General features: G+C 38.4%; 1 protein-coding gene and 1 long non-coding RNA gene across 5 annotated transcripts in view; one reads left to right on the forward strand and one right to left on the reverse strand.

The window, feature by feature from the left end:
* The first annotated feature begins 13,656 nt into the window (after window positions 1–13,656).
* Window positions 13,657–37,428, forward strand: LOC110288128 (vomeronasal type-2 receptor 116-like). Of its 3 annotated transcripts, none has more exons than XR_015045888.1 (7): window positions 13,657–13,944; window positions 14,873–15,164; window positions 15,456–16,268; window positions 17,662–17,889; window positions 20,171–20,294; window positions 29,684–30,854; window positions 33,986–37,428. XR_015045888.1 is itself a non-coding variant. In XM_085832899.1 (6 exons), the coding sequence occupies exons 1-6, from the start codon at window positions 13,748–13,750 to the stop codon at window positions 30,601–30,603; spliced, it is 2,574 nt and encodes an 857-aa protein (XP_085689025.1). In that variant the 5' UTR covers window positions 13,657–13,747; the 3' UTR covers window positions 30,604–31,696. The 3 variants fall into 3 exon arrangements, 1 of the variants encoding a protein (XP_085689025.1); XR_015045889.1 differs by having other exon boundaries at window positions 17,662–17,841; XM_085832899.1 differs by lacking the exon at window positions 33,986–37,428 and having other exon boundaries at window positions 29,684–31,696.
* A 20,012-nt stretch (window positions 37,429–57,440) lies between these two features.
* Window positions 57,441–72,089, reverse strand: part of LOC147000488 (uncharacterized) — a 15,867-nt gene continuing 1,218 nt past the window's right edge. Inside the window, exons 3-4 of one of the 2 annotated variants that reach the window (XR_015045927.1) lie at window positions 59,989–60,045; window positions 57,441–57,559 (exon numbers count right to left, since the gene is read on the reverse strand). This is a non-coding gene — a long non-coding RNA (uncharacterized LOC147000488). Of the gene's footprint in view, window positions 57,560–59,988; window positions 60,046–68,385; window positions 68,657–72,089 lie in introns of those variants that run through there. The other variant, XR_015045926.1, reaches the window with a different exon arrangement.

The following is a 72,089-nucleotide window of genomic DNA, read 5'->3' on the forward strand; positions in this document are numbered from 1 at the left end:
CAGAGAAGGAGGAAGAAGGAAAGCAGAGAAGAAGCACATGACCTGGATAAACTGAAAGTTCTAAGGGGTCGGTCTCATATATGTGAAAGATGGTAGTGTAGTGGTACATCTGCCCAATCTAAGCACACGGCAGGAATTCATATTTATTGAGTTGTGTTTTCATTATCAAGGCATATTTGGGTTGGAGATTTACCGCAACACATATGGTATTGGACATGGAGAAAACCAGCTGGTTCCTACACAGAACCATCACCCCCAATTTCTGGTGTTTTTGATGCAGGATATTATATACAGGCTAACAAAAGTAAAATGTGTTCCTCAATCCAGCCATAAAACCTGACATCTACAATGGTACCCTGACTGCAAAATATGCTTGTTCAATGGTGGCACAAAGATCATGAGAATAATAAACCTATAGTCCATTCATGGAACCCATGCTTGAAACTGCTTTGAATGACAAAGAACCAGACAGTAGATATCAAGAGAGAAAAGATAAACCACATATTACTAGTCTTTAAAAAATAAAGCTTCTGGTCCACTGCCTCACCTGGGTTCCTTGCCCGCTGAGTCTCTGGACACCCGCAAAGACCCACACAGGATCCCCCACGGGATCCTAAGATCTCTGGAGTGTGGAACACAGCGCCTGCTCCAATCCAATCATGTGGGACCTGACACTTCATTAATTAAGGAAGCAGATAACCTGGCCTGATCAGGGGCACAAGTCCCTTCTGGTCCACTCCAGCACCAGGGTTCCTTGTGCGCAGAGTTTCTGGACACCCCCAATGTCCTCACAGGACACTCCACAGAATCTTAAGACCTCTGGTGAGTGGAACACAACTTCTGCCAGGAGGCAGGTTTGAACACTAGATATCTGGGCACCTTTCCTGCAAGAGGACAGCTTGCCTGCAGAGAGTACTACGGAGAGAGCTAGTCTCCCAGGTCTGCTGATATAGGCTAACATAATCACCTGAGGAACAAGCTCTAACCAGAGACAACTATAACAACTAGCTCCAGAGATTACCAGATGGACAAAGGCAAACTTAAGAATCCTAATAACAGAAATCAAGACCACTCACCATCATCAGAACGCTGCACTCCCACCCCACCTAGACCGGGGCACCCCAAAACAACCGAAAAGCTAGACCCGGATTTAAAGGCATATCTCATAATGATGGTAGAGGACATCAGGAAGAACTTTAATAACTCACTTAAAGAAATACAGGAGAACACTGCTAAAGAGTTACAAGTCCTTAAAGAAAAACAGGAAAACACAACCAAACAGGTAGAAGTCCGTAACGAAAAACAGGAAAACACATACAAACAGGTGATGGAAATGAACAAAACCATACTAGACCTAAAAGGGGAAGTAGACACAATAAAGAAAACCCGAAGAGAGGCAATGCTTGAGATAGAAACCCTAGGAAAGAAATCTGGAACCATAGATGCCAGCATCAGCAACAGAATACAAGAGATGGAAGAGAGAATCTCAGGTGCAGAAGATTCCATAGAGAACAACAGCACAACAATCAAAGAAAATACAAAATGCAAAAGGATCCTAACTCAAAACATCAAGGAAATCCAGGACACAATGAGAAGACCAAACCTACAGATAATAGGAGTTGATGAGAATGAAGATTTTCAACTTAAAGAGCCAGCAATATCTTCAACAAAATTGTAGAAGAAAACTTCCCAAACATAAAGAAAGACATGCCCATGATCATACAAGAAGCCTACAGAACTCCAAATAGACTGGACCAGAAAAGAAATTCCTCCTGACACATAATAATGAGAACAACAAAAGCACTAAATAAAGATAGAATATTAAAAGCAGTAAAGGAGAAAGGTCAAGTAACATATAAAGTCAGGTCTATCAGAATTACAACAGATTTTTCACCAGAGACTATGAAAGCCAGAAGAGCCTGGACAGATGTTATACAGACACTAAGAGAACACAAATGCCAGCCCAGGCTACTATACCCGGCCAAACTCTCAATTACCATAGATGGAGAAACCAAAGTATTCCACGACAAAATCAAATTCACACATTATCTTTCCACGAATCCAGCCCTTCAAAGGATAATAACAGAAAAAAACCAATATAAGGACGGAAATCACACCCCAGAAAAAGCAACAAAGTAATCCCTCAACAAACCAAAAAGAAGACAGCCACAAGAACAGAATGCCAACTCTAAAAACAAAAATAAAAGGAAGCAACAATTACTTTTCCTTAATATCTCTTAATATCAATGGACTCAATTCCCCAATAAAAAGACAGAGACTAACAGACTGGCTACACAAACAGAACCCAACATTCTGTTGCTTACAGGAAACCCATCTCAGGGAAAAAGACAGACACTACCTCAGAGTGAAAGGTTGGAAAACAATTTTCCAAGCAAATAATCTGAAGAAACAAGCTGGAGTAGCCATTCTAATATCGAATAAAATTTACTTCCAACCCAAAGTTATCAAAAAAGACAAGGAGGGACACTTCATACTCATCAAAGGTAAAATCCTCCAAGAGGAACTCTCAATTCTGAATATCTATGCTCCAAATGCAAGGGCAGCCACATTCATTAGAGAAACTTTAGTAAAGCTCAAAGCACACATTGCACCTCACACAATAATAGTGGGAGACTTCAACACACCACTTTCATCAATGGACAGATCATGGAAACAGAAACTAAACAGGGACACGGTGAAACTAACAGAAGTTATGAAACAAATGGACTTAGATATCTACAGAACATTTTATCCTAAAACAAGAGGTTATACCTTCTTCTCAGCACGTCATGGAACCTTCTCCAAAATTGACCATATAATTGGTCACAAAACAAGCCTCAACTGATACAAAAATATTGAAATTGTCCCATGCATCCTATCAGACCACCATGGACTAAGGCTGATCTTCAATAACAACATAAATAATGGAAAGCCAACATTCACGTGGAAACTGAACAACACACTTCTCAACAATACCTTGGTCAAGGAAGGAATAAAGAAAGAAATTAAAGACTTTTTAGTTTAATGAAAATGAAGCCACAACATACCCAAACCTATGGGACACAATGAAAGCATTTCCAAGAGTGAAACTCATAGCTCTGAGTGCTTCCAAAAAGAAACTGGAAAGAGCACACACTAGCAGCTTGACAACACATTTAAAAGCTCTAGAAAAAAAATGAAGAAAATTCACCCAAGAGGAGTAGACGGCTGGAAATAATCAAACTCAGGAGTAAAATCAATCAAGTGGAAACAAGAAGAACTATTCAAAGAATTAACCAAAGAGGAGTTGGTTCTTCGAGAAAATCAACAAGATAGATAAACCCTTAGCAAGACTCACTAGAGGGCACAGGGACAACATCCTAATTAACAAAATCAGAAATGAAAAGGGAATCATAACAACAGATCCTGAAGAAATCCAAAACACCATAAGATCCTTCTACAAAAGGCTATACTCAACAAAACTGGAAAACCTGGATGAAATGGACAAATTTCTAGACAGATAACAGGTACCAACGTTAAATCAGGATCAATTTTATGATCTAAACATTCCCATATCCCCTAAAGAAATAGAAGCAGTCATTAATAGTCTCCCAGGCAAAAAAAGCCCAGGACCAGATGGGTTTAGTGCAGAGTTCTACCAGACCTTCAAAGAAGATCTAATTCCAGTTCTTCACAAACTATTCCACAAAATAGAAGTAGAAGGAACTCTACCCAACTCATTCTATGAAGCCACAATTACTCTGATACCTAAACCACAGAAAGATCTAACAAAGATTTAAAAACTTCAGACCAATTTCCCTTATGAATATAGATGCAAAAATACTCAATAAAATTCTTTCTAACTGAATCCTAGAACACAGTAAAGCAATCATCCATCCTGAACAAGTAGGTTTTATTCCAGGGATGCAGGGATGGTTTAATATATGGAAATCCATTAATGTAATCCACTATATAAACAATCTTAAAGACAAAAACCACATGATCATCTCCTTAGATGTGGAAAAAGCATTTGACAAGATCCAACACCCATTCATGATAAAAGTCTTGGAAAGATCAGGAATTCAAGGCCCATACCTAAACATTATAAAAGCAATCTACATCAAGCCAGTAGCCAACATCAAAGTAAATGATGAGAAGCTTGAAGCAATCCTACTAAAATCAGGGACTAGACAAGGCTGCGCACTTTCTCCCTACCTCATCAACATAGTACTTGAAGTCCTAGCCAGAGCAATTCGACAACAAAAGTAGACCAAGGGGATACAAATTGGAAAAGATGAAGTCAAAATATCACTTTTTGCAGATGATATGATAGTATATATAAGTGACCCTAAAAATTCCACCAGAGAACTCCTAAACCTGATAAACAGCTTTGGTGAAGTAGCTGGATATAAAATTAACTCAAACAAGTCAATGGCCTTTCTCTACACAAAGAATAAACAGACTGAGAAAGAAATTAGGGAAAAAACACCCTTCTCAATAGTCACAAATAATATAAAATACTTTGGCTTGACTCTAACTAAGGAAGTGAAAGATCTGTATGATAAAAACTTCAAGTCTCTGAAGAAAGAAATTAAAGAAGATCTCAGAAAATCGAAAGATGTCCCATGCTCATGGATTGGCAGGATCAATATAGTAAAAATGGCTATCTTGCCAAAAGCAATCTACAGATTCAATGCAATCCCCATCAAAATTCTAACTCAGTTCTTCAACGAATTAGAAGGAGCAATCTGCAATTTCATCTGGAATAACAAAAAAACCTAGTATAGCAAAAACTCTTCTCAAGGATAAAAGAACCTCTCGTGGAATCACCATGCCTGACCTAAAGCTTTACTACAGAGCAATCGTGATAAAAACTGCATGGTACTGGTATACTGACAGACAAGTAGACCAATGGAATAGAATTGAAGACCCAGAAATGAACCCACACACCTACGGTCACTTGATCTTTGACAAGGGAGCTAAAACCATCCAGTGGAAGAAAGACAGCATTTTCAACAAATGGTGCTGGCACAACTGGTTGTTAACATGTAGAAGAATGGGAATCGATCCATTCCTATCTCCTTGTACTAAGGTGAAATCTAAGTGGATCAAGGAACTTCACATAAAACCAGAGACACTGAAACTTATAGAGGAGAAAGTGGGGAAAAGCCTCGAATATATGGGCAGAGGGGAAAAATTCCTGAATAGAACAGCAATGGCTTGTGCTGTAAGATCGAGGATTGACAAATGGGACCTCATGAAACTGCAAAGCTTCTGCAAGGCAAAAGACACCGTCAATAACACAAAAAGGCCACCAACAGATTGGGAAAGTATCTTTACATATCTTAAATCAGATAGGGGACTAATATCCAATATGTATAAAGAACTCAAGAGGGTGGACTCCAGAAAATCAAATAACCCCATTAAAAATGGGGCTCAAAGCTGAACAATGAATTCTCACCTGAGGAATACTGAATGGCTGAGAAGCACCTGAAAAAATGTTCAACATCCTTAATCATCAGGGAAATGCAAATCTAAACAACCCTTAGGTTCCATCTCACACCAGTCAGAATGGCTGAGATCAAAAATTCAGGTGACAGCAGATGCTGGCGAGGATGTGGACAAACAGGAACACTCCTCAATTTTTGGTGGGATTGCAAGCTTGTACAACCACTCTGGAAACCAGTCTGGCGGTTCCTCAGAAAATTGGACATAATACTACCGGAGGATCCAGCAATACCTCTCCTGGGCATATATCCAGAAGATGTCTCAACCGGTAAGTAGGACACATGCTCCACTATGTTCATAGCAGCCTTATTTATAATAGCCAGAAGCTGGAAAGAACCCAGATGCCCCTCAACAGAGGAATGGATAAAAAAAAAAATGTGGTACATTTACACAATGGAGTACTACTCAGCTATTAAAAAGAATGAATTTATGAAATTCCTAGGTAAATGGTTGGATCTGGAGGGCATCATCCTGAGTGAGGTAACCAAATCATAAAAGAACTCACATGATATGTAAACTTTATATGCCTCAGTACAGGGGAACACCAGGTCCAAAAAATGGAAATCGGTGGGTAGGAAAGTGGTGGGGAGGGTGTGGAGGACTTTTGGGATAGCATTGGAAATGTAATTGAGGAAAATAAGTAGTAATAAAAAAATATTTTAAAAAAACAAAACAAAAAAACAAAAAAAATTAGTCGTCAAAATGACTCATAGTGACATTCTACTAAATTCATATGTCAGTGCCTTATTCAGCAATCATCAGGGAATGACTCTCCTGCTCAGATGTTAACAAATATTGTGTCATAGCCAGACATCACAGGTAGATCTAAACACTTTGATTTCATGAAATTCTCCCTTCAGATTTCAGGTGAGTGCCAGAGTAAGGAACAGGCAGGGCCAGTTCTCTATGTATCATGTCCTAGTGGCTGGCTAATGTGTTCCACTGCCATTAGGGAAAACTCTACTGGGATGCCAAGAAGAGGTACAGGACCCACTCCTCTGAATAATGCAACTTGTTAGAAGCAGGAACACGTCTCCTGGGAGCTGCTTGTCCCATGCTGTCCAGGCCAGTACCACCCTTGCTCTGCTCAACCCTGAGACATCAAAATGACCAAGAGGCAGTAGCTCAGACCAGGGATGTTCACATATCTTTTGGTAGTGTCATGGGGAAAAGGATATTTACACAGTTCCCTACTCAAGCAGAGGCTTGGAGTCGGGCATGACTCTTGTGAGCAGCAAGGTTCAGGCCATTACTTGTCCTCAGGGAGCAGCATAGTCTACTTACAGCAGGCTATTCCTCCCTACACTCACATCTCCAGTTCCACAATTCTTCATTGTGAAGACAACATTCTGCATCTTCCTCTTCCAGTATCAATAGCATACTTTCTCATTTCAGGGTCTACAGCACAAACTTGCTACATGATGGTAGGTGGACCTCTGGGTATATTCTGACTGTATGGATCACCTGAACAATGTCATCTTCTTCTTTTTAAAGGTAGGGTAACTAAATGTTTATTCAATCAACAATTAAAAATGAATAAATTCACAGCTGAAGTTAAAAGGATCATGTAATTCATCATAGTGTCATGCAGTCTAGTGGTGAAGAGACACCTCAAAAGCATAGAGAGATTAGCAAGTAGAGCAATGATGAGAATTAAACACAGCAGGATAAATCAAATCAGTTGGGGATCTTCACTGTGTAGATATCACATTTCTTCCTGTGCCTAGAATGCAGCTCTCTGAGTAAGAGCAACTAACACAGTATGCGATTTTCTCAAAGGCCACTTACTCTTGCATTTTTACTACCTTTCTTCTGTGACTGTGTAATGTAACATTTTGCAAGACGCAAACATAGCAAATACCTTCACCTGTTCAGTTCTGCCTCTTCACGGTGCAGAAAGCATTTGACATTTCATTCTCTCCCATTTTTCTTCCACTTATTTTGTCGTTTTTTCCCTTCCCATCACACTAGTACCTATTTATTTCCTTCTACCTACTTGATCTGTCCCAGGGTCCCTGGGATCATCTCAAAAGTGTCTTGGTACTTCTGCCTTATATTTTATAATGACAGACTGAAAGGGATTAGATCTGGATGGGAGAGGTATAAAGAACAGAAAGTTTGATCAAAGTAAAGTATATGTGAAAAAACTTCTAATTTTTATATAAGCAAGGAAATTAATGAAATAAACTTTTAGAAACCCAAAACTCTGTCCCCTGTCTCAAACCAATCTTGAAGACATTTCTCGTAAAAACTACTTATTTAATTTTTGTACTGAACATGATATCTTCTAATTTGGAACGACACATTTTTCTCTCTTTATATATGTTGATTGAAGTTGTAGTTGAAGTTTTTTTGAGACAGGGTCTTTCTGTGCAGCCCCGCTTACCCTGAAATTAGCTATGTATATATGGATGGCAAAGAACTCATTGATCTTTGTGCCCTCATCTCCAAATTTCAGCAATAAAAATCATATACCACTATGCCAGGTATATCTGTGATTTTATAACTAACATATGCATGCATATATGAAAAATTGCATATTCTTGCTGTAAACACAGAACAGAGACAGTAATATGTATCAATTCTTAATCTTAGAGCCTGAGATATTAGAATTTTGATTAGGAAATCTGTCCCCAACCAGTTCAAAATGAGTTCTCGTCTACTAGACTCAGTTTATTTGATTTATGTTGAGGTGCTTAATCCACTTGGACTTCAGCTTTGCACAGTGTGAAAATATGAGGCTATCTTCATTTTTCTACATACAGATGACAGTTAGAGCATCACCATTTATTCAAGGCACTTTCATTTTTGCATTGTATTTTTTGCCTTCTTTTTCAAAGATCATGTTTTCCCACTTTCCTTCTCTTTTTTACTCATTCCTTTATCATACATTTAATTTCAGGAGACATTCTCTGAGAACTGACAGGCCAGTCCAGACAAAGAAGCAAAAGAATTCATTACAGCTGTCCACTTCCTCTTCACCTCCTTCAAAAACAATCCTCAGATCCTGTTAACAGAACTGTGACAGATCACCAGCCTCTGCCACATGTCTTAACTTCTCCAGTTCATAATAAAGTTCTTTCTCTCCCATATTTCTTTGTCACATGCTGTTCTTTATCCCAGCCAACTAGGAAAAAAAGCAGATATTCACAGGGAATACTCAGAGCATTAATGCCAAAGGAGTAGGTAGGCTACAAACTTTCTATCTTGCCTTCCTTTTCTCTCAGTCCAATTTCCCATTTATTATGCTTAATTTTGCAGTAGAACTTATAGTGTGTCCTTGGCTCACTCTATACTCCAGTTCTCCAAAGACTAATACCCTCTAATATCCTCCCTTATATTAACCCTTCAAAACCCCTTCTTAGCTTATCTTCATTTCTAAAGGTCAGCTACCAATACCTAAAATGACACTTTTCTTAGAAGTCTCTTGGGACATTGTTGGTGTTGGTGGAGTTTTGAAGAACAATCAATGAAAGAAAGAGAGCAACTAGAGGGAGAATTTAGTATTCTCAGCAGCAGGAGAGATCAGGTCCTGGAGGAGTGAGCCCTGGCTGCCTCATTGAAGATCTTTTTATTTTTACACACAAGACTCTTTATCAAGGTAATTTCTGTATAACAATACTTCTTTCCCAACACAGGGTATAAGTTTTAAGACCCATCACCTAAGCAAATTTTAGCCACAGGAAATTTCCTGCATTGCCAGGCCCTTCTCTTAGATTAAGATATGCAAAGGCTACTTCAAAGCATATGTGTCAGCACTCTGGATTCCTGCCATGTATAGAGGACCTGCTAAAATTCTGCAGCAAGACTTGCTTTTTAAGATGATACAAAATTTCCTAAAAGGCAATGCAAACTCAGGAACTAAAATAACTTTGACAGATACAAAATAAAGAAATAAACAATGATTGGTCATTAATACATCTAAATATCAATGGTTTCAATTTCCTAATAATAATAAATAAAAACAGAATAACAGACTGTATGTGAAAATAGAACTCATCCTTTTATAGCATCCAATGAACATACCTCAATGTCAAATATGGTCAGTACCTTAGGGTACAGTGTTGGAATATGATATTCTAAATAAATTTTCCTAAGAAGAAAGTTTATTTACGTCAATGTGAAAAAAAATTACATTTCAGAAAAGACCCAAAATGAAAGGATAGGGTAGGATACTGTGTACTTATCAAATGATAAAAACCAGAGAACACTTTTCAGTACTTCTGTTAAGTGTCCTTAAATTAAAACATCAAGGTTAGCAAAAAATACTAAAACAGTAACATGTATACCCTCAGCATAGTGGTAGTGGTAGTCTTCGATTCTTATTTTTCACTAATGATCAGGTCGTGCAGAAAAAATTTAAACAGAGTAATACTGGAATTACCAAATTTTGTAAACCAACAAACCTAACATTATATTTCCCCCTGAATATATAGTAATAATTGTTCTCTATTTTTTATAAAAAATAATATTAAATTGACCAAATATTCATTTAGACATGGAACAATTTCACAGAACCCTCAGGAATAAAAAGAAAGAAGTGCACCCAAGAAGAAGAGACAGAAAGTCATAGTTGTACTGTGACATTAAAACAAAAAAATTAAAACAAAAAAATTAAAACAAAGAGATTAATAAAAGTCATAACACTACAGAAGGAAAAAAAAAACACTGCATCATCCAATCAACATGAACATCAAACCAGAAAAAATACAAACTCATGGAAACAGAATAGCTGTCTCTTGTGAGACTATGCGGGGCCTAGCAAACACAGAAGTGGATGCTCACAGTCAGCTATTGGATGGATCTCAGGGCCCCCAATGGAGGAGCTAGAGAAAGTAACCAAGGACCTAAAGGGATCTGCAACCCAGTAGGTGGAACAACAATATGAACTAACAAGTAGCCCCCCCCCCGCCCCCCGCCGTGGAGCTCGTGTCTCTAGCTGCATATGTATCAGAAGATCGCCTACTCAGCCATCAGTGGAAAGAGAGGCCCATTGGTCATGCAAACTTTATATGCCTCAGTACAGGGGAACTCCGGGGCCAAGAAGTAGATGTGGGAGGGTGGGGAAGTGGGTGGGAAAGCGTGTGGGGGACTTTTGGGATATCATTGGAAATGTAAATGAAATAAATACCTAATAAAAAAAGAAAAAAAATAATTCTCTATCAAATAAAATATAGATCAATAAAGACATAAAGAAATGAAAAACATTTTTAGATATCAATGAATATAATTACACAGCATATACAAACTCACTGATCATAATGATAGTTATTGAAAAAGGAATGTTCAGGCTGGTGAGATTGCTCAGTGGGTAAGAGCACCCGACTGCTCTTCCAAAGGTCCAGAGTTCAAATCCCAGCAACCACATGGTGGCTCACAACCATCTGTAACGAGATCTGGCACCCTCTTCTGGAGTGTCTGAAGACAGCTACAGTGTACTTAACATATAATAAATAAATCTTTAAAAAAAAAAAAGAAAAAAAGAAAAAGGAATGTTCAAAAGGGTGGTAGTGGCATATGCCTTTTATCTTACTATGTGGGAGGCAAATGCAGGAGGATATATGTATTTTTCAGGCTAGGCTTGTCTACAGAACTAATTCCAGAAAAGCGAAGGCTACACAGAAATCCCTTTTCATTGAACAAAAAAGAGGGCTGGAGAAAGGTCATAGCACATAAAAATGTGGATTGATTTCACAGTATTTACTGAATATTTTGAAATACACTGTAAGACTCTAGAATAATGAGAAATGATCACACTTAAGAGGAGTGCACAGAAAGTCATAATCAAATGGTGGAATTAAATCATTACAATAAGACAAAGTGATTAATACAAAAGTGTCAATTAATGAAAATATATCAACATAATCAAGAATTATTAGAAATTAATGAAAATGGGAGAGAATATATTCAATTTACAAAATGAAGAGGGGGCTTAATAATAGAAACAGTAAAATCTAGGTAATCACAAAGACTTACTTTAAAACTTTATACTCACCCATATGTAAAATCTGAAATATGTGGGTATTTTCATCAATACCTACCACTTTCTAAGGTTAAAGAAATTCAGAAGAAGAATTTACACAACAGAACTCTAACCAAAAGTGAAATAGAAGAACTCACTAAAAGTCTCCCAACTCTTCCTGCCAAAATGTGAGACCTCAATAAATTTAGGACATAATTCTTTGAGACAATCCAAGATATAACACCATTAACCTGATATTATGCTAAACAAGAGAAACAGAAGAGATATTGCTCAAATCAGATTATGAGTCTACACTCACCATAATAACTAAGCCACCTAATAAACTAACCTAGAAGAAGATTTATAGAATAATTTTTCTTATAAACCTTGGTACAAAAACACAATAAAATTATTACAAAGCAAATCTAAGAACCAATCAAAAATATCAACTACCACTCAACTACCATTCTCTGGTAGGCTTTACCACAATAGGCAAATAACATTCCATATATGAAAGTCAATAAATGTATATGTATGTATTTGTGTGTATATACACACATTTATACATGAAGTAAGTAGGATAGGTATTTTTGAGAATTGAAAACACCCAAAGGATATGGGGATGGGGTAGCATGTGAAGCCAGTTTGGAAACTCCTTTGTTCTCCTATGGAATTGAGAAGGATCTAGGAATTGGAGGAGGTAAAGCTGATCATAATATATTGTGTACAAAAATAACTTTTTGAGAAAAAAATATTTGAAATTAAAAATATAATTACATCGTTAAAAAATTCGTTATCACATATCTCTGTATATGCATATTTTAGTCTCAGAGGACAGAGGTTCTTGATCATGCATATGGAAATTGTTGATATTTCAACATTTAAAGAAAATTTGTCCTATTTGTCTCCTCTTAAATGCCAAATAGGACATACCACAACTTATAACAGAGAGTTGCCTATATTGGTGCTGCTTTAAATGCATTCCATATCCACATAGAATCATCTTACCTCAATTATCAATAAACTCTTCCACTGGCAGTACAGGTCCTAAAATATTAACAAGAATAGATGAAAGGAAAATTATATTAGACTAATTTACTCATAAAACACAGGTTCACTTGTCTCTTAACTATTTGCTTCTGAAATACTAATTGTGGGAATTCTTCACAGCAACTACTGGAATGTAAATTTAGCAAAATAATGTAGAAAAGCAAACATAAACTAGAAGAAACAGGTCGAAATACGGTATTGACCTGTGAGAACTGAGGGTCACATTTGAAGATCATGTTTTAGAAATCAAATAAATATTCAGCTTAATTACCTATTATTATTATTAAATGGGATTATGAGAGCTAGGTCTTATGAAGTTTTGAAATGAGCACACAAAACAAGCATTCTCAGGAAATTGATGAATATTTAAAAATCAAGAGGAATGAGAGCAGGTCAATGACTAAAATGTAAATAAATAAAAGACTTAAAATTAACCAAGTTCATATCAACCTTCAGGCTATATATTTAAAAAAATAGAATTCTAACTATACAGGGTAATATTATAAATGTATTTAAAAATTAAGATGAATAATGAGCTTAACAAAAATAGAAATACGTAAGGAAAATGTGGCTCTGTGATGATCTGGATAGTTTTGGATAGAGCAGATTCAGGACGTTTCTAGATTGGGCATAATTTTAAATTCTCAAGACAATGTAAGTACAGATTTTGTTTAGATATTCTGTATCTGTCAGTGCTGTATCAATGTCTGTTTTGCATTCTCAGTGGATAGCAAATGCTCTAAACATGAGGCTGAAATTCCCTCTCTGGACATTTGTGACACAATGGCCAGTGTGTAATCACAACCTCAGATTTTGTGAGGCCTTCCTGAGCCATTAATGCATGTCTCATGGTGGATCAACTAACAAAATCCATTGTTATCACTTAAGGTGTTCACATAAACAGATTTTGAGGCAGTCTTGGGACCAAATTTTCACAAAGTGGAATCTTTCCAGGGACCTTAATTTCCATAAACATGTGTGATGTCAACCATCAAGCTACATCATCCTCATCTGTATTATCAACCAAGTTTATCACACAGTGGACATCAGGTGAAGATCCTCAGGAGAGCATCAATGATTCTTCCAGGGGTGAGGAAACACCTGTAGAAAAGGAAACATGAATGCATGTGTAGCATCTCCCTGGGACACAGTGTTAATAGTACATGGGGATATATTGTTACCTGTTTGATTTCCTGATCTGTTTGGCACTTCACAATCAATACTGCCCAGACTCAGAACAGGAAAAATATGTTCACCTTGATTTTACTCTTCTTGCTACTGAACAATTCACTTTTTGTGGCTGATTTTATTTATCCGAGGTGCTTTTGGAAAATGAAGCGGAGTGAAAGCAAGGATAGAAACCACGGAACAGGATGTACATTCAGGATTCAAGCAGTACAACAACTTGTAGAGAAAGAGTATTTTAGTCATATATTGAATATACAGTAAGTGCTTTTGTGTTTTCCATTACAGTCATCATGAATGTTTCCCAAGACTACTGAGGATGAGGAGCAAAGCACAGCTCTGAGGCTTTTGCACGGTGTTTTCTGCCTGCAAAAGAAGAAAGAACTTGAAATATTATGACAGACTTAATGCTATATTATGACTTTAACTTGACCCAGAGTATGTTTTTCCATCAGTATCTCATTAACAGGAATGGAAACTTAGCAATAAAACAAATCTGAACCTTTAACTGTCCATAAATATCTCTCCTAGACAGTTTCCATTTCACAGGAGCCAATGTGTCTTATCAAAAGAATGCCTATAAAATTTCTATGACTTTATCCTAGGTGTTTAGGCAAATCGCCAAAGAGACTGCTGATAGTAACTGAATACACACCCCCACACACCCACACTTACCTACACACAGACACACACACACAAACACACACACACACACACATACACACACACACACACACTCACATATATATTCAGTTACTACATAAATTTGCTCCATGTGGTCGCCATTTATGTACACATGCTGCATGAAAATTGAAGATATTTGCCCACTGTGAAGTTTACCTTTTAATTTATACTAATTCACTGGCTTTAACAACTTATGAAGTCCAGTTCTTTACTCTCTCTTTAAAATAAGGAATCAATGGATGGACTCTAAGGGTTCTGTTTGTGTTCTTTGAAAAGTCATGTTATTGCTAATAGTAGTGACTTCTCATTTATGAGAGGTGACCTTTCATGAACATCTCAAGGTTCTGTGGTCTTCCAGCTTCTTTGTCATCTCAACCACATTACACAGATCATTTCATCTCTATGAGCTGGGTATAATGAAATCCAGTGCAGATTTGTCCTTTTATTGACTACAAATGATATATGTAAGTTGCTGTCAATTATAAACACTATAAACTTTTACAGAACTCAGACTGAAAATCACAAATTTGCTCTGGCTTTGGCTTTTACCATAAATGAAATCAACAGGAACCCTGATCTTTTGCCAAATATGTCTCTATTATTTAAATTCTCAACACACAATTGTGTCTTGGAGTCTGAATTAATGAGTCTTATGCATTCAAGTTTACAAAATTATGATATTTTCCCTAATTATTCGTGTAAAGAATACACCAAATGTGGAATGGCCCTTACAAGCCTGAATTTGAGAACAACTGTGACATTTTATACAATCCTGAATAACATCCTGTCTGAGAAGGTAAATTTGTATGTTTGTATGAGTGTGTGGCTTTTGTAAGGAGGTGCAGGGTGATAATTCAGTCATGAAATCATGTATCTCTTGTGCCAGCATGGCCTTGATAGGACTAGGTAAATCTAAGTAGTTCACGGGTGTTATTCACAGATTTGATGGGGTTTCCACATTACCTTATTTGAAATATAGATGAGGGAGAGAATAATATTTAGCTAAGATTTTTAGAACTATGCAGAACAAAATGTGTTTACATGTTCTAAGAATTCATTGTACCTCCTGCTGCTTCCTGTTTTCTAGTTCCTTCACATTACTTATGGACCCTTTCATCCTGTCCTGTGTGATCATGAAATATTTCCCTATCTACATCAGATGGCCTCTGACCATACATCTCTAGCCCTTGCCCTGGTATCCTTCATAATTCATTTTGGCTGGAACTGGGTAGGGCTGGTCATCTCAGACAGTGATCAAGGTGTCCAATTTCTTTCCTATTTGAGAAGAGAGATGGAAAAAAATACAGTCTGCTTTGCCTTTGTCAACATGATTCCAATGAGCATGAATTTATACATGTCAAGAGCTGAAGTGTATTACAACCAAATCATGACATCATCCACAAATGTTGTCATCATTTATGGTGACACAGACAGTACCTTAGCTGTGAGCTTTAGAATGTGGGAATCCCTAGGAATACAGAGACTATGGATCACCACTTCACAGTGGGATGTCAGTCCTAGTATGAAAGACTTTACATTTGGTAACGAATATGGGACTTTTGCTTTTGGACAACACCATAGTGAGATTTCTGGTTTTAAACATTTTGTCCAGACATTGAACTCTGTCAAATGCTCAGATGAATATCTGGTAAAGCTGGAATGGATGCACTTTAACTGTGAGGTCTCAGCCTCTAAATGTAAGACACTGAAGAACTGCTCAAACAATCACTCATTGGAATGGTTAATGGTACAAACTTTTGATATGGCTTTTATTGAAGGGAGTTATGACATATACAATGCTGTGTATGCTTTTGCCCATGCACTCCATCAGATGACTTTTCAAAAGTTTGATAATCTGCCCAAGGACAATGGGAAAGATCACAATTATAGCTGCAAGAAGGTAATGTTTCTACTCTTAGATGATGTTTAGTGTTATTAATGATATAATTTTAAGAGACTATAAATGCCCAAACCAAGTGTGCTAGAAAATGTTTTCCAAAATAGAAAGAACTTTTATTGAACAAGTAAATCTTTATATTAGTATAAAACTCTAATGTTAAGGAAATAGACTAGAAGGCATAATCTGTCCTTGTATACCTGCGATTTTGTTACAAATTACCTAAATATCATCATACATGTTATAATAATGAAAACATACTGAGCCCATCCACATGAGTCCACTCAATGATGAGTCATTGTTCACGAATTCTCAAGTATATTGTACTCATTGTAGGGTATTTTTTTTAACTACTCATCCAAGTTCATACTGTTCCCACTCTAGCCTAGTGGTATTACTTGTTGCTCTGAGAGTATTTACACAGAAAATCCTATTAGAATTCAGTTCACTACATTTGTGTGTGGTGATGTGAGTGAATGCATATTTCTCACTCCTTATTTGTAAGTTTCTGTGTTTAATTGTATCTGTGTCTACTGCTAGACATAGATGATAGCTATAGAGATAGACATAGACATATACAGAGAGAGAGAGAGAGAGAGAGAGAGAGAGAGAGAGAGAGAGAGAGAGAGAGAGAGAGAGAGAGAGAGAGAGAGAGAAAGAGAGAGGACAGGTTATTTATAGACATATTTTGCCAATCTCCGTATCATTCTATCTATGGAAGTTAACATAAATTTGTCTGGTTCCGTTTCTTTCTGTATGGTACATTTTGTGAGAATGTATATTCCTGTGTACAATTATCAATGCATGTTTCTGCCTGTGTCTGGGTTTTGTGTACATTGTTTAATTTTTGTCTGTTTGTCTATGCATGAGATCACAAATTTTTCTCTATCAATGTCACTCTGTGTGGATGTCAATATATGTCTATGTGAACCTATGAATATTCCTCTGTGCATGGGTTTGTATGTGTTTGTAACTGACAATGTGTTTTGTGTGTATCTGTGTCTGTTTGAAGTGTTTGATGCATATTCTGTGTCTGTGTGTGTCTGTGTATATGTGTTTTTAATACATGGGTTTGGACATGTACATGAATGTTTCTGTAGATAAGTGTGTGCTTGTGATATGTGTGCATCTCTATATGGATGCAAGTCTCTCTGTTTCATGTGTATGTATATTTCATATTACAAATATTGTTGATGTCTACATGTATGTTTGTTTTTGATTGATAATTTCTTAGAGAACTAAAATAATAACAACATTATAATTTGTTCAGCCCTTGAATTTCACTGAAATTTTCACCAGCATATTGCCAATAAAGTTGCCTTTAAGATGAAGTAAGAATATATTTTCCTACTTTAAGGAAGAGACTATACTCTATATTATACTGACTGTCTTTCAGCTGTATTCCTCTCTGAGAAAGATGCAGTTCACTAATCCTGTTGGGGAAATAGTGAATATGAACCAAAGAGACAAACTGCAGGAAGAATATGATATTTTCTACATTTGGAATTTCCCACAGAGCCTTGGACTTAGAGTTAAAATAGGGATGGTTAGTCCCTATTTTCCAAATGGTCAACAGGTACATTTATCTGAAGTTATGATAAAGTGGGCAAAAGGAAGTACACAGGTGGGTTCAGCCTAATTATGCTAATTTAAATTGAACTTTCAAGTGTGTGCATCCAAATGTCCTTGAAAGTGATTGCGATGTGCAAGACTAATTTGTAGCATCCTATACTATGTTTATTTTTTCATGTTTTATGTCACTTTTTAGTTATTCTTTGAGGATTTCCAACACGAATACCCTGTATTTGTATCATATCAGATACTGTTTCAGGCCTTTAATATTAGAGTAACTGTATCAGAAAACAGTTTATGTTATTCCAGTATAGTGAGAAATATGCTACTAGTCTACACCTGTTCTTAGCCAAAAGGCCTAGAAGCGATATATGCTACTAGTCTAATTATTAATGACAGAGTAAGTTCCCTTCTTATGATAAACCCTTTCAAAGGATGTTTAAAGACCTTGGATCTTTGTAACGACAGAGTAAATGCATAATAACTAAGTCACAAATTTTTATTATATTATTTTCAAGCCTGCTTAACAAGTAGTATATATGTATATGAAATTATCCAAATAAATATATCAATAAATAGTCTCACAAAAGGCATGCTCCAAATTGAAGATTGAAAAAAAAAGGCTTAATAAGTACAAAATTCAAACTATGACAATGATTAAACAACAAGAAAAAATAAAATTCATAGGTGAACAAGGATGAATTATCTAAAAATCAAATTTAAAACCAATGGGAACAAGACAGAAAAGAAACCACTCTCAGTAGCCACTGTATATCCATTATATTGCTGCTGTACATATCCAAAATAATGGAAGAAAAGTAGACATGTCTAGTAGAAACATATAAATAGCAAGTTTGAAATAAATATTCAGCGTTTGAAATTAAATAGTCCTTGACAAATTTTACTTAAAATTTATTGTGGAAATAGGAGCATATATGAAAGCACAGGGGAGAACCCTCGGTGATGGAAAGACTCTCTTTTGTTAAGAGCAGGTTCCACCAGCTTCAATCATTTTTAAATGTAGCTTGCTCATTCATTCATTCATTCATTCATTCATTTGCTTTGTATAATGATAACAATTTACACGCCCTCATCTACTCCTATTCCTTCTCCTATCCATCCCCTTCCTCCCATCCACTACTCTTTCTTTCTTCAGAAAAGGGGACTGCCCCCCCCCATAGCAACATGCTTAGTTATATCATGTTGCACACCAATTAGGAAAAGATTCATGTTTTCTTATTGGGGTCAGGAGAAGCAACCCTTAGGGGTAAATTATCCAAAGAAAGACAGAAAATTAAGACACAAACTCTGGTATTGCACTTAGGAATCCCTCTAAAAGACAAACCTGCACAATTGTTAAAAATGTTTAGAATGTACAACATTTTCTGTATCCATTCTTCTGTTGAGGGACATCTGGATGCTTTCCAGCTACTGCTATTATAAATAGGGCTGCTATGAACATAGTGGAGCATTTGTCCTTATTACCAGTGGGAACATCTTGTGCATATATGCCCAGTAGACGATCTACAGGTAGTAGGATGTCCAGTTTTCTGAGGAACTGCCAGACTGATTTCCAGAGTGGTTGTACCAGCTTGCAATACCACCAGCAATGGAGAAGTGTTCCTCTTTCTCCACATCCTTGCCAGCACCTGCTGTCACCTGAATTTTTGATTCTAGCCATTCTGACTGCTGTGAGTTGGAATCTCAGTGTTGTTTTGATTTGCAGTTCCCTGGTGATTAAGGATGTTGAACATTTGTTCAAGTGCTTCTCAGCCCTTCAGTATTCCTCAGTTGAGAATTCTTTGTTTAGCTCTATGCCCATTTTTTTAATTTATTTTTTATTTATTAGGTATTTTCTTCATTTCCATTTCCAATGCTATCCCAAAAGTCCCCCATACCCTTCCCCCACTCCCCTACCCACCGAGTCCCACTTCTTGGCCCTGGCATTACCCTGTGCTGAGCCATATAAAGTTGCAAGACCAAGGGGACTCTCTTTCCAAGATGGCCAACTAGACCATCTTCTGATACATATGCAGCTAGAGACACGAGCTCTGGGGGGTACTGGTTAGTTCATAATGTTGTTCCACCTATAGGGTTGCAGACCCCTTTAGCTATCAGGTTACCTTCTTGAATTTCAAGGAGTTGGGAAACAATTCAATTTTTCCTCAATTTTTCCATCTACTGATATCTGACAACATAAAATGCACTAAATAAGATCTGCTAACTTTGTTGGTGTGTATAAAATTAGTTTATTAATATCAAATACTTATATAATACAATTATGGAAGGGTAAGTAAAAATGTTGATAGCAGCATATGTCTACTTTTCCTTAGGTGCCAACTTCTGTGTGCAGTGCTGATTGTGGTCCTGGATCTAGAAAATTCGAGATGGATGGAATGGCAGCATGCTGTTTTCATTGCAAACCCTGCCCAGAAAATGAAATTTCTAACGAGACAAGTGAGTATTTCCTGCTGGAATAAGTTCTTCAAAAGGATTGTCATCTTGCTCCCATATTGGATTGCTGAAGTAGTTAAAAATAAAAGTTTAAAAATAAAATAAATCTCTGTCCTAAGTTACTCAATATAGGAGTACAATAATTTAATATGTCCTTATTAAGAAAAAAAGTAGAAATTGGCCTGTATCCATTACACCTTGAAAATTCATAGTAGATGGCATACTCTCGAATATTTGTTTTGAGAAGAAAATTTAAATGTACTCTTCAAAAGATCTTTTCTAGTATTTAATGCTCTAATAGTGTATGTAGATCATTAATCTTAAAAGATTTACTTATTTTGACTTGATATATATTGTTTTACCTAAGGCCACTCTTACCTTGCCTGTATAGAAGCACATGGAAGACAAAATAAGACATATGGGTATGGATAAATAAACCCAGTTCCTCTGAAGATAAATGAACAGAGAAAATAATAACTTGTAAAATTATAAGATATTCAAATGAGTATTTTCTTCGGAAAAGGGATGTTTTGCATAATAAAGAACATTATTTTTTTTCAAAAGATCAGTTATTTGAAATTTAGAAAACAGAGCATCACTCTTGACACATGATATGAAAATATGAGGGGCCCTCTAATCATTACTATTATATATCGTGCCCATTTAAAATTTTCCATAATAGAACACATTGTTCTTTTATTTGTTTTGTATGATTAATTATTAAATGATTTGTTTATATATATTATTATTATTAATGTATATTTATTTCATTTACATTTGCAATGCTATCCCAAAAGTCCCAACACCCTCACACTCACACTCCCCCACCTAACCACTCCCACCTCTTGGCCCTGGCATTTCCCTGTACTGAGGCAAATAAAGTCTGCCCGACCAATGGGCCTCTCTTTCCACTGATGGCCAACTAGGCCATCTTTTGATACATATGCAGCTAGAGTCAAGAGCTCCGGGGTACTGGTTAGTTCATATTGTTGTTCCACCTATAGGGTTGCAGATGCCCCCAGCTCCCTGGGTGCTTCCTCCACCTCCTCCATTGGGGGCCCTGTGATCCATCCAATAGTTGACTGTGAGTATATACTTCTGTGTTTGCTAGGCCCTGGCATAGTCTCACAAGAGACAGCTATATCATGGTCCTTTCTGCAAAATCTTGCTAGTGTATGCAATGGTGTCATCGTTTAGAGGCTGATTATGGGATGGATCCCCGGGTATGGCAGTCTCTAGATTGTCCATCCTTTAGTCTCAGCTCCAAACTCTGTCTCTTAGCTCCTTCCATGGGTGCCTTGCTCCCAACTCCAAGAAGTGGCAAAGTATCCACCCTTTCATCTTCGTTCTTCTTGAGTCTTTCGTGTTTTGCAAATTGTATCTTGTACCTTGGGTATTCTAAGTTTCTGGGCTAATATCTACTTATCAGTGAGTACATATCATGTGAGTTCTTTTATGATTGGATTACCTCAATCAGAATGATGCCCTTGAGGTCCATCATTTTGCCCTGGAATTTAATAAATTCATTCTTTTTAATAGCTGAGTAGTACTTCATTGTGTAAATGTACCACATTTTCTGTATCCATTGCTCTGTTGAGGGGCATCTGGGTCTTTCCATGATCTGGCTATTAAAAATAAGGCTGCTATGAACATAGTGGAGCATGTGTCCTTCTTACTGTTTAGGAACAACTTCTAGATATATGCCCAGGAGAGGTATTGTGGGATCTTCCAGTAGTACTATGTCCAATTTTTTGAGGAACTGCCACACTGATTTCCAGAATTGTTGTACAAGCTTGCAATCCGACCAATAATGGAGGAGTGTTCCTCTTTCTCCTCAACCTCAGCAGCATCTGCTGCCACCTGAATTTTTGATCTTGGCCATTCTCACTGGTGTGAGGTGGAATCCCAGGGTTGTTTTGGTTTGGATTTCACTGATGATTAAGGATGCTGAACATTTTTTCACGTGCGTCTCTGCCATTCGGTATTACTCAGGTGAGAATTCTTTGTTTAGCTCTGAGCCCCATTTTTTAATGGGGTTATTTGATTTTCTGGAGTCCACCTTCTTGAGTTCTTTATATATATTGGATATTAGTCCCCTATTTGATTTAGGATAGATAAAGATCATTTCCCAATCTGTTGGTGCCTTTTTGTCCTATTGATGGTGTCTTTTGCCTTACAGAAGCTTTGCAATTTTATAAGGTCTCATTTGTCCATTCTTGACCTTACAGAACAAGCCCTTGTTGTTTTATCCAGGAATTTTTCTCCTGTGCCCATATCTTCGAGGCTTTCCCCAACTTTCTCCTCTATAAGTTTCACAGTCTCTGGTTTTATGTGGAGTTCCTTAATCCGATTAGGTTTGACCATCATACAAGGAGGTAGGAATGGATCAATTCGAATTCTTCTCTATGAAAACCTCCAGTTGTGCCAGCACCATTTGTTGAAAATGCTGTCTTTTTCCAACTAGATGGCAATAGATTCTTGTCAAAGATCTAGTGACGATAGGTGTGTGGGTTCATTTCTGGATCTTCAATTCTATTCTATTGGTCTACTTGTCTGTCACTATACCAGTACCATGCAGTTTTTTTTTTCACAATTGCTCTGTAGTACAGCTTTAGGTCAGGCATGGAGATTCCACCAGAGGTTTTTTATCATTGAGAAGAGTTTTTGCTTTCCTAGGTCTTTTGTTATTCCAGATGAATTTGCAAATTGCCCTTTCTACTTCGTTGAAGAATTGAGTTGGAATTTTGATGGGGATTGCCTTGAATCTGTACATTGCTTTTGGCAAGACAGCCATTTTTACTATATTGATCCTGCCAATCCATGAGCATGGGAGATCTTTCCATCTTCTGAGATCTTCTTTAATTTCTTTCTTCAGAGACTTGAAGTTTTTATCATACAGATCTTTCACTTCCCACATTAGAGTCACGACAAGGTATTTTATATTATTTGTGACTATTGAGAAGGGTGTTGTTTCCCTATTTTCTCTCTCAGCCTGTTTATCCTTTGTGTACAGAAAGGCCATTGACTTGTTTGAGTTAATTTTATATCCAGATACTTCATAGAACCTGTTTACCAAGTTTAGGAATTCTCTGGCGGAATTTTTAGGGTCACTTATATATACAACCATATCCTCTGCAAAAAGTGATATTTCGTCTTCTTCCTTTCCAATATGTATCAGCTTGATCTCCCTTTGTTATCGAATTGCTCTGGCTAGGACTTCAAGTACAATGTTGAATAGGTAGGGAGAAAGTGGGTAGCCTTGTCTAGTCCCTGATTTTACTGGGATTGCTTCCAGCTTCTCACCATTTCCTTTGATGTTGGCTACTGGTTTTCTGTAGATTGCTTTTATCATGTTTAGGTATGGGACTTGAATTCCTGATCTTTCTAAGACTTTTATCATGAATGGGTTTTGAATTTTGTCAAATGCTTTCCCAGGATCTAACGAGATGATCATGTGGTTTTTAATCTTTGAGTTTGTATATATAATGAATTATGTTGATGGATTTTCATATATTAAAACATCCCAACATCCCTGGAATGAAACCTATTTGGTCAGGATGGATGACTGTTTTGATGTGTTCTTGGATTCGGTTAGTGAGAATTTTATTGAGGATTTTTCATCAATATTCCTAAGGGAAATTGGTCTGAAGTTCTCTATCTTTGTTGGTTTTTTCTGTGATTTAGGTATCAGAAGCTATGTGGCTTCATAGAATGAGTTGGGTAGAGTACATTCTGCTTCTCTTGTGGAATATTCTGTGAAGAACTGGATTTAGATCTTCTTTGAAGGTCTGATAGAACTCTGTACTAAACCCATCTGGTCCTGGGTTTTGTTTTTGTTTTTGTTTTTGTTTTGGTTTTGGTTTTGGTTTTGGTTTTGGTTGGGAGACTATTAATGACTGCTTCTATTTCTTTAGGGGATATAGGACTGTTTAAATCATTAACCTGATTCTGATAGAACTTTGGTACCTTGTATCTGTCTAGAAATTTTCCATTTCATCCAGTTTCTCCAGTTTTGTTGAGTATATACTTTTGTAGAAGGATCTGATGGTGCTTTGGATTTCTTCAGGATCTGTTGTTACATTTCCCTTTTTATTTTTTATTTTGTTAATTAGGATGCTGTCCCTGTGTCCTTTAATGAGTCTGGCTAAGGGTTTATCTATCTTGTTGATTTTCTCTAAGAACCAGGTCCACATTTGGTTAATTCTTTGAATAGTTCTTCTTGTTTCCACTTGGTTGGTTTCACCCCTGAGTTTGATTATTTCCTGCCATCTACACCTCTGTGGTGAATTTGCTTCCTTTTGTTCTAGAGCTTTTAGGTGTATTGTCAAGCGGCTAGTGTGTGCTCTCTCTAGTTTCTGTTTGGAGGCACTCAGAGCTATGAGTTATCCTCTTAGAAATGCTTTCATTGTGTCCCAAAAGTTTGGGTATGCTGTGGCTTCATTTTCTTTAATATCTAAAAAGTTCTTAATTTCTTTCTTTATTCCTTCCTTGACCTAGGTATCATTGAGAAGACTGTTGTTTCCACATGAATGTTGGCTTTCTATTATTTAAGTTGTTATTGAAGATCAGCTTTAGTCTATGGTGATCTGATAGGATGCATGGGACAATTTCAATATTTTTGTATCTGTTGAGGCCTATTTCGTGACCATTTTTATGGTCAATTTTGGAGAAGGTACCATGAGGTGTTGAGAAATTATATCCTTTTGTTTTAGGATAAAATGTTCTGTAGATACCTGTTAGATCCATTTGTTTCATAACTACTGTTAGTTTCACTGTGTCTCTGTTTAGTTTCTGGTTTCATGATCTGTCCATTGATGAAAGTAATGTGTTGAAATCTCCCACTATTATTGTGTGAGGTGCAATGTGTGCTCTGAACTTTACTAAATTTTCTTTAATGAATGTGGCTGCCCTTTTATTTGGAGCTTAGATATTCAGAATTAAGAGTTCCTCTTGGAAGATTTTACCCTTGATGAGTATGTAGTGTCCCTCCTCATTTTTTTTGATAACTTTGAGTTGAAAGTCGATTTTATTAGATATTAGAATGACTACTCCAGCTTGTTTCTTCAGACCATTTGCTTGGAAAAATATGTTCCAGCCTTTCATTCTGAGGTAGTGTCTGTCTTTTTCCATGAGATGGGTTTCCTCTAAGCAGCAGAATGTTGGGTTCTGTTTGTGTAGCCAGTCTGTTAGTCTATATATTTTTATTGGGGAGTTGAATCCATTGATATTAAGAGATATTAAGGAAAAGTAATTGTGTCTCCCTATTATTTTTGTTGTTAACGTTAACATTCTGTTCTTGTGGCTGTCGTCTTTTAGGTTTGTTGAAGGATTACTTTCTTGCTTTTTCTAGGACGTGGTTTCTGTCCTTGTATTGGTTTTCTTGTGTTATTATCCTTTGAAGGGCTGGATTCTTGAAAAGATAATATGTGAATTTTGTTTGTCAGGGAATACTTTGGTTTCTCCACCTATGTTAATTGAATATAAAGTAGCCTGGGTATAGTCGCCTGGGCTGTCATTTGTGTCCTCTTGGTTTCTGTATAACATCTGTCCAGGCTCTTCTGGCTTTCATAGTCTCTGGTGAAAAATCTGGCATAATTCTGATAGGTCTGCCTTTATATGTTACTTGACCTTTTTCCCTTACTGCTTTTATTATTCTATCTTTATTTAGTGCATTTGTTTTTTTGATTTTTATGTGTCGGGAGGAATTTTTTTTTTTACTGGTCCAGTCTATTTGGCTTTCTGTAGGCTTCTTCTATGCTCATGGGCATCTGTTTCTTTAGGTTTGGGAAGATTTCTCCTATAATTTTGTTGAAGATATTTGCTGCCCTTTATGTTGAAACTCTTCATTCTCATCTACTCCTATTATCTGTAGGTTTGTTCTTCTCATTGTGTCCTGGATTTCCTGGATGTTTTGAGCTATGATCTTTTTGCATTTTGCATTGTCTTTGATTATTGTGCTGATGTTCTCTATGGAATCTTTTGCACCTGAGATTCTCTCTTCCATCTCTTGTATTCTGTTGTTGATACTCGCATCTATGGTTTCAGATTTCTTTCCTATATTTTCTATCTTTAGCATTGCCTCATTTTGGGTTTTCTTTATTGTGTCCACTTCCCTTTTTGGGTCTATTATGGTTTTGTTCATTTCCATCACGTGTTTAGATGTGTTTTCCTGTTTTTCTTCAAGGACTTGTAACTCTTTAGCAGTGTTCTCCTGTATTTCTTTGAGTTATTTTAGTCCTTCTAGATGTCCTCTACCATCATCATGAGATATGCCTTTAAATCCGGGTCTAGCTTTTCGGGTGTGTTGGGGTACTCAGGACTGGCTGAGGTGGGAGTGCTGGGTTCTGATGATGGTGAGTGGTCTTGGTTTCTGTTAGTAAAATTCTTAAGTCTGCCTTTCGCCATCTGATAATCTCTGGAGTCAGTTGTTATAGTTGTCTCTTGTTAGAGCTTGTTCCTTTCGTGATTCTGTAAGCCTGTACCAGCAGCTCTGGGAGACTAGCTCTCTCCTGAGTTTCAGTGGTTAGATCACTCTCTGCATGCAAGCCCTCCTATTGAGGCAAAGGTGCACAGATATCTGTTATTCGGATTTGCCTCCTGGCAGAATATGAAGGCCAAAACCAGGGCCTGTCCCAGAAGCTGTTAGCTTCTGAGAGCTTCACACTCTCACCTGTGCAGACTAGTCTTGGCAGGATCTGGGAACATAGATGGCTCCTGCAGATGCTCCATCAAAGACCTCCTGGGCAGAGTGGATACCTCTCCTGTGCCAAGAAAGGTGCCCGGATGTCTGGAGCCCAAAATGGGTCTGTCTCAGAAGCTCTGTGGCTCCTGTTGACCCAGAAGCTGTTAGCTTCTGTAGTCCCCACTCTCACCCGGGAAGACTAGTCTTGTGGGGAACAATGAAGGAAGATAATAATTATCTAAACTAATTCATTTTTTATATTCCATGATATATTCCCTCAACCCTGATCCACCCTTTGGTTGTTCCACATCCCATACCTCCCCCCCACCCCCATCTTATGTAGATGTGCCAACCACCACCCCACATGACCTCTAAACTCCCTGAGAACTCCAGTCTCTTGAGGTTTAGAGAAAAGGACACAAGCCTTGGGGCCAGAAGAAGGTGGAAACAGGCAAACTCTGGAAATAGGAGGTTTGGGTAAACCTTCCAGAATGCATCTGAGAGAATGAAATCTGAGAGAATCTCTGGACTCAAAGGGAAGGAACTTAGATGAAAAGCCTGTCTCTAGGGAGAGAGAACTTATAGAACTCACCTCGAGTATGATGACATGACATCAAGAGAGGGTTGGTGTTGCCATCCCACAGCCACATCTCTGACCCATATTTGTTCCTGTATGAAAGAATTACAGGGATGGAAATGCAGAGGTGACTGAGGAAAATAATGTCCAGTGACAGGCCCAAAGTGGGATCCAGATAAGGGGAGATCCCAAGTGCTGACACTATTACTGAGGTTATGGAGCATTCACAAAAAGGAACCTATCATGACTGCCCTTCAAGAGATCCAACAAGCAGGTGAAAGAGTCAGATGCAGATGTTTGCATGCAAACCAATGGGCAGAAGCAGCTGACCCCTGTTATTGAATTAGGGAAGGCTGAAAGAAACTGAGGAGAAGGGTGATCCTGTATGAGAACCAGCAGTCTCAATTAACCTGGACCCTGAGATCTATCAAACACTAAACCACCACAGAGGCAGCATACACCAGCTGATATGAGACCCCCAACACAAATACAGTATTGGACTCCCAGGTCTGTGTTCTTTCAGAAATGATGCACATTAATAATTTTTGTTCCTTAAAGGAATTAGCCACAGATTTCAAATGGCATTGGCACTAGCATAGTCCATGTTAATTAAATAACTATTTTGTTAGGATGAATTAAATACAAATGGCAGGCATGTAGTATTTCTGGGCCTTTTTTGTGCCAACTTGTATTATTGAAGAAATATCATAAGAGGACATTTATTGCTAGTAAGATTGCTTAGAACTTAAATCCTTCACAACTAAGTATAATGCTGTAAGTTTCCCCAGAACACATCAAATAATAGTAGGTAACCATCTCCTACCAGTTGCTTTGTGATACACATACAGTTCTACATTGAACATACACATAAGTGATTTAACAAGTCTATTTGGAGATACATGACATTGGCACTGTCAACCAAACTCAAATATTCTCCAAAAGCAATACATTATGCTCACAACCAAGCTAAATTCTTAGTCCTTAAACAAATAAAATAATAACAGCTCTCCACAAATGCATTGTACCATATAAAAGACTTCTAACCTTGGAAGTACATTATTTATCCTGTATTGCAATCATTCAGTGACTCACTGGAATGGCAATCAGATTTCCTACACACACAAAGGTGGGAATTACAGAACTTTTAACCTTCTGAAAAAGGCTTGCTGCCTTTTGATAAAAAAGGTGTAGGAATGTGGTATTACTGTAGTCATAAGAGGACAAAAGTTGGAACAATTTTAAAAATTATTTTGGCATTTATAAAAATCAACATTATATTTGAATAAATTTCAGGTCTCACTCTCACCTTTTTGCTTCCTCTATATAAACCTAATCATTCTCAAGTTAATGATACTTCATGTTAATTTTATATGTAAACATACTCATAAATAAACACATCCATGATACATGATCAAAACAGTATAGGAAAACAAACAAACAAACAAAACCTTTGTTGCTTTCATTTACCTAATGATGATCACCATCTGAAAATGGAAAATATTATTTCTTATAACAGTGACTTTCAATGCATTCTAAAAAACATGTTATGGGAAATATCTAGAGCAGGCCCCTGCACCAGGTGATCTCACTCCCTCTGACTCTCAGCCTGCCAACTTGCTAGTTCTGCTAGGCCACATGGCTCCCACCAGGCTAACATTTGGAATGGGCCCCCTAAGTTTCCGTAACTTTCAGGCAACACCCCTCCCATCCCTGGTTAACCATATCAAAGTGTAATTACCGGGTAGAATCAAGACTCTTAATGCTTAGGTAGCCAATCAGACTTATGTATCAGTAATAACACAATTAACAATGTCAAAACAATAATTTCAGAGCCAAAGGATAATAATAAAGCTTTAACACAATTATTCTAAACTTTTGATAACACCACCTTAGTCTCCATTCTGGTTCCCCCTCTGCTCCTCAGACCCCACTCTGTCTCCTCAACTCCTGGATCTGCCTCATTTCTCCTGTCCAGTCACAAGCTTCCCTCTGCCCTAATGTGATTGGACAGGGAAAATCCTGCAACAACAAACAAACTCATATATTGCAGCACTTCTTCTATATGCTGAAATGAAATATCCTGTCAGTAAAATAGCTGAAGCTGCACTAACAATATCTTCATTTCTCCATTAGATGTGGATAATTGTTTCCAGTGTCCAGAGGACCAATATGCTAACACAGAACATAATCACTGCATTCATAAAACTGTTGTATTTCTCAGCTATGAAGAACCACTGGGGATGGCACTTTCCTTACTCTCCTTGTGCTTCTCGGCATTCACAACTGTGATTCTCGGCGTCATTGTGAAGCACCACAATACTCCAATTGTTAAGGCCAATAATAGAATTCTCACCTATATCTTGCTCATCTCACTCATTTTTTGTTTCCTCTGCCCTTTGCTCTTCATTGGCCATCCAAACTCAGTCACCTGTGTTCTACAACAAATCACATTTGGAGTTGTATTCACTGTTGCTATCTCCACTGTCTTAGCCAAAACAATTGTTGTAGTTCTGGCATTCAAAATCACAGCCTCTCAAAGAATGATGAAGTACTTTCTAGTTTCAGGGGCATCTAACTACATCATTCTCATTTGTACTCTCATCCAAGTTATTGTATGTGCAGTTTGGCTGGGAGCTTCTCCTCCTTCTGTTGATATTGATGCACAATCTGAACATGGCCACATCATCATTGTTTGTCACAAGGGTTCAGTCAATGCATTTTACTCTATTCTGGGATACTTGGCTCTCCTGTCCTTTGGGAGCTTCACTCTGGCTTTCCTTTCCAGAAAACTTCCTGGTGCCTTTAATGAAGCCAAATCCATTACATTCAGCATGCTGGTGTTCTGCAGTGTCTGGGTCACTTTCATCCCTGTTTACCATAGCACCAAAGGCAAAGTCATGGTGGCTGTGGAGATCTTCTCCACTTTGGCTTCCAGTGCAGGGATGCTGGGATTCATTTTTGTTTCTAAATGTTACACAATATTGTTTAGACCAGACCAGAATTCTCTTGAAATGACCAGGATTAAATCATCTTCCCATGCTCGAATTTTATAAATTCTGAAAAATGTATAGTTGGTTTATAATCACAAAATGTTGAATTATATTGCCATACCTATCTGCTTTTAGAATAACTCTCACTGTTTCCTCTATGGATATTGCCTAGCAATACCATGTCTGCTGATATTCCCATTGATCCTATAATTTTCCACAATGTTCTGAAGCAATCATCTTTTGACAGAAACAGATAATGGAATCCTGATTCATTCTGAGTTAGAGGAGTACTTCTAGCAGCATAGAGGAAAGAGGTATATTTTTATCCACAGGTTGTTAGAATATTTGCAAAGAGGAATTGTTGTCTCTTTAGATATATTCTTGGCCTCTTTTTGTAGAGGAACTGATACAATACTCAGCCCCAACAACTGCTGTTACCAAACACCTATAACAATAGCTACAATTAACAGGATGCTCTCTTTTGTGTTGCGTATGTACCTGAAGCTATATTTGCACATTATAAGGCACACAAACTCACACACATAAACACATATATGCACACAACTAAATTTTCATAAAATTTTTAAAAATACAGAAGAATGATACAAAAACTATACAGTGTTATATTGTAATGTTCTCCTAAGGTATCACAATTGTAGTAACTAACAAAGAAAAGATCAGCTATGAGTAGAAATGACTGAGTTCATTTTCAGAAACTCTACAGATAACTCTCAATTTTAAGTATATCATCAAAATCATACTTGTGAAATTGTCATGGAAAGCACAGCTTGTTGAAGTAATCTATTCTATGTGTAGAATTTAGATGAGTCTGTGCAAAATATCACCTTTGACACCACAGAGTAACCCTAGGCAAGTAGCTGGTGATAGTCTGTGTTGACATCACCTGACATAGGTTAGTTGGTCCAGAAAAGCAAAGAGGCTACTGGCTATGATATCCAGTGTCTAGAGAAGAAAAAGGGGGAGATTCAAACTTTCACAGACACATGCACACACACATACACATTCACATGCACATTACCACACACACACAGTGATTGAGGCAAATAAAAGTACTAGAAATTTAACACATACATTGACACAGAGAGACAAATAGAGAGACAGAGAGACAGACAAACACATACACACTCACACATTTGATGGCTGAAGCCAAGCTCTTTTTTTTTTTTTTTTTTTTTTTTTGGTTTTTTCGAGACAGGGTTTCTCTGTATAGCTCTGGCTGTCCTGGAACTCACTTTGTAGACCAGGCTGGCCTCGAACTCAGAAATCCGCCTGCCTCTGCCTCCCGAGTGCTGGGATTAAAGGCGTGCGCCACCACGCCCGGCTGAAGCCAAGCTCTTACATCAGGTTCCAAGCATTTCACATAAACACATGTGCACACATATACACAGATGCACATATACACACAAATCGTAGATGTAAGAAAGTTCAAACAGACAGGTTCCAACTATTTCTCACATAATACACATACATATATACACACAATTGGTGAAAGGAACAAACTCCAAAACATACCCAGACATCTTTACATAGTTACGTATGAAAAGATATGAATTGAGTGAAATTTCAACACACACATACAGTTTACAGATGGAAACAAACACACATCTACACACATATTTATGTATATATATATATATATATATACATATGTATATATATATATATATATATATATATATATACATACATACATACATACACACATACATACATACATTGGAAAGTAAAGGGGTCCAACATACTCCTACACAAAATTTACACAACACATACATACACATTGTTGATGGGTGCAAAATGCAATGTCCCAACCACTTTATTCTTTCTCCCATCACTTATGTAGCCCAGAAAAATCATTCAGGGTGTAAAATAATTTGTTTTAGTAATCTTCTCGTTAATTGCTATGAAAAAAACCAAAACAAAACAAAAAAACAAAAACAAAACAAAACAAAACAAAAAAAAGCAGTAAAGTCCAAATAACTTCACAAGAAATATTACATAGAACAGGTAGAGAAAACAATAAACTAGTTATATATTAGCATATTGTAATGCAGCAAGATAATTTTTCAACAAATTTTTCTTACAGGCAAGCAGATAATTGTAGTTAAAAATAGAAGCAATTATTTTATTATTCTTATTTTCTTCTTTTTTAAAATTAAATTATTTTGTTTATTTACATTCCAAATATTGCCTCCCATTCTGGTACTCACTCCAGAATTCTTCTTCCCAACCCCCTCTCACTTATATATAAAAGGGTGCTTCCCCTTCCCAACTACATAGTATCCCCCTTCCCTGGGACATCAATCCTCTACAGGATTAGATGCACCCTCTTCCACAAAAGTCTGTCAAGTCAGTCCTCTACTACATATGTGCTAGAAACCATGGCCATGTATGCTCTTTGGTTGGTGGTTGAGACTCTGATAGCTCTCAGGAGTCCAATTAAGTTGGCAATGTTTTTCTTCCTATGGTGGTAGTCATCTGCATTTGCTCCTCCAATCTTTTCCACTAACTATTCCATAGTGGGTCCCAAACCTCAGTCCAACGGTTGGTTCTCATTATTTAAATCTGTCTCAGTCAGCTGCTGGTGGAAATTCTTGGAAGACAGCTATGCTAGGCTCCTGTCTACAAGAACAACATGGCATCAATAATAGTGTCAGTGTTTGGTGCCTGTGTGTAGAACAGTACCCAAATTAGACTGATCACTAGATGGCCTTTCCTTCCGTCTCTGCTCCATTTTTGTCCAGGTATTTTCTTTAGTCATGAAACAATTCTGGGTCAAAAATTTTGAAGATGGGTGTGTGGACCCATCCCACCACTGGGGACCTTGGGAACTACTGGAGTTGGTCTTTTCATGTTCTATATCCCTATTGTTGGGCATTTCAGCTAAGGTTATCCATATTGAGTTCTGAGAGACTCTCACATTCCAGATATATGAGACTTTCTAGAAGTTCCCTTGTTGCCCCCAACCTACATCACTGCAGCTTCAGATTTCTATTCACTCTCACTATCCTCTGGCCTTCTCTCCTTTTTGCCCATCATACCTGATCCACTTTCCCTTTTCCCCATACCATCGCACCTCACACACAAGTTTGTCCTTCCTCCAGTCTCCCATACTTGTTTTGTTCCCTCTTCTAAATAGGATTGAAGTATCCTAACTTGGGCCTTCCTTCTTGCTAAACTTCATATGGTCTGCAAGTTGTATCATGGTTATTGGTTATATTTTGGCGAATGTGCATTTATAACACAGTACATACCATGTACATCTTTTTAGTTCTGTTACATTGCTCAGAATAATATTTTGTAGTCTTATCCATATTCTGGCAAATTTGATACAGTCCTTTTTATATTTTCAATAGCTTAATAGAATTACATTGTATAACCGAACCAAACTTTCTGTTTCTATTCTTAATACCATGCACCCTACCAGATCACCACAGATTAAGGAGGGTCTTCAATAACAACAAAAGCAACAGAGAATCCACATATACATGGAAGCTCTACTCAATGATGACTTGGTCAAGGAAGAAAAAAAGAAATTAAAGCCTGTTATGATTTAATGAAGATTAAGGCACAACATACCCAAACTTATGGGACACAATGAAAGCAGTGCTAAGAGGAAAACTTATGGCTCTGTGTGCCTTCAGAAAGAAACTGGAGGTAGCATATACTAGGAGCTTGAGTGTGACTCTGAAAGATCTAGAACAAAAGGAAGCAAATAGACCAAAGAGGAGTAGGCACCAAGAAATAATCAAACTCGGGGATGAAATCAACCAAGTAGAAAAAAAAAAGAAGAACTATAAAAAGATTCAAGAAAATCAGGAGTTGGTGCTTTGAGAAAATCAACAAGAGATAAACACTTAACCAGACTATACTGAGGACACAGTGACAGTATCCAAATTAGGAAAATCAGAAATGAAAAGGGAGACAGAACTACAGAAACAGAAAAAAATTCAAAATCTTATTAGCTCCTTCTGCAAATGCACATATTCAACAAAACTGAAAATTTTGTAGGAAATTGACAATTTTCTAGGCATACACCAGTTACCAAAGTTAAATCATGATTATATAAACCATCTAAACATTCTGATAACCTCTAAAGAACTAGAATCAGTCATTTAAATTCTCCCAGATGGTTTTCATGTAGAATTGTATCAGATGTTCAAAGAAGTCCTAATACAAATACTCTTCAATCTACTCCACAAAATATAAACAGACCGAAAAGTACTCATCTCATTCTATGAAGCCAAAATTATGCTTACACCTGAACCACACAAAGACCCAACAAAGAAACAGAACTTCGGACCAGTTTCCCTTATGAATATTGATGCAGTAATACTCAATAAAATTCTCATAATCCCAATCCAAGAACACATCAAAGTGGTCATTCAACATGATCAAGAAGATTTTATCTGAGGGATACAGGGATGGTTCAACACACAGAAATCCACCAATGTAATCCAATATATAAACAAAGTCATAGATCACATGATCACATCATTAGATGTTGAGAAAGCATTTGATAAAATTCAACACCCTTCATGGTAAAATTCTTGAAAAATCAGGAATTTAAGATCTATACATGAACATAATAAAAGCAAAATACATCAACCAGTAGACCATATTAAACTAAATAGAAAGGAAGTTGAAGCAATCCAACTAAACACAGGGACTATATAAGGCTACCCACTCTATCCCTATCTACTCAATAGTAGGAGCCAGAGCAATGAGACCGCAAAAGGAGTTCAAAGGGACACAAATTGGAAATGAAGATGTCAAAATATCACTATTTGCAGATGATATGATAGCATATTTATGTGACCCCCAAAATTCCACCAGAGAGCTCCTAAACCTGATAAACAACTTCAGCAAATTGGTTGGATATAAAATTAAACAAATCAGTAGCCTTCCTCTACTCAAACGATAAACAGGCTGAGAAAGAGATTACAGAAACAACACACTTCACAATAGTCACAAATAATATAAAATACCTTGGTGTAATTCTAAACAAACAAGTGAAAAAACTGTATGACAAGAATTTCAATTCTCTGAAGAATGAAATCAAAGAGGATCTCAGAAGATGGAAAGATCACCCAAGCTCATGGATTGTTAGGAACAATATAGTAAAAATGGCCATTTTGCAGAAAGCAATCTACAGATTCAATGTAATCCCCATCAAAATCCAAATCAGTTCTTCATAGAGATAGAATGAGCAATTTGCAAGTTCATTTGGAATAAAAAAAAAACCAACTATAGCATAAACTATTCTCAACAATAAAAGAACTTCTTGGGAATCTCCATGCCTGACTCTAAGCTACATAACAGAGCAGTCTCCATAAAAATTCTATGGTACTGGTAAAAATACAGCCAGTTATCTACCTCGAGTAGAATTGAAGATGCAGGGGAAAAAACCCACACACTTATGGTCACTAGATCTTTGACAAAAGAGCTAAAACCATCCAGTGATAAAAAGACACCATTTTCAACAAATGGTGATGGTTCACCAGGCATGTATATCAATCCAAACTGATCAATTCTTATCTCTTTGTACAAATCTCAAGTCCAAGTGGATCAAGGAACTCCAAGTAACAGGAGATACACTGAAAATAATAGCAGATTAAGTGGGGAAAATCCTGTAACACATGGGCAGAGGAAAAACTTTCCTAAACAAAATACTAGTGTCTCAAGCTCTAAGATCAGAATTGACAAATTGGAACCTCATGAAACTGTGAAGCTCTGTATGGCAAAGGACACTGTCAATAAGACAACACAGCAACCTACAGATTGCTGAAAGATCTGCAGTGATATTTCATATTGCATAGTTATGAAATTTACAGTTAACATTCTTCATTGTAACAGTGAGGAATAATCATTCTCATGGAAAAGAAGATATATGCTGAAAATGTAGCCATTGAGGTAGAGATGTATTTAGAGGTTATTAAAGGAATCTCATGTGTGTTCTCACCATGGCTCACTTGACTATTACAAACACATACACTGCAAGAATACAGATCAACAATAATACAACCACTGTTCAGTTCCCACATATAGGTTCCCACATATAGATATAGAGAATTGAAAATATGGAGATATCAAAGTGACATGATTTTCAAATATTGCAATCATAGGCTTATGTGAGCCTATATTTCAAAGAATGTACTAAAAAAATAATTCAAATAATGGTGATAAGAACTCAGTTACCGTAGCATGATTTCCACTACTCCTGATCACAGCTCAATTGATACTCAAGAACTTACGTGGAACTGAATGATTGGAATGACTATATGTTACACTGCTGAGTTTCTAAATTTATCATGAAATAAAATTAAAATAAGCCTGATTCCAACCAACAGGACCAAATCTAAGAGGAAAATATCATGCAATGTTATTTTGTCCTCTGAGGTTCTGCATTTACCCTGTGTGATGTGAGGATACTTCACATAGAATTCACAAAAATACAAAGTACTTCTCACTAGAAAACTCAATATCACTAGATACTGCATTAACGTTATATGTTCTGAAAAACAAAATAAAAAAACCAACAAAATTAAAACAACTGCAATTCTTGACCATACAATTTCTGTACAGAGTAGAGTGAGCAAGTTCTAGGCATTGCCATTTTTCTGGAAAGTAGAATACAGCTCTAAGGAATGTTATCAAGTCCTATAATTCAATGAAAATATTTGAGCTATCTGTATTGGTAGGATTCTTTAATCCTAGCATCCTAGGAAGAAGAAGGGAGATCCCATGTAAATCCAGGCTTGATCTAGTGCCACAATAGCATTATATCCATTTTTGCATACAAGTGATAAAAGAAATCATCTTTTAGATTATTCTTCTGTAAAGATCCTGGCAAGTATTAGATAAATGGAATAATCCCCATAATACCAAGTTATTATCTAAATATTACAAACAGGGCTAGAGGTACCCACCTCAGAATACTGGGTCCCTAAATTGTGACACAGCATATTTTACCTCTGGTGAATACAATATACCTATTTGGCAGCACTATTCATCAATTGGATTTCTTCCCTTGCATCCATGGCAGAACTGAATCAAGACTTCTTAAGACTGTCCCAAAAGGCATCCTGTAGCTGCTGGAGTTTTTAATGTCCTATAGATGAAGGTAGTTTCCCTATCCATAAAAGATCCTCTCTAAGTCCTATTTTGGTTCCTAAAAGTGTAGCCTCTATAGATATTTTGTTCCCTATTCTAAGGACAAATGAAGCATCCACACGTAGGTCTTCCTTCTTCTTGATTTTCTTGTGTTTTGCAAATTGTATCTTGGGTATTCTAAGTTTCTGGGCTCATATCCACTTATCAGTGAGTGCATATCAAATGACTTCTTTTGCTTTTGGGTTACCTTACTCAGGAGGTAATCCTCTAGATCCATCCATTTCCTAAAATACATAAATTCATGGTTTTTAATAGCTGAGTAGCTCCATTATGTAAATGTACCACATTTTCTGTATCCATTCTTCTGATGAGAGACATCTGTGTTCTTTCCAGCTTCTGGCTATTATAAATAGGCTGTTATGAACATAGTGGAGCATATGTCCTTATTACCAGTTGGAGCATCTTCTGGGTATATGCCCAGGAGAGGTATTGCTGGATCTCTCGGTAGTACAATTTCCAATTTTCTGAGGAACCGCCAGACTGACTTCCAGAGTGGTTGTACAAGCTTGCAATCCCATCAGCAATGGAGGAGTGTTCCTCTTTCTCCACATCCTCGCCAACATCTACTTTCACCTGAATTTTTGATCTTAGCCATTCTGACTGGTGTGAGGTGAGTTTGGAGCTAAGAAAAAAGGATAGATCATCCAGAGACTACCCCACCCAGGGATCCATCCCATAATCAGCCACCAAACCCAGACACTATTGCATATGCCAGCAAGATTTCACTGAAAGAACCCTGATATAGCTGTCTCCTGTGAGGCTATGTCAGTGCCTGGCAAATACAGAAGTGGATGCTTATAGTCATCTATTGGAAGGCATACAGGGGTCCCAATGGAGGATCTAGAGAAAGTACCCAAGGAGCTGAAGGGGTCTGCAACCCGATAGGTAGAACAACAATAAGACCTAACCAGTACCCCCAGAGCTCCTGTCTCTACCTGCATATGCAGCAGAAGATGGCCTAGTAAGCCATCACTGGGAAGAGAGGTCCCTTGGTCTTGCAAATTTTATATGCCCCAGTACAAGGGAACGCCAGGGCCAAGAAGTGGGAGTGGGTGGGTAGGGGAGTATGTGGGGGGGGAGGGCGTACATGGAACTTTCAAGATAGCATTTGAAATGTAAATAAAGAAAATAATAAGAAAAAGAAAAAATGAAAATATGTAGACTCTAGAAGGCACTGTAGGAATGCCCATCAGGATCCTGTAATATGTCACTTCCCATGCTCTTCCACAAATACAGCTTAATGTTCCAATACCATAAAGCCAGTTTCATTTTCTCTCAAGGGTCCTATATGGGCATTGTCCCTGTCCCCCAATATACTAAATCCTTCTCATTCTGTCCATGCTCTTTTCCACATAACTGCATCTGAGACTACAAAGACAATAAGTTGTTACCATCATATACAAGAACTATGTGTATAAATGGTTTTATGGTAAAAATAAATCAATATTGTGTGAAGGGTACAAAGTACAATGTGAAAAAAGTTTTCAAGTTTCCAATGATAGTTAAGTCTATGCTTATTTAGGATCATGATCTCAAAGTCTTTCCAGGTAGTTGAAATTTCCAAACTGTTAAGGGCCACCCCAGACACTGTCTGCTATGTTCAACATCTATGATACAGCAACTGATACAAATTATCTATGGATATTTGAAAACAGGAGGCTCTGTTTATTTAAGATTGTGCTAACTGTGAACTCTTGATTCAGCAATAACCAATACTGAGAACAAAATGTTCTGTCAGTAATTTCTCATTAATGGAATGACTTTCTTACTTTTGGGGAAGAAATGAAAAAATATATATATAATGCCATGCATTTGTTCCACTGTAACCTACCACTTGTCTAGGATCTAAACATTCTGAGTCTTCCTGATTGCATTTCTGATACTGTAGCTTTGGAGTTGTAGTAAATACTTTTTCATCTTTTTGCAGTGATTCAAATTTACTTTTCATCAACACTGGTAATTTCTATACAGTATTGAACATTTCCATAGTTTATCTCTTTAATGTTTCCCAATATTTGTATGGATAGACTCACACAATTAAGCTAGGATAGTTACTTAATAAAGCCCAATACGGAATTTGGTATCAGGACGAATATTCTGGGAAGTGTGTACAATTAGCATTGTGTAAATGATTTAGCAAAATTAATTGAAATTCATTTTATTGCTTTGAGTTTGCAGAGTAGACTGTTAAGGTAAAACAGGACAGGACAACACAATGGTCTGCCATATTCACCCATGGGTAAATGCACATGTTTTGAGAGCCACTATAATTTGATTGAATCATAGGATATTAGCATAATGTCAGAGCCATACAAAAACACAACACAGTTTGCATGATGCTTATCACCAACAGTTTTGTAGCTGTATTTTCATTTGCCTTGTGCAGACCTCTCTCACACTCCTCTTTGAATGGAAGAGAACAGCCTTAGTCCTGGGGTTCCTGAATCCTCTCCATTCTATTCGAATTGAGTCCTTAAACTTGACCAACTCTTACTATGGCAGTGAGCCTATATGATTAAATATAGCATCCCTATTTTAGCTAACTGCAACTTGTTTTCTTTAATATTGTGGCTCCAACTTTTTCTGATGTTGCAATACTGTAATTGTTGTGTTCAATTCATGAGACCCCCTCTCCCCCCCAAAAAAAAAGACCACCAGGTACCACAAATCGGATGCAAACACATGAAATTCTTTTTTTTTAATTTTTAATATTTTTATTACATATTTTCCTTAATGACATTTCCAATGTTATCCCAAAAGTCCCCCATAGCGCCCCCCACTTCCATACCCACCAATTCCCATTCTTTTGGCCCTGGCATTCCCCTATATTGGGGCATATAAAGTTTGCAAGTCCAATGGGCCTCTCTTTCCATTGATGGCCGACTAGACCATCTTTCGATACATATGCAGCTAGAGACAAGAGCTCGGGGGTTCTGGTAAGTACATCATGTTGTTCCAACAATAGGGTTGCAGATCCCTTTAGCTCCTTGGGTACTTTCTCTAGCTTCTCCATTGGGAGCCCTGTGATACATCCAATAGCTGACTGTGAACATCCACTCCTGTGTTTGCTAGGCCCCGGCATCGTCTCACAAGAGACAGCTATATTTGGGTCCTTTCAGCAAAATCTTGCTAGTGTATGCAATGGTGTCAGCGTTTAGAAGCTGCTTATGGGATGGATCCCTGGATACGGCAGTCTCTAAATGGTCCATCCTTTCATCACAGCTACGAACTTTGTCTCTGTAACTCCTTCCCTGGCTGTTTTGTTCCCAATTCTAAGAAGGGGCACAGTGTCCACACTTTGGTCTTCATTCTTCTTGAGTTTCATGCGTTTAGCAAATTGTATCTCATATCTTGGGTATCCTAAGTTTTGGGCTAATATCCACTTATCAGTGAATACATATTGTGTGAGTTCTTTTGTGATTGTGTTACTTCACTCAAGATGATGCCCTCCAGGTCCATCCATTTGGCTAGGAATTTCATAAATTCATTCTTTTTAATAGCTGAGTAGTACTCCATTGTGTAAATGTACCATAATTTATGTATCCATTCCTCTGTTGAGGGACATCTGGGTTCTTTCCAGCTTCTGGCTATTATAAATAGGGCTGCTATGAACATAGTGGAGCATGTGTCCTTTTTACCGGTTGGGACATCTTCTGGATATATGCCCAGGAGAGGTATTGCTGGATCCTCCGGTAGTACTATGTCCAATTTTCTGAGGAACCGCCAAACTGATTTCCAGAGTGGTTGTACAAGCTTGCAATCCCATCAACAATGGAGGAGTGTTCCTCTTTCTCCACATCCTCGCCAGCATCTGCTGTCACCTGAATTTTTTATCTTAGCCATTCTGACTGGTGTGAGGTGGAATCTCAGGGTTGTTTTGATTTGCATTTCCCTGATGATTAAGGATGTTGAACATTTTTTCAGGTGCTTCTCTGCCATTCGGTATTCCTCAGGTGAGAATTCTTTGTTCAGTTCTGAGCCCCATTTTTTAATGGGGTTATTTGACATTCTGGAGTCCACCTTCTTGAGTTCTTTATATATATCGGATATTAGTCCCTTATCTGATTTAGGATAGGTGAAGATCCTTTCCCAATCTGTTGGTGGTTTTTTTTGTCTTATTGATGGTGTCTTTAGCCTTGCAGAAGCTTTGCAGTTTCATGAGGTCCCACTTGTCAATTCTCGATCTTACAACACAAGCCATTACTGTTCTATTCAGGAATTTTTCCCCTGTGCCCATATCTTCAAGGCTTTTCCCCACTTTCTCCTCTATAATTTTCAGTGTCTCTGGTTTTATGTGAAGTTCCTTGATCCACTTAGACTTGACCTTAGTACAAAAAGATAGGAATGGATCGATTCGCATTCTTCTACATGTTAACAACCAGTTGTGCCAGCACCATTTGTTGAAAATGCTGTCTTTCTTCCACTGGATGTTTTAAGCTCCCTTGTCGAAGATCAAGTGACCGTAGGTGTGTGGGTTCATTTCTGGGTCTTCAATTCTATTCCATTGGTCTATTTGTCTGTCACTATACCAGTACCATGCAGTTTTTATCACAATTGCTCTGTAGTAAAGCTTTAGGTCCGGCATGGTGATTCCACCAGAGGTTCTTTTATCCTTGAGAAGAGTTTTTGCTATCCTACGTTTTTTGTTATTCCAGATGAATTTGCAGATTGCACTTTCTAATTCGTTGAAGAATTGAGTTGGAATTTTGATGGGGATTGCATTGAATCTGTAGATTGCTTTTGGCAAGATAGCCATTTTTACAATGTTGATCCTGCCAATCCATGAGCATGGGAGATCTTTCCATCTTCTGAGATCTTCTATAATTTCTTTCTTCAGAGACTTGAAGTTTTTATTATACAGATCTTTCACTTCCTTAGTTAGAGTCACGCCAAGATATTTAATATTATTTGTGACTATTGAGAAGGGTGTTGTTTCCCTAATTTCTTTCTCAGCCTGTTTATTCTTTGTGTAGAGAAAGGCCATTGATTTGTTTGAGTTAATTTTATATCCAGCTACTTCACCGAAGCTGTTTATCAGGCTTAGGAGTTCTCTGGTGGAATTTTTAGGGTCACTTATATATACTATCATATCATCTGCAAAAAGTGATATTTTGACTTCATCTTTTCCAAATTGTATCCCTTTGATCTCCTTTGGTGGCGAATTGCTCTGGCTAGGACTTCAAGTACAATGTTGAATAGGTATGGAGAAAGTGGACAGCCTTGTCTAGTCCCTGATTTTAGAGGGATTCCTTCAATCTTCTCACCATTTACTTTGATGTTGGCTACTGGTTTGCTGTAGATTGCTTTTATCATGTTTAGGTATGGGCCTTGAATTCCTGATCTTTCCAAGACTTTTATCATGAATGGGTGTTGGATCTTGTCAAATGCTTTTTCCGCATCTAACGAGATGACCATGTGGTTTTTGTCTTTGAGTTTGTTTATATACTGGATTACGTTGATGGATTTCCGTATATTGAACCATCCCTGGGATGAAACCTACTTGGTCAGGATGGATGATTGTTTTGATGTGTTCTTGGATTCGGTTAGCAAGAACTTTATTGAGGATTTTTGCATCAATATTCATAAGGGATATTGGTCTGAAGTTTTCTTTCTTTGTTGGGTCTTTTTGTGGTTTAGGTATCAGAGTAATTGTGGCTTCATAGAATGAGTTGGGTAGAGTACCTTCTGTTTCTATTTTGTGGAATAGTTTGTGAAGAACTGGGATTAGATCTTCTTTGAAGGTCTGATAGAACTCTGCACTAAACCCATCTGGTCCTGGGCTTTTTTTGGTTGGGAGACTATTAATGACTGCTTCTATTTCTTTAGGGGATATAGGGCTGTTTAGATCATTAACCTGATCTTGATTCAACTTTGGTACCTGGTATCTGTCTAGGAACTTCTCCATTTCATCCAGGTTCTCCAGTTTTGTTGAGTATAGCCTTTGGTAGAAGGATCTGATGGTGTTTTGGATGTCTTCAGGATCTGTGGTTATGTCTCCTTTTTCATTTCTGATTTTGTTAATTAGGATGCTTTCCCTGTGCCCTCTAGTGAGTCTGGCTAAGGATTTATCTATCTTGTTGATTTTCTCAAGGAACCAGCTCCTTGATTGGTTGATTCTTTGAATAGTTCTTCTTGTTTCCACTTGGTTGATTTCACCCCTGAGTTTGATTATTTCCTGCTGTCTACTCCTCTTGGGTGAATTTGCTTCCTTTTGTTCTAGTGCTTTTAGGTATGTTGTCAAGCTGCTAATGTGTGCTCTCTCTAGTTTCTTTTTGGAGGCACTCAGAGCTATGAGTTTTCCTCTTAGAAATGCTTTCATTGCGTCCCATAAGTTTGGGTATGTTGTGGCTTCATTTTCATTGAACTCTAAAAAGTCCTTAATTTCTTTCTTTATTCCTTCCTTGACCAAGGTATCATTGAGAAGAGTGTTGTTCAGTTTCCACGTGAATATTGGCTTTCTATTATTTATTTTGTTATTGAAGATCAGCCTTAGTCCATGGTGATCTGATAGGATGCATGGGACAATTTCAATATTTTTGTATCTGTTGAGGCCTGTTTTGTGACCAATTATGTGGTCAATTTTGGAGAAAGTACCATGAGGTGCTGAGAAGAAGGTATATCCTTTTGTTCTAGGATAGAATGTTCTGTAGATATCTGCCAGATCCATTTGATTCATAACTTCTGTTAGTTTCACTGTGTCCCTGTTTAGTTTCTGTTTCCACGATCTGTCCATTGGTGAAAGTGGTGTGTTGAAGTCTCCCACTATTATTGTATGAGGTGCAATGTGTGCTTTGAGATTTACTAAAGTTTCTTTAATGAATGTGGCTGCCTTTGTATTTGGAGCATAGATATTCAGGATTGATAGTTCCTCTTGGAGGATTTTACCTTTGATGAGTATAAAGTGTCCCTCCCTGTCTTTTTTAATGACTTTGGGTTGGAAGTCAATCTTATCAGATATTAGAATGGCTACTCCAGCTTGTTTCTTCATACCATTTGCTTGGAAAATTGTTTTCCAGCCTTTCATTCTGAGGTAGTGTCTATCTTTTTCTCTGAGATGAGTTTCCTGTAAGCAGCAAAATGTTGGGTCTTGTTTGTGTAGCCAGTTTGTTAGTCTATGTCTTTTTATCGGGGAGTTGAGTCCATTGATATTAAGAAATATTAAGGAAAAGTAATTGTTGTTTCCTGTTATTTTTGTTGTTAAAGTTGGCATTCTGTTCTTGTGGCTGTCTTCTTTTAGGTTTGTTGAGGGATTACCTTCTTGTAGTTTCTAGGGCCTGGTTCCTGTCCTTGTATTGGTTTTTTTCTGTTATTATCCTTTGAAGGGCTGGATTCGTGGAGAGATAATGTGTGAATTTGGTTTTGTCATGGAATACTTTGGTTTCTCCATCTATGTTAATTGAGAGTTTGGCTGGGTATAGTAGCCTGGGCTGGAATTTGTGTTCTTTTAGTGTCTGTATAACATCCGTCCAGGATCTTCTGGCTTTCATAGTCTCTGGTGAAAAATCTGGTGTAATTCTGATAGGCTTGCCTTTATATGTTACTTGGCCTTTTTCTCTTACTGCTTTTAGTATTCTATCTTTATTTAGAGCATTTGTTGTTCTGATTATTATGTGTCGGGAGGTATTTCTTTTCTGGTCCAGTCTATTTGGAGTTCTGTAGGCTTCTTGTATGTTCATGGGCATCTCTTTCTTTAGATTTGGGAAGTTTTCTTCTATAATTTTGTTGAAGATGTTTGCTGGTCCTTTGAGTTGAAAATCTTCATTCTCATCCACTCCTATTATCCGTAGGTTTGGTCTTCTCATTGTGTCCTGTATTTCTTGGATGTTTTGAGTTAGGATCTTTTTGCATTTTACATTTTCCTTGATTGTTGTGCGGATGTTCTCTATGGAATCTTCTGCACCTGAGATTCTCTCTTCCATCTCTTGTATTCTGTTGCTGATGCTCGTATCTATGGTTCCAGATTTCTTTCCTAGGGTTTCTATCTCCAGTGTTGCCTCATTTTGGGTTTTCTTTATTGTGTCTACTTCCCTTTTTAGGTCTAGTATGGTTTTGTTCATTTCCATCATCTGTTTGGATGTGTTTTCCTGTTTTTCATTAAGGACTTCTACTTGTTTGATTAGGTTATCCTGTTTTTCTTTAAGGATTTGTAATTCTTTAGCAGTGTTCTCCTGCAATTCTTTAAGGGATTTTTGTGCTTCCTCTTTATTGTCTTCTACCTGTTTACCAGTGTTCCTTTGTATTTCTTTAAGTGTGTTATTAAAGTCCTTCTTGAAGTCCTCTACCATCATCAGGAGATATGCTTTTAGATCCGTGTCTAGCTTTTCCGGTGTGTTGGGGTGCCCTGGACTGGGCGAAGTGGGAGTGCTGCGTTCTGATGATGGTAAGTGGTCTTGGTTTTTGTTAGTAAGATTATTATGTTTACTTTTCGCCATCTGGTAATCTCTGGGCGTAGTTGTTGTCGTTGTCACTGATTAAAGATTGGAGCAGAAGCTGTGTTCCACTCACCAGCAGTATCAAAATCCTGTGGCAGGGGTCGTGGGTAGCTGGCGGGTGTCAGCCGACCCTGTGCTCTAGCTACCCCGGTCTGTTCCGGCTGGATGAGGCCTGTGGCCCTACTCAGGCTGGTTTCTGGTTCCCTAACTAATGCAGTCTCAGGTCCTGCGCGCAATTGGATTGGAGCAGAAGCTGTGTTCCACTCACCAGTGGAAGTCTTAAGATCCTGTGGCGGGTGTTGTGGGTAGCTGGCGAGTGTCAGCTGACTCTGCGCCCTAGCTACCCCGGTGCTTTTCTGACAGGAAGAGGCTTGTGGCCCTACGTAGGCCGGATTTCTGCCTCCCCAACCAGAGCAGTCTCAGGTCCCGCCTGATTGGACTAGAGCAGAAGCTGTGTTCCACTCACCAGCAGTCTCAAAATCCTGTGGCAGGGGTCGTGGGTAGCTGGCAGGTGTCAGCCGACCCTGTGCTCTAGCTACCCCGGTGCTGTTCCGGCTGGAGGAGGCCTGTGGCTCTACTCAGGCCGGTTTCTGCTTCCCTAACTAATAACACATGAAATTCTTTATTCGAGTTTGGACTTCGGTCACAAACATTTCTGATGCAACAGGTTAGGAAAGTAATAACCGGGTCTAGGAGAATTCAGTTTATATAGGGAAAAATTGAAAGCAGGGGCTTCCAATCCTTGGTGTTACATGATTTGGGTAAAGGAAAATTGGCCTTTAAACTGATGGGTACATACCATCTGTTCAAACCACAAGGGAAGAACACACATCTAGCAGGGACATATTGACCTGAAATCAATTCATCTTTTCTTACATCATCCTGTTATTGTGACCAGATTCTCCTGTTATTGTGAGCTGGTCACAGCTGTTATGTCTATTTTCAACTGCTGAGAACACTTTGTGGTCTTTTTCTCAGAGCCCAAGAGTGGGAGCTATGTCACTCTGAAGATAAGTAACTCAAAATATCACAATCTTGAATAAGCAGAGCCTCCTGTTTTCCAATATTCATAGATAATTTCTATCAGTTGCTGTATCATGGATGTTGAACATAGCAGACTGTTTCTGGTTTGGCCCTTTACAGTTTGGAAATTTCAACTCCTCTCTATGAGATATAACCCTCTACCACCATATCCTACAACCATGGAATCGCAGATGGAAAATAGGCAATATTGGTAACCTTTTCTGTCACTTAAACCCTAGACACCCAATGGGAAGAATAAATATCCAGAGAAAATATAGAGCTCAAGGGTGGAGTTATGTCAATCTGAAGATAAGTAACTCAATATGGAGTTTAAAAACAAAATGGACTTTATCCTGCTACTCTGATGAATTCATAATATAGTTAAAGGTATTCTTTTTTTTAATCTAATAATGTCTTTACTGGAAAATAATATGTATTCAAAATATCTAAACAGTTTTTACAACCCTAAATTAAAAGACAAATAGTCCATTCATAAATGGGTTAAAAGTGTCAGTTTACAGCAGAAGCTACACTGATACTCTGGAAAACATATGCAGAAAATATGATCAGCAAAAATCGAAACCAAGATTGATAAACTAAAACAAAGCTCCACTGCATTCAACCTTACAAAAACAAAACAAAAACATGTAAAACAAACAAAACACCACTTTGTCAAGCAGAGACATCCAATTCTTTTTTTTTTTTTTTTGAATTATAATGCTTCTTTTTATTTAATTTTTTCTTTTTAAGCTTAACTTTAAAATAAAATCTATAATATTACACTTCACTCAAAGGTGGTAAACATTGAAAACAGTACATTTTTCAGCTTTTATAGGTTTGAAAGTAGAAATGCTTTAAATGAGTTTTCCAATTCTTTTTTTTTAAGGATTTTTTAATTAGGAATTTTCTTCATTTACATTTCCAATGCTATCCCAAAAGTCCCCCACGAGCTCCCCCACTCACACACTTCCACTTCTTTCTTTTTAATTTTTAATATTTTTTATTACGTATTTTCCTCAGTTACATTTCCAATGATATCCCAAAAGTCCCCCATACCCCCCCCCACTTCCCTACCCACCCATTCCCATTCTTTTGGCCCTGGCATTCCCCTGTATTAGGGCATATAAAGTTTGCAAGTCCCATGGGCCTCTCTTTCCAGTGATGGCCCACTAGGCCATCATTCGATACATATGCAGCTAGAGACAAGAGCTCCGGGGTACTAGTTAGTTCATCATGTTGTTCCCCCTATAGGGTTGCAGATCCCTTTAACTCCTTGGGTACTTTCTACAGTTTCTCCATTGGGAGCCCTGTGATCCATCCAATAGCTGACTGTGCTCATCCACTTCTGTGTTTGCTAGGCCCCAGCATATTCTCACAAGAGACAGCTATATTTGGGTCCTTTCAGCAAAATCTTGCTAGTGTATGCGATTGTGTCAACGTTTGGAAGCTGATTATGGGATGGATCCCTGGATACGGCAGTCTCTAGATGGTCCATCCTTTCATCACAGCTCCAAACTTTGTCTGTGTAAGTCCTTCCATGGGTATTTTGTTCCCAATTCTAAGAAGGGGCACAGTGTCCACACTTTGGTCTTCATTCTTCTTGAGTTTCATGCGTTTAGCAAATTGTATCTTATATCTTGGGTATCCTAAGTTTTGGGCTAATATCCACTTATCAGTAAATACATATTGTGTGAGTTCCTTTGTGATTGTGTTACCTCACTCAAGATGATGCCCTCCAGGTCCATCCATTTGGCTAGGAATTTCATAAATTCATTCTTTTTAATAGCTGAGTAGTACTCCATTGTGTAAATGTACCATAATTTCTGTATCCATTCCTCTGTTGAGGGACATCTGGGTTCTTTCCAGCTTCTGGCTATTATAAATAAGGCTGCTATGAACATAGTGGAGCATGTGTCCTTCTTACCGGTTAGGACATCTTCTGGATATATGCCCAGGAGAGGTATTCCTGGATCCTCCGGTAGTACTATGTCCAATTTTCTGAGGAACCGCCAGACTGATTTCCAGAGTGGTTGAAAAGCTTGCAATCCCACCAACAATGGAGGAGTGTTCCTCTTTCTCCACATCCTCGCCAGCATCTGCTGTCACCTGAATTTTTTATCTTAGCCATTCTGACTGGTGTGAGGTGGAATCTCAGGGTTGTTTTGATTTGCATTTCCCTGATGATTAAGGATGTTGAACATTTTTTCAGGTGCTTCTCTGCCATTCGGTATTCCTCAGGTGAGAATTCTTTGTTCAGTTCTGAGCCCCATTTTTTAATGGGGTTATTTGATTTTCTGGAGTCCGCCCTCTTGAGTTCTTTATACATATTGGATATTAGTCCCATATCTGATTTAATATATGTAAAGATACTTTCCCAATCTGTTGGTGGCCTTTTTGTCTTATTGACGGTGTCTTTTGCCTTGCAGTTTCATGAGGTCCCATTTGTCAATCCTCGATCTTACAGCACAAGCCATTGCCGTTCTATTCAGGAATTTTTCCCCTCTGCCCATATATTCGAGGCTTTTCCCCACTTTCTCCTCTATAAGTTTCAGTGTCTCTGGTTTTATGTGAAGTTCCTTGATCCACTTAGATTTCACCTTAGTACAAGGAGATAGGAATGGATCGATTCGCATTCTTCTACATGTTAACAACCAGTTGTGCCAGCACCATTTGTTGAAAATGCTGTCTTTCTTCCACTGGATGGTTTTAGCTCCAGTGTTGAAGATCAAGTGACCGTAGGTGTGTGGGTTCATTTCTGTGTCTTCAATTCGATTCCATTGGTCTACGTGTCTGTCACTATACCAGTACCACACAGTTTTTTTTTGTTGTTGTTGTTTGTTTGTTTTTTTGTTTTTTGTTTTTTGAGACAGGGTTTCTCTGTATAGCCCTGGCTGTCCTGGAACTCACTTTGTAGACCAGGCTGGCCTCGAACTCAGAAATCCGCCTGCCTCTGCCTCCCGAGTGCTGGGATTAAAGGCATGTGCCACCATGCCCGGCTTTAAATTTTTTATAGCTTATCTTTTTTTTTTTTGGTTTTTCGAGACAGGGTTTCTCTGTATAGCCCTGGCTGTCCTGGAACTCACTTTATAGACCAGGCTGGCCTCGAACTCAGAAATCCACCTGCCTCTGCCTCCCGAGTGCTGGGATTAAAGGCGTGCGCCACCACGCCCGGCAACCACACAGTTTTTATCACAATTGCTCTGTAGTAAAGCTTTAGGTCCGGCATGGTGATTCCACCAGAGGTTCTTTTATCCTTGAGAAGAGTTTTTGCTATCCTAGGTTTTTTGTTATTCCAGATGAATTTGCAGATTGCACTTTCTAATTCGTTGAAGAATTGAGTTGGAATTTTGATGGGGATTGCATTGAATCTGTAGATTGCTTTTGGCAAGATAGCCATTTTTACAATGTTGATCCTGCCAATCCATGAGCATGGGAGATCTTTCCATTTTCTGAGATCTTCTATAATTTCTTTTTTCAGAGACTTGAAGTTTTTATTATACAGATCTTTCACTTCCTTAGTCACGCCAAGATATTTTATATTATTTGTGACTATTGAGAAGGGTGTTGTTTCCCTAATTTCTTTCTCAGCCTGTTTATGGGACACAATGAAAGCATTTCTAAGAGGAAAACTCATAGCTCTGAGTGCCTCCAAAAAGAAACTAGAGAGAGCACACATTAGCAGCTTGACAACACACCTAAAAGCACTAGAACAAAAGGAAGCAAATTCACCCAAGAGGAGTAGATGGCAGGAAATAATCAAACTCAGGGCTGAAATCAACCAAGTGGAAACAAGAACTATTCAAAGAATCAACCAATCAAGGAGCTGGTTCTTTGAGAAAATCAACACGATAGATAAATCCTTAGCCAGACTCACTAGAGGGCACAGGGAAAGCATTCTAATTAACAAAATCAGAAATGAAAAAGGAGACATAACCACAGATCCTGAAGACATCCAAAACACCATCAGATCCTTTTACCAAAGGCTATACTCAACAAAACTGGAGAACCTGGATGAAATGGAGAAGTTTCTAGACAGATACCAGGTAACAAAGTTGAGTCAAGATCAGGTTAATGATCTAAACAGCCCTATATCCCCCAAAGAAATAGAAGCAGTCATTAATAGTTTTCCAACCAAAAAAAGGTCAGGACCAGATGGGTTTAGTGCAGAGTTCTATCAGACCTTCAAAGAAGATCTAATCCCAGTTCTTCACAAACTATTCCACAAAATAGAAACAGAAGGTACTCTACCCTACTCATTCTATGAAGCCACAATTACTCGGATACCTAAACCACAAAAAGACCCAACAAAGATAGAAAACTTCAGACCAACCTCAGATTTAGCAAGGCCTAGACAAGAATTATGTCATTATTAACACCACGAATTGTGGCTAAAATAGGAGCTGGAAGTCTTTTCTCCTCATCCCTGTTATTCCCAATAGCCTGAGGAACTAAGGACACCTTGCAGTAACAGCAAGGGTGAAAAGCCAGAGGGACTAAGTCTGTTTATCAAAATAAGAACTAATCTCTGTAAATATTAGAAATTTCTACTTCCCTAGCTCTCTTGGTAAATCTAAATTCTATCTCAGACTGAAAGCCACGTGCTGAAATGTCCTTGAAAGGAAGATAATAGTATCCACCTGTGTGCTCTTGGGGGAGGGGTAGGCACGCCTGCAGGTCCGGCTGGAGAATGTAGATTGACCTGCTTCGAAAAAGAAAGAGATCTAAACAATGAGAAAGTAGCAATGCAAATTTTCTTTTTGGAGAAGTCTAGGTACTTTATTCAGTTGTAAATTGTAAGGCTAAGGCTAGTCTCAGGCCTCTGGTGGGGGAGCTGGCTCAGAGAGTAGCAGGAAAACAGCTATTTGGGGAGCTTCAGTTTCCAGCTGAATTTTAAGCAAAAGAGGAATTTTAGTCCTCAAGGTGATACTTATAAGAAGATTTGGAATGTGTGTTCATCTGACTAATTAATCTCTCTGGCAGCCACCGTGCTCTATCTTTATCTCTAGAAAAAACACAAACCGAGCCCCTTCCCCAGATTAGAACCGGATCCTTTCATTCGTTAGTTAGGGGGTCTTTTCAATTTTATCAATGGATAAGGATTAGAAGTAACTGGATGCCAGTGGCGATCCGCTGCAGACTGACCTTTAATATCAGTTTGCAAAAAGTTTAGGACAAATAAGGTGAAGGCAAGATGAGCCTTTGGTGACCTTGGGGGATATGCTCTGAATTAACTTTGCTAGGTAATTTAGAATATAGGAATCTTTAATAATTGGACTGAATATTAGACCAGTCTAAGATTGAGTTAGAATGGCTGGTCACACTGAAGAAAAGTGAAAAATCATTATGACTCTATTAAATGACTAATTTTACTAAGTTTGAATATACAGTCTCTGATGTACTATTGCCATAAAGTTAAAAGGCTAGAAGCTAGTCTAAACTGGAAAAATGACAAGCAAGGATGGATCTAAAACATGAACTTAATCTTTTAGTCCTTTTAATTAGGACACTGAGTTAACTTACTTGTCAGCTTGGCACACGAATTACTAATATGCTTCTGTAGCGTTCTGTGGAGAGAACCTGTTTTTCCCTTTCCTAATAAGGTAGCTGTTTTAGGATCAATCTATAAGCCAATAAGTAGACCCTTTTAAGATACTATAAAGCATTTATTAAATTTGACATTTTAATCTCAAATTTTGAAAATAAAGGTATGATTTAAATAGTGTGCATGGAAATGCACTAAATAGTATATATGGGGATACAATTTCTCTCTTTTGTTTTTTAAGAGGTTAAAGTTTAAAATTTTACAATATCTAACCTATTGAATTAATAACTTGTTGGACAAAACATTTTACATACTTGGCTGTAAAGGGGCAGTGACTAATTGCACTTTCAATCATTTTTCTTAAGGAACGGTTGTAACTAGAAAGCTTGAAAAGTTATTAAGAGTCACAAGTGCGTAATTTATTTATTTATTTATTAACTAGAAATATGTATAATCAATTGTAAATTTGAGAATTAATAGTATCTGAGGGACGAACAATTTTAAGTAATTATGAGCTCAGAGATATAGCATGGACTATTAATATACAAATTAAGGTTTGATTGTTCAGCATTTTAAAACACCATCTATAGCACACAACTAGATTATTTGTACTGGGAACAGGGGCAACTGTGTGTCTTAAGACTTTGCCCCACAGCAGCTATTTGGGCCCATGTGGGCCAACGATCGGCTGGGAGGATGAGAAAAATGACTTTATAATAATGTTTTTTCTGGCCAAAGAATTGTCTTGGGCACAACTAATTTTTAATTACCAATTAACAACAATTATAAAAACTTTCTTTATTTTTTGTAAAACCTTTTGTAGTAAACTAAAACACTAAGTAATAAAAGGATACTGTCTCTGAATCTTTTGGGTGAGAGCAAGGATTTAAGGTAAACTTCCCTTGAGAAGCATTAGTTAATAAAATACTTTCCACTTAGGAAACAATATATACTGAAAGATTAAAACTTTTGGCTTCTTGTATAGAAGCAGAAACAATAAAAATTTTTCTTACATAATGTAAAGCTATATTAGCCATACCTAGAGGCAAAATTTTCTAGTGATTACCAGTTTACTAGAAGCAAAAATCTTTGAATTTAAGCATTATTTTAAACATCTGAATAGATCTGTAACACTGTTAAAAGGAAATTTTCTTGAACACAGGGAAAAACCTTTTTTAGGCATTGTTTGCAAAACAAAATAAAGGCCACAAGACGCTCTGGGGCTGCCCAGAGCCCTGTATTGACTCAAACCTAAAATACTTTTTAATCTGAGCATCAATCTTAAATTTGCAATCAAACTGCAAGCTGCAGTCAATGGAACAATGGCAGTTTTAACCATAATTTTTAAGTTTTTGTGTAAGGTTAGGATAATACCTATAACTTTGGGAAAAAAAATCCTTTGCCGTTTCTCAGCCCCACATTGGGCGCCAAACGTTGTGTCCGGCCAGCAGATCACAGCCTGGGTTCTAGCCTGGAAAGGCATTTTAGAAACCTGGAAGAGAAGAGGGGCTAGGCGGCGAGAGAAAAAAATGTAGCTAAGACAGTATTCTGATCAAAGCTCAATTTTACTATTTCCAGACACTCAGTTATAAAGGAAGGGGGAGGGAACCCGATTTCCTGCCAAGTAATCTCGGGGTCCAGTAGCAGGACGAACACGTGTGTGCCTCCAAGCAACAAAGTGGCAGGGTCCAGCAGTAGGCGTGGCAGGACGAATGAGCAGGAAGCTCCATCCTTGAGCAAGCAGGTTCCATGCTGGGGAAAGGGAGACCACAGTGGGGTGCGGGTATAAGGAACTTTCGGGATAGCTTTTAATAAAATAAAATTTAAAAGAGGAATTGGAGAGATCTCCTGCTAGCAACTTAAAAACACACCTTAAAGCTGTAGAACAAAGAGAAGCAAATATAAGAGAAGTACACAGTAAGAAATAATCAAACTCTGGACTGAAAAAACCAACCACATTAAAAACAAATAGAACAATATAAAGAACCGGTGAAACCAAGCATTGCTTTTTTTTTTTTTTAAATAAAATCAACAAGAAAGACAAACTCTTAGCCAAAATAAGGAAAATTCAGAAGACAGTACACAAATAAAAAAAATTAGAAATTTAATGAAGGACATATGAACAGGAAATCTGAAGAATCACTAGGTCAGACTTCAAAAGCCTGAATGCCAAAATATTTAAAAATCTATATGAAATGGATGGTTTTCTAAACATACCATTTACCACAGTTAAATGAATACCAGGTAAACAATTCAAACAGTACCAAAAACCTCTAAGAAAATAAATACAGCCATTAAAAGTCTCTCAACTAAAACTAACCCAGGGCCAGATGGTTTTCACATAGAATTCTACCAGACTTTCAAAGAACAGCTAATATCAATACGCCTTAAACTACTCAAGAATATAGAAACAGAAGAAACATTGCAAAACTCATTCTGTGAGGCCACAATCACATTGACACCTAATCCACACAAAGACTCTACAAAGAGAATTTCAGACAAGTTACGTTTATGAACATTGTTGTAAAAAATATTCAATAAAATACAGGCAAACTGGATCTAACTACATATCAAAGATTCCATCCACCATGATCAAGTAGTCTTGATCCAAGGGATGCAGGATGGTTCAATATATGGAATTCCATCAAAGTAATCTACCATATAAAAACACTGAAAGGAAAAACACTCCATAGGATAATCTCATTAGATGCTGAAAAAAAAAAAAAAAACTTTGACAAAAAACAGTTCATGTTAATGGAGACATCAGGGACACAAGCTATATATCTAAACATAATGAAGGCCATATATAGCAAGCCATTCACAAAAGAACACACATGGTATAAACTCGCTGATACCTCGATACTAGCCCAAATGCTCCAAATACCCAAGATACAGTTCACAAACCACATGAAGCTCAAGTAGAAGGAAGGCCAAAGTGTGGATGCTTCTGTCCTTCTTATAAGAACAAAATACTCACAGGACAAAATATGGAGATAAAGTGTAGAGCAGAGACTGAAGGAAATGACACCCAGAGACTGTCCCACCTGGGGATTCACCCCATATCCAGTTACCAAATCAAGGCACTATTTTGGATGCCAAAAAGTGTATGCTGACAGAAGGTTGATATAGCTGTCTCCTGAGAGGACCTGCCAGAGTCTTACAAATACAGAGGTGGATGCTCACAGCTAACCATTGGACTGTGTGCAGGGTCCTCAATAGAGAAGTTAGAGAAAGGACTCAAGGAGTTGAAGGGGTTTTCAACCCCATAGGAAGAACAATATCAACCAACCAGACTCCTCTAGAGCTCCCAGGAACTAAGCCATCAACCAACAAGTACACATGGCTCCAGCTGCATATGTAGCAGATGATGGCTTTGTCAGGCATCAATGGGAGGAGAGGTCCTTGGGTCTTATGAAGGCTAGATAGATGCCCAAGTGTAGGAGAATCTAGGACAGGAAGGTAGGAGTGGGTAGGTAAGTGGAGGAACACCCTCATAGAAGCAAGGTGAGGGACGATAGGATAGGGGGTTTCTGGGACAGGAGGAAACCAGGAAAGGGGATAACATTTGAAATGTAAATAAAGAAAATTAAAAAGAAGAAAACGCTGAAAGGAAAAACACCGACAGGAACATCTCATCAGTTGCTGAAAAAACCTTTGACAAAGTCCAACAACACTTCATGTTAATGGAGACCAAAAGGATACAAAGTGCATACCTACACATAGGGGAATATATAGCAAGCCCATAGCCAATATCAATTAAATGAAGAATAACTTAAGCATCCCACTAAAATCAGAGACAAGACGAGGCTGCCTACTCACTCCCTGTCTATCCAACATAGTACTTGAAGCTCAAGCAAAAAGACAAAAAGACAACTAAAAAAGATCAAGAAGATAAAAACTGGAAAGGAAGAAGCCAAATCAGCAGCTCAGTACACAGGTAAGCAGTAGACTCTCCATCAACTCACAGACACTTCACAGGTATATGAGCAGACCAGTTCAGTACTGTCAGGATAGCAGCAGTGGTAGCACAGACTAGCAGAAGGTGCTAGGCCTCAGTAGAATCTGAATGAGTCAGCAGGAGGGATTTGGGAATCAGAAGGTATGCCAGGAGCAGCTGAGCCTCTCTGGACTGAGTGAAGGTCAGTAAAGACACAAGACCAACAAGAGTTTAGCTGCAAAAGCACAGTCCATTGTGTCCTATTTACATTCCTTCCAAACATCACATGTGCTCCCTGGGTTTTGCCTCACCATGTGTCTTGCCTCAGCTCTTGAGTCTGTTTCAGCTGACATCACTCTGCCAATTGGCTCAAGTCCTCTAATAAGCAAGAAAGTGCAGCACAGCACACCACCAGAAATTTTGTGGAGAGTTTCTCTCCATTGAGTCCTGACAAATGGAGCTCAAGGAAGAAATGTAAGGTGGAAATGTAAGATGGAAGTGGGTTGTTAGCAAAGAATCACTCATCAAGTGTCCTTTCATGTGCTTGCTTTAGCAAAACATCCTTTCACCTGTGTCTACTTCAAGGCAGTGTTCCTTCATGTCTTTACCCCAGCAAAACACCATCCAATGCAAATATTTTCTTAAAAACACAAGTTTCCTCATTGTATCCCTGTTTCTGCTTAAGAATTGTCCTTTGGGCCAGCCTCACAACACCCAAAGGAAGCTCCACTCCCAGGTGCTTTAACATACCCAGGATCATAGGATCACAGGATCACAGGATCACAGGATCACAGGATCACAGGAGCTTGGTCACACCAGGATCTCAAGGTTCCAAAGGCAGCTTGACTCCTAGGAGCTCGGACATATCCAGGATCACAGAGAACTCCAAATAGACTGAACCATAAAAGAAATTCCACCTGTTACATAATAATCAAAACACCAAATGCACTAAACAAAGAAAAAATGTTAAAAGCAGTAAGGAAAAAAGGTCAAGTAACATAGAAAGGTAGACCTATCAGAATTACATCAGACTTCTCACCAGAGACTATGAAAGCTAGACGATCCTGGACAGATGTCATACAGACCCTAAGAGAACACAAATGTCATCTACTATACCCAGAAAAACTCTCAATCAATATAGATGGAGAAAACAAGATATTTCATGACAAAACCAATTTTGCACAATATCTTTCCACAAATCCAGCCCTACAAAGGGTAATAGATGGAAACCAACACAAGGAGTGAAACTACAACCTAAAAGAAGCAAGAAAGTAATCTTTCAACAAACCCACACAAACATAATTCCACCTCTAACAAGAAAATTAACAGGAAGTAACAATTACTTTTCCTTAATAACTCTTAATATAAAAATTAATATTACCAACATATCCTATTTGATTGAACTCCAAAAATATGAGGAATTAGAAATTTGTTGGCTGTCATTTCATGGTCTCTCTAATTTGGTAATGGTGAGGAATAGGTCCAATATCATACAATCCATATACACCTTCTGCTTCTTTGTACATAACAGGGTCTTGCTATGTATGTGCCACATAATGATCTTGAAATCATGCTTCTCCTATCACAGCCTCCCTATTAGGAGGATTGTTTATTTGATGTTTTTACACTATACTATGATTTCCAGAACAGCTTACATATTTCAAAATTATTTATACAGCCAACAGATACATAGACAATTAATTTGGGACGTGGCTTGTAAGAGAACAGCAAAGAGTAAGACTGAAGGCTTTGCTTGATATTTATAATTTTTTTATCAGTTTTGAAGAAGAGGACTTTATTTTGTCCTTTTTTTTTCCAGAGCTGAGGCCCGAACCCAGGGCTTTGCGCTTGCTAGGCAAATGCTCTACCACTGAGCTATATCCCCAACCCCAGAAGAGGACTTTATAAGTTACTCTTTTCCTGAGATGTATGCTTTTCAACATCACAGCCAATGAACCAGAATCTTACCCTCACCTAACATCTGTGCCACCTTCCAAACAGAACTATTGTTCACTGAAACAGTTGATGAATGACTTGATAGCTAGACCATCTTAATACACACACCATTTCTTTCTTTCTTTCTTTCTTTCTTTCTTTCTTTCTTTCTTTCTTTCTTTCTTTCTTTCTTTCTTTCTTTCTTCCTTCCTTCCTTCCTTCCTTCCTTCCTTCCTTCCTTCCTTCCTTTCTTTCTTTCTTTCTTTCTTTTTTTTTTTTATTTTGGTTTTTTGAGACAAGGTCTCTCTATATAGCCCTGGCTGTCCTGGAACTCACTCTGTAGACCAAGCTGGCCTTGAACTCATAAATCTGCCTGCCTCTGCCTCCCAAGTGCTGGGATTAAAGGTGTGCACCACCACCGCCTGGCCCATACATCATTTCTTAAATGAATGTAACCTGTTCCCTGTAGGCTGAGAATGACGACAATCACTCAAGTCAAATAGCTTTGACTGTAACAGGAAATCTATATGCAAAAGTTGTGCCTACAATTCCTTGGTGCAGCAGAACTGTCAACTCTTATTACAATGAACTCCAATCTCCAAAAGCTGTTCTTATTTTGTGTTTGTACCACGGTAAGAGCCAAGATTTTAAACTCTACTAAAAACAAAACAAACAAACAAAAGACTTTATTTATGTTCATTACAAAAACTAATAGTGACATATTATTTTAAAATAACATACAGCTAATATATTTGGAGTTATTTAAAATTTATATTGAGCAAAATGTATGTATTTTCAGTATTGCTGTACACAAACAGCTACATAAGATTGTTCAATTGATTGTTGTTTTCTATCAAACAACTTTTATAATACTCATTTTTATTGTTGCAACATTTTATGAATTTTAAAGAATATGATAAAAAAAATGAAAGGTTTTGCAATTTTTGAAAGGGGAACTCTCCGGGAGGAGCTGGAATACAAAAGGGAAAGAAGAATATGATGTAAGTCTATTTACTCACAATATGCTTTTAAATGTTAACAAATTTGGATAAATTGAAATTATGTATCTTTTCTCATCATAATGCAATAAAACTTAAATAAAAAAAATTGTCTTTTACACCAACATTAACAATTTATTCATAATAGACATAAGAACCATCACGTTTTTATTAAAGGACTTTTTATATAAAATACAGTCACAAAATAGGCTAACAAAACAAGCTTAAATCTCTATGGATATAAAATGACTAAATAAAAACCTTACATTTCTTTCAATAGAGAATACAATAATTAAAAACCTTAAATTTCTATTAATATACAATAATCAAACAAACCCTCTAAAACCCTAGATAATAACTATAACACATCCAGCGACTAAAACTACCCACCTCAACTTAAGCGATTGGGATGATAGTCTTCTCCTGCTGTATTGGATCAAAGGATTCCTGTTTGGGGCCCCAAGAGAAAAATATGGTGAGTCTGAATAAAGCTAGCTGTAGCATTTATTGCCCAATCTCTGGGTTTATCCAGTATCTGTATTGTCTGTTGTTTGTGTCCATTCCCTCCCACCTCCCACCCCCCAAAAAAGGATTAGTCTAAAAAAGACTGCCTGTAACATTTATTTCCCAGTATCTGTCTTTATCCAGTTCCTGTATTGTTCTTCCAGTCTATATATTGTCCAATCTCTGTGTTTATCCAGTATGTGTGTGTGATTAAGAGCTTGGGCTAGCCCTTTTGAAATTCATTTCCATGAATTGTTTTTTTTTAAAAATCAGATACTGAGACAGTCTGTGAATCACTTGGGCAATTTGCTTTGTGAAGACCTCCATGTCTCTGGTGATAAGAGGACTTCCCTGGTTTGATCTAATCCTTAAAAGTTTTGTTGGTAAGCGTATTTTTTCATTCCATGTACATACATAAATAAAACCACATCCCCACCGTGAAACTTTTGCATGTTCCATTCTAATGTCAACACATCGTTAAGGTGTATTTGTTGACCTGGTTTGTTTTGGATTGAACTGCCCTTCCTGATTCATGTGTGGTATCTGCTCAATAGACTAGACTGCAGCTGCTGACTCATGTTTGGTGTTTGTTAGTGAACTAGACTGAGAACAGCGACTGCTATGCCTACTCCAGTGAAGTCTGCCTGTCGAGGTCGAAAGGCCTGGAGGCAGTCACGATGAGGCAAAGAGTCTCAAGTAAACTCAACCTCCTGAAATTTTGGCATTCTCATAGCCCGTATACTCAAACCCTATCCCCGCATTAGTATTGTATATGCTCTCTTTCAATATTGTTTTATTATAAGTGCCTTTAAAGATTGAATTTTACCATAGGTGAGCCTCCACCAGTGTTCCAACGTCCTAGAAAATCCTTGAAGTCGATGAGCTTGGAATTCAGTAGGAATTCAGTGAGAAGTTTACCTATTCAATAACATTCAAATTTACTTCTAGTAGAGATGGTGAAACTAATTAGGCATTACAAAGATCAGAGCTAGAATAGCTCAGGGCTAGTCTGCAGAGTGATTACTTAGGACAGTAGCCAAGTCTCACCCAAACAAGGGAATACACAATGGCCTACTGAATAGGTAGATTAACCATGAAAGAGTTAGGGAATCCCCCTGAGACAGGGTTCTTCACTAGGCCCAAAGGAACAGCATAATCAGGCATTTACTAAGAACCCCTGATGGTGGGCTTAACAATAGACTAGCATTACACCTGGCTCCCTTCTTAGTGGTAAACAGCGGCCTGATCCCCGCCATCTTTTGTTGTATACATTCCTTTTGTTTTGTGTCACTGTAACTCTGCGGATGTGTCCTGTCTGGCTTTTCTTGTTTTTCTTCTGTATAAAAAAGTCTGGTGTTCATTTGGATGATACACTCAGATTCAACACACTCTCTCATGTCGTGTCTGTTGGTCATTCACCGACTCCTTCACCCACCTGCAACCAGAGACCCATTCCGCCCAGATGGGAGACCCCAAAAAGGGGTTAGTGTGCATCAGTTGGTGCCCAAAAAGTCACTAGGACCGGAATTTCCCTAAAGAACTATTTATGAACAGTTCCACTTCCCCATATTCCAATGTCCTTCCTTTTCCACTACCTGTTGTGGGTGGTAGGCCAGAGAGGAGGTTGAACCATATTAAAGTAGGTTGTAAAAAATATATGACTACAAAGAGAAATACTGGGGCTCAGAAAGAAGGAACAAAATATGGACAGGATCTAATTCTGACTGATTCACAAGCAGTATTTGGAAGGAGGGATCAGGGAAAGGACACAGGAAGTGCTGCTTGGTTGGAGGCTGGAAAAGTGGCTGTGGCAGTCTCTCTACTGCCAGGATCCCTTTGTGATGAGGAGGTCACAGCAGTGTGATGTCCCCAGAGCCCTCCTGACACATCTCAAACTGAGCTTTAGGACTCAAAGTCCTGAGAGCTGCACTGGGTTTCAGAAGAAGGGGAATTCTCTCCTTCTGAAGAATAGCTTTAGGGACTCATGGATGAGGACCAGCTCCATGGACACAGCAATGGACATGAGCATTGGGATGTATGCTAAGGAGCGGCTGCTTTTCCTACTATTCCCATTATTCACAGAGTATCCACTATCACCATCAGCTGAGACCAAAGGGGACATCCAAAAGGTGAGCAAAGATGTGGTTCACACACATGGAGCAGCACACTGTTGTTCACAAACTTTACTCCACATTCCATAGAAAGACAGGTGTACTGACAAATTATAGCATTTTGTTCTGTTTGTCCTGTAATTGGTGCTATACATGGGAGTGTTGTTCAATACATTAAACTGATGCTGTGCACCTGTACAGAGGACTCCCAGATCCACGTAACAACAGGTAGCTTCAATTCTCACAGATACAAATCTCTCTCAGATAACAGCTCCGGTGGCCCTTACACTATTGTAAGGGAGAATGACAGGAGTGGAGGAAAGAGCAATGAAAGTGTAAATGGAGAGATGAGGCCCTTCATTCCCCTTGCTCACGTTCAGTGCTCTGTCCTTGCGCTATGGTTCTTGAGCATTAGAGTCCTATTGTGAGTGGGCAGTCATAAGAGAGATGCCTCACTCCTGGGTATTCTCATTCCTTGTCCTTATCCTACATAACTATCTCCAGGATGTACAAATGACAGAAAAAAAATGTGAAAGAGACTCAGATTCCAGCACAAGTTATGTAAATGTAAGAAATCTGACTTGTGAAATTTTTCATACAAGGATGTGAGCTCAGGGCATGGGGATCTTCATACTGAAGATGCTATGCAGGGTGAGATTGTAACACATCCCAGTTGAATGTGACACTAAGGGATATAGGATATGGAGGTAATGGAGGGACTATGGCTACAGGTGCCATATTTACTGAGACTTATGGGCCTCTTGATCCTCTGCTTCGGGCTGATGTTTTCGACTCCTGTCTTTTACAGTCCTATCAAGCAACTTTTCCTGAACTCTACACCACAACCTTTTTCAAACCATAATAAGAAAATGGATCACCTTCCTTTCTCAGAGGTCTTGGAGGATCTTATACAGCAGAAATTTAGTGGAATTGCCTGGGGCATATCCTCTGTATTCTCAGAGACAGTTGTGGCTACTGCCCAAGACATCAGAAGCCCTTCTTTACCAGGACATAAAACTGTGAGATTTACTGCTGCATGTGGGTCTGTCAAAGGACTATCACAGGCTCTAGAACCTCCATACCTTTCTCAGGACAAGCCATTGCCTCAACAGTTTGTAACACCAAGCTTTGTATTTGTAACAAGTTCAGAAAATGCAAGAATTAACAAGTTCTACAGCAAACTAACACCTTTTTGTTTCCAGAGTAGGGCCTGTGGAAGAGCTGTTCCTAGTACTGAGAGAGATACAGGCATACCTTACAACTGAAAACAGCCCTAGCAAAATGCAGTGAATTGGAAAGGCACTACAGATTCTAATGAACAAAAACATTAAGCAGCCATTAGCCAGCCCACTGGCAACTTGTTCAGGGGTGCCCCACACAATAAAGCTATCAGGTCAGCCTCCATCCTTCCTGAGCATTGTCAGATACTCCAGACTCATGAGGAGCCACAGAATGAAGACAAGGCGACTAATGAGAGGAGCAACAAGGAACAGCTGTCAAATTACTCCCATCCAGGGAACTGAATCAGCTTCAGGGACATTTCCAGCAGTAATCATAATTGCAATAACAGGCCTCAACTCTCCCAGCCTGTCTAGCCCTCCATCTTCAATTCTAAAATCTACAAGTTGAGCCAGACGATATGGTCTGTGTCCAGGGAGATGCCCTCACAAAGGCAATAGCTAAGTGTAACATACACCATGCCTAAAATAAGAGGCTAGGTGTTAGGGGCAAAGACGTGCCTTGCACTTCAAGCCCATGCCTGGGAAGAAGCTGACACCCAGGAATCCTGCACTGGCAACAGACAAGCTGTTCTATGTGAACACTGAGGAGCACCATTTCTTGTTTGACACCAAATACTGAGAGGAAGCTAAAATCAAACATCCCAGAGCTTCCTGTAAAACACAGAAAGAGACTTTATCTGCAGATTCCTGAGGCCAGGGATCTCACTCCACCTGAGTGAGTTCCAGCTGAAAACTCCCAGGTTGTATATCCCTCCTCACACATCTGTGATTCCAAGGCTGAATACTATTCCAAGGCTGCCATGATCCTGGAAAATGTGCATCACCAAGATCCAGGAAGGACAAGGGTAGAAAGCATATCAACTGCCAGGCTAGAGAGATCTGTATTTAAACAATCACCTGTAGACCCAAAACCCCTTTTGCCTGCTGACAGTCATGGGACCTCAAAGGTACAACCAGATCCATGGCAGAATTACCTGAGTGATGTGCCCTTTGCTTCCTGATTCCAGACAAAATTGATGAGAGCAAGACTATCTAAGGAACTGGAAAAGGAGCCTGGAACAATATACCTCCTCAAAAAAGGATAAGTGAACCATAAAAGAGGTTTGAAGATGTGGCCTTAGGACATCCCTGCTGACATGTGATAGTGGTTGGCTCTGAACAAAATGTCCCACCTACAATGGCCAAACAAACCAATACATGGGAGGTGAAATAAGAGCCACCTTCTGCCTTGAGAGTGAGTCTGGAATCCAATAAAATTCCCAGTGGCCAAGCCATCAATATCAGTCCCAAGAATTCGAGTCTGTAGGGGTCAACAAAAACACAGAACATCTCCAAACACCTACCTTAAAGCACTCAGTATATTCAGCTCTAAAAACACAAGATTATAGTAAGATGGACTTGAGACCAAGCATGCAGCCAAAGTCTTGGCCTGTGAGACCTCACCCTGATGGCCCCAGAACAGTACACTGTGCCACAGTCAGCTTACCTTCACAGTGCTCGCACCCAAGATTCCAGAATAATTGCCAAAACCCCAAAACTTCCAGGGCTTAGTTGATGTCTTCATGAGAAGACATCTGAGGTTGGAGACTCAGGAGTTCAGAATCAAAGTGAAGGATCACATGGGGTTTCATTCCCATGAAGAGAGGCAGAATAATATAATATCTAGAGGAATAAGTCCGGGAGAAAGGATTTCGAAACTAAGACCTTCTATTCCAAGCTCCACTAAGCTCAAGGATACAGCCAACACTCCCCATATATACCAGGAAAAGGAGAGGCTCCTCCTAATACCTTTTGGAAGAACATCACAAGTAATGATATGGAACAATATGGAAATCTCAGCACAAAATCAAGGGGAAGGGACATTCTTTGAAGAACAAAAGCCCAACACCAGCTACTAAGCATAGAACTTACTAACAAGAGAAAAGACAATCTACTCTATGGCAGCTGAACTGCAATCCCTCATGAATGATCTGGTTCATATCCTGGCAAGTAATATACATGACCCATCAAAGGTACAAAAATGAAAAGTAGAATCAGTGACATCTCAGCTGGGTGGCTCATCCCACACTTCTGAGGTTCTCTATGACCTACACCATAGCAGAGCAGCAAGCAGGATGAGCTGTGGCCAAGCCAGAACAGAGAGGAGCACAACCATCCATTCACATACAGGAGAATTGGAGACAAACTGCAATCAGACATTGATGCCAGAGGACCTGTGATCATCATCTAACCTAGTGAAGAGAAGAATGACCATCCATGTTGTTAGAGGGGAATTGGAGATGACCAGGAGCCAGGTCTTGCTGACCAGAGATTCTGTGACCTAGGTCAAATTAAAACAAAGATTGGAATGGGTGGATGTCCACATAGAGTCCAGAGGGGCACAGCCATGCATTCAGATATAGAGAAATTGGAGTCAACAGCAGCCAGGCATTGTGCATGAAGCCATTGATGCCAGGAGACATCTAGGAGAAACTCAAACCTAGCAGGTGATCTTCCCGAGATGGTTCCCTCATGAATTGTAAAGGATGTCAGATTTGCTTCTTTAGGCAAGGCTGAGAAGATTAAGTTGGAGAAAAGATGATCTTCCCGAGATGGTTCCCTCATGAATTGTAAAGGATGTCAGATTTGCTTCTTTAGGCAAGGCTGAGAAGATTAAGTTGGAGAAAAGATTCCTGCTATTAATTTATTTTGGTTATTATTAAATTTATATAAGAAACACTAGGCATTAGTCTACCCTTTGTACACATTTCTGCAGGGCAATGAAAATTTACTGCCTTGTAGGGATGCTATATTTCTTAACTCTTAATGATGATGATAAAAGAATTCCTAAAATTATATTAGGAGTTATTGAGATCTTTAATAACAGGACTGCTATTAAGACCTTTCCTATGTCAAAACTGCAATTAGAACTCTGCAAGTCTTCAAAATTTCAGAAGAGTTCACTGTTTCTGAGATGACAGAAAACAGGCTTTTACAACTGAGAGCATATTCCAAGGGGTTATAAAACAATTAACCAAAGGTCATAAAAATAGAACTAAGAATTTACTCTAAGTGCAAGGAGAGAAGATAAAAAAATTGACTGGGTTTACCAGTAGAAAACTTCCATAATAACTTAGGCACAAAAAGTATGTTTTTTTACTTTTAATGAGCCAGTTGAGCTAGTGACAGATAATGAATGTTTAGCCAGACAATTACTCCTAATTGATAGGCATGTAAACATTCTCTGTTGTAAACTTCTTACTCAACTTATGATTTGAATTTATGTGTAAACTTGTGGTGATCTTTTTACCATGTGATCATATATTCTGAAAGATACATAAGTACTAAGGACAAAGACAGTACTGAGAATTCTTTTTTGAAATGGTATGGTTTCTCAGAGGACTTTATAGACATAGAACTTGCAAATAAAGACTAAAATCACATTTTTTCCCTAGGACTCCAGAAGCAGGCTGAGAGTTAGATCTGAGAGGTTCCTGTAGAGAAGGCACAAAGGCTACTTTACTTAATGCCCTGCCTTTATGCTACAGGTGTGAATTGCCTAAGCCAGTGGTATTTTAACCCTCAAAATGAGCAAGAATGGTTTTACAACTTCCTAGAAGGAATCAACAAGAATTCAGTATAGTCAGGGAACAAGAACATCTGGAGACTCTCAGTCTTTAAAGATACGCCTGCATCAGATTCTTTGTCCAGCTGTGCAGGCTCCCGGCAGATTGACCCACACCAAAGGATAAAGAAAGGAATGGGCTGTGACTGCCTTACAAGTTACAGTGGGAAAGGAAATTCCCAGTGAGCAAGGAAATTTTACCAGATGGTGAATCAAATTCAAACAGATGAGCCGGGCGTGGTGGTGCACGCCTTTAATTCCAGTACTTGGGAGGCAGAGGCAGGCGGATTTCTGAGTTCAAGGCCAGCCTGGTCTACAAAGTAAGTTCCAGGACAGCCAGAGCTATACAGAGAAACCCAGTCTCGAAAAACCAAAAAGAAAAAAAAATTCAAACAGATAAATGTCAAAGACAGGAGTGATAGTGTCTGTGTAGAAATGAAAAGACTCAAGAGGGCTTGTTGTCCTATTAAAAAAAATGAAACAATGTGTTGATGGCTTTCCATCACAGAGATTGAAATACAAATAGTCATTGGGGCCCAGAGGAAAGAAAGAAAACAGCTGTTCTGAAGCAGTTTTTCTATGTTATCAAAGCTAGATTACAACTAATCTGAAATAGGTTTGGGCACATCATTAGAGCATCTAGCAACTGTGGTCACAAAAACAGCAAAATAATTAACATGATACAATAAAGTATCTATAGAGAAAAAGGAAAGAAGTGAGTAATAAAAATGAGCTGGAGGGTGAAACAAAATATCAAAAAGAAAAATGCAATCCTAACCCCTTCAGTGAACAGCCATAATCATGTGCCTTAGAGGACAAGGCTGGTAAACTTTAAAAACAACATGGTTTTGGAAAGAAGGTTGTTCTTTCATTTTCTTTTGTTTTTAATGCAGCACATGTTGGCTAATAATGCCACAGTTCTCCAGCTTAGCCTCCTTAGTTTTGGGAATGTTGGCATTGCTACCATGCCAAGATAAAAATGGTAATAAAGGTAATCTCTACTGCAGGAGTCTGAGGTTGGAAACACAGAGGACTCAAAAAAGGAGGAGGTTGTGTGATAGGAGAGCAAAGAAGGAGGGAGGGAGGGAGGGAGGGAGGGAGGGAGGGAGGGAGGGAGGGAGGGAGGAAGGAAGGAGGATTAATTGTTCATCCCACTGGAACTGCCAGTAGAAGATTCATTCATAAACAAAGTGAATCTATATGTTGGAAATCCCAACAAGCTCATAAAACAAAACTAAATAAATCATACATAAATAAAATAACTAAAACTATTCAATTCTTTCAGGTTACAGAAAATATATTACTATTAAAATTATGTTCCCAGAATGCTCCAGATGTACACAGTATTGACTTGTCAAAGAGTCTCTTGGACTACAACAATTACTATCCAACAATCTAGTCAGTGGAACATCATTTGCAGGTCACTGCCCTGGCAGACACACAGGACTGGCCAGCATTCACCTCTCAGTCTCCTCCTGTCCTGTGTCTAAAATTACAGATTAGGCTTTTGAAGCCTGCAGAAGGAATGCACAAGTGTTATGAGGAAAGTTCCAGTTGTCTCTGCTCTCCACCCTGGAGCAGGTTGGGGTCTTGTGTTCCTGAAAGAGAGGAACACAGATGACATTCACTGTAAGATCAAACACCCAGAATTTAGTGAGTGAGCAAAGAAAACTGATACACACTTAAAAAACAAGGAAAATGGATGGGAAATATCATCCTGGGTGAGGTAACTCAATCACAAAAGAACACCCATGGTATGCTGCCACACACCTCCAATAGGATCTATATGACAAGTTCCACAGACTGAGGTGGTTGACCTCAAAAGGGGGAAGCCTCCTGGAAACAGTTGTGGAACTCTTTGCTGGAGAAAAAAAATATTGAGCCCTAGTTTTCATGGCATCTGTATTGTTTTCTCTAATTCCTTTTCTTATTTACATGTTTCTGGTAGCCTAGGCCAATATCTTAAGCAAGAGTAATGGGTAAGCAACCATCCCTTGAGATGGGGTCACTAACATGACCTTATCCCCGGGAAAACCAATCCTTTACTTTTTAAGTCATTTACAAAACTATTTTGAGAAATAAAAACTTTCCCAACAATAGAATTTCATATGGCTACTCGTGTGTCATCAGAGGTGAATTTTGATATATGGTAAAGAAAGCCTTAATTAGAAAGAATTAAAATATTTCAAATTTATGCATTGAAGATTTATTAAAAATCATGGGTTAGATGTTAAATAATAATTGACCATATAGGGCTGGAGGGTTAGCTCAGCGGTTAAGAGCACTGACCTTTATAGATTTCTTAACCTGCTCTTGGAAATATGCCACTAGCCTTGGACGACTGCCCCCACTGAATACATCCTTTTAGAATTGTTATAGTTTGATGATTAATATTAATAATGATGTTCTGTTCTGTTTGTGATTGTTTCACTGGATACAGTTTCTAAGAGATATTTTTGTGCTATACTATATCAAATGATTTTTGTTGGTATTTGTGATTGTTTCACTAGATACAATTTCTAAGAGATGTAATGTTTGGTTTTTAATGTATAAAATCCTCTGCTAAAGAGCTGCAAAATATGCTCAGATTCAAACTGCCTCTGTGTTTGTTTCTGTTTGTCACCACCTAATCCTTACCCATGGTGGACTTGAGAACCCACATCCCAGGGACCCCCATACACAGCTGGAGTGATCTATGGCAGTATGCGCTCACTGATAAGTGGATATTAGCCCAGAATTCAGAATACCCAAGATACAATCCACAGATCACATGAAGCTCAAGAACAAGGAAGACCAAAGTGTGGATACTTCAATCCTTCTTAGAAAGGGATCAAAATTCTCATGGGAGGAGATACAGAGACAAAGCATAGAACAGAAACTGAAGGAAAGGCCATCCAGAGACTGTCCCACCTGGGGATCTATCCCATATACAGTCACCAAACCCAGACACTATTGTTGATTCCAACAAGTGCTTGCTGACAGAAGCCTGATATAGCTGTCTCCTGAGAGGCTCTGCCAGGGCCTGACAAAGAAGTGAATGCTCACAGCCATCCATTGGACTAAGCACAGGGTCCCTAGTGGAGGAGCTAGAGAAAGGACCAAAAGAGCTGAATGGGGTATGCATCCCCATAGGAGAAACAACAATATGAACCAACCAGTATCCCCAGAACTCCCAGGGACTAAACCACCAACCAAAGGGTACCCATGGCTCCAGCTACATATGTAGTAGAGGATGGCCTTGTGGGACATCAATGAGAGGAGAGGCCCTTGATCCTGTGACAGCTTGATGCCCCTTTGTACAGGAATGCCAGGACAGAGAAGCAGGAGTGGGTGGGTTAGTGAGGGGGGGTGCGGGGGAGGGGTAGGATAGAGGGGTTTTCGGAGGGGAAATGAGGAAAGGGGATAAAATTTTAAATGTAAATAAAGAAAATATCTAATAAAAAATTAAAAAACACAACAAAACAAGTGGACCTAGCAGAATGAACTCTCACCTCCCCTGGCACTGTACCCTATTTCTGTGCCTCCCTCAGAGTGGGCACATGAAGGACAGAGGTGTCCTTCTCTTGAAAGCACATTTTACCATGAATTAAGTCTGTTATATAATGTCACATATATTGTTGGGCCCCATTTTGGCCCTGGTTTGGGTCTTGAGGACCAACCCCGAGGCTGGCTCAGTCACTTCCGTATAGGGATGACTCAGCAAGACCTCTTTGGTATTGCCTCTGCCCTACCATTGCTGATGTAGAGATATGCCATTGGCCCTGTCAGTCACTCCATACCCTCCATCACCCTTCCCCCGCCTCCTACATCATTTTACCCATCAAAAATCCTATGTTCTGAACTTATATAAGTGAGAGGCTGATGTCATAAAATTGAGTTCCTGCTTCAACAAGATTCCAGGTTGTGTGTGTTTCTTTTGGGTCATCAACACTCAAACATCCACCTTGGCCCCATAGAGACCCAGCAGAACCTCTCTCCTCTCTCCTGGACCTGCCAGAAAGGAGCCAGATAGATATATATAGATGTAGATATAGATATAGATAGATATAGAGACAGAGACAGAGATAAATATAGATAGATATAGATATATAACAAAACTATGCACAAGGGTCTAAATATACCTATAGGTGAAAAGTTAATTTGAGGAAAGGGGAACCAGAAAGCACCTGAGGGGTACTGAGGCTGTTCATCACCATTTTTTGCATCCTGTTTGGACAGGAGCTGATGAACCTGTGGTCTAACACTGCACTGCCATTCAATCTTGGCCATCAGTGGACTGAAACCCCTAATTTATGTCCTGTTCTGAAGGCCCTGAGCAGGCCCAACTATTTCCATTTAGGTTCTATTCAGGGGCCTTGTTTGTAGCACCTTCCTGGAACTAGCCTCCTATCTAACACAAGAACAGTGTGTCTTAGCTAAGGAAAGCCTGAGTACACAGGCTGGTTAATGTCCTCTAAACACAATCTGTCCACCACAAGAATGGAGGATCCACCTGGGGAAAAGGAGGTAGACCTGGGATTACCCATGCACCATCACACTTCAGCAAGACCTGGGATTATCCCTGCACCATCACACTTCAGCAGTGTATATGGATCATCACAGAGAATGGAGCCTTGTGGCAGGAAGATGTGCTCAATCATTGGACATCAGGCCCTCTCCGGTTTCAGGGCCAAGCTGATATCCCTGCCAGAGATGCTTATAGTGGTAATTGAGGGTCATAACCACTTTGGAGGTTGTATATCAGATATCCTGCATATCAGATATTTATATTATGATTCATAACAGTAAAATATTTACAGGTTGGAAGTAGCAATGAAGTAATTTTATGGTTGAATGGCACCACATCATGAGTAACTGTATTAAAATGTTGCAGTCAGGAAGGTTGAAAATCACTGGCTTATAGGAAGGAGATGAGGCAGGAAGGCCCAAAGGACAAGCAACTATGTAATGCTATAGTGTTTTGATCAGTGACTCCTGCTTACACTGAGTGAACTGTACATAGATTCCTAACATTACTTGAACATGAAGTCT

Source organism: Mus caroli, unplaced genomic scaffold (assembly GCF_978045245.1).
Source record: "Mus caroli unplaced genomic scaffold, Mus_caroli_1 scaffold_18, whole genome shotgun sequence".
Classification (NCBI taxonomy): Eukaryota; Metazoa; Chordata; class Mammalia; order Rodentia; family Muridae; genus Mus; species Mus caroli.

Excerpts from the sequence above, each read along its gene's own strand:
- LOC110288128 (XM_085832899.1), top strand. The coding sequence starts at position 13,748 with ATGTTCACCTTGATTTTACTCTTCTTGCTACTGAACAATTCACTTTTT. Across the intron at positions 13,945-14,872 it reads AGTCATATATTGAATATACA|AACTCAGACTGAAAATCACA; the intron begins GTAAGTGCTTTT and ends AAACTTTTACAG. Across the intron at positions 15,165-15,455 it reads ATAACATCCTGTCTGAGAAG|TTCCTTCACATTACTTATGG; the intron begins GTAAATTTGTAT and ends CCTGTTTTCTAG.